We start from the raw sequence: 69,397 nt of genomic DNA, 5'->3' as shown, positions 1-69,397 counted from the left end.
CTTGGGCAGCAGCTTGTGGACTGACTTGGTGAACTTCTCCAAAAACTGCTTCCGACATTCAGTTACACACGTATCACGGAATTACATCTCTGCTTCCTGTAAATAATATTCAGTTACACATATATCATGGAATTCCATGTCTGCTTCCTGTAAATAAATGCATTGCAATGAAGCTGGAACTTGAGATGTAAAAAATGCAAGCACAGTACTTTTTTTTTCAAAAAAAAGAAAGAAAAGAAACTTCTGATAAGATGCCTCCAACCAGTTTTCCTGAAAACAACTATCGACTTCTGATTTGCAAATAGAAAGGTTATGCATCGTACTACATTCCTCGTACTTACCAACCTAGAAAGTTCATTATCAAGATAATCTGATAGAGAAAGATCTAGAGATTCATCTGAATAAATGATAATTAATCATCCTTATCTGCAAAGTAAATTATGGATAAAAAGAATATGTCAACACGAAGATGAGAACCCATAAGTAGGGCATTCAGGTTCAGAAGTGGGGCCTAACTGCTAAGGGCAACTCCAACCAAGGTCCTATCCGAGCCCTCATCTCATTTTGAGGGTCCAAAATGCAAAAAATCGTTCTCCAACCGGTCTCCTATCCGGCCCCCAACGGATGAGGGTGCCTCATTCCTCGCTCCTCACCACCCACATCTGAGGGCCTCCGATCTGAAGCCTCACCTGCCGGAGAGGAGCAACGGTCGTCTTCCCGCGCCGCCCCGGAGTTCTCCGAGCCGGTATGTCCCCATCCCTCTCTTCTCGTTGTGGTGTCGCCCATGGCCGCCACTGCTCCCGTGTAGCACGTGCTTTCGCCGATCCCCTTCTATTGCGGTTGTGCCCTCCTGTGGAGTCCTGTCGGACGACCGGAGCAGCCCCTGCTCAGCCTGTGGAGCTCGCCCCCCTGCTCGCATGGCCTGGTGGAGCTCACCACTTGCTTTTGCGCCTGCCAAATCCACCTCCTGCTCGCCCCCTGCTTCGCGGCCTGCTGGAGGTCGCTAATAGGATCTAAATGGCTAGAGGGGGGTGAATAGCCTATAAAAATCACTACAAAGCACTAGAGCAAGATTGATTAGTGATTAAATCACACAAGCCCTAGAGGGGGCAGCGACTATGCAACTATTGCTCTAGCTCTATTTCACCACATGCAAGCCCCTACACATCTTCTAGTTGTTATGATCTCTAGATTGAATCACACAAGCACACACTAGCAACTACACTACATCAAACACTAGGTTCACAATCTCATGAACAAGTCATATGTTTATCACTAGATCAATCAAACATAGAAGCAATAGTGGTACCATATGAACTCTAAAATTATTTGGTTTTCAAAGAATGACCTAGATTGTCCCTAAATATGTCTATATGCACCTACACATACTACTGAGGATGTATGCATATGTTAAGCGATTTTACCTTTGCTTTGTTGGAGGACAAGCATGTTATATATGTGGGGTGCATCAATTCATATTGGAGAAGTCAAGGATGTTCGATCCATTTCTAAGCTTGCAAAATTTTGCTTCATCAAGCGGCTTGGTGAATATGTCTGCAAGTTGATTTTTGGTGCCCACTCTCAATTGTGATATCCACTTTTGCTTGATGATCTCTAATGAAGTGATGACGGATATCAATGTGCTTTGTTCTTGAATGTTGAACCGGGTTGGTGGCAATCTTCACGGCACTCTCATTGTCACATGGTAATGGCACTTGCTTGATCTTGATCCCATAATCTTGCAAATGTGCTTTCATCCATAGAAATTGTGCACAACAACTACCGGCCGAGATGTATTCCACTTCGGAAGTTGATAGTGCAACACTATTTTGTTTCTTTGATGACCAAGAAACAAGTGATCTCCCTAGGAGTTGACAAGTGCCCGATGTACTCTTTCTATCCACCTTGCAACCCGCATAGTCGGAGTCCGAATATGCAATCAACTCAAAGTTTGACCCCTTGGGATGCCATAGACCAACATTGGATATATGCTTCAAGTACCTCAATATTCTTTTTATTGCTTTCAAATGACTTTCTCTTGGTGAGGCTTGAAATCTTGCACACATGCATACACTAAACATTACATCCGGCCTTAATGTAGTCACATAGTAGGCTTCCAACATAGACCGATATAGCTTTTGATCTATCACATCACCACTTGTATCAAGATGCAAATGACCATTAGTGCCCATAGGTGTGTGAATTGGTTTTGCTTCATCTATCCCAAACTTCTTCAAAATGTCCTTGATGTACTTCCCTTGACTCACAAATGTGTCATTCTTTATTTGCTTGATTTGAAGTCCAAGGAAGTAGCTTAGCTCTCCAATCATTGACATTTCAAACTCATTAGCCATCATATTTCCAAACTCCTCACAAAGCTCTTGATTTGTTGATCCAAAGATAATGTCATCAACATATATTTGGCACACAAACAAATCCTTACCAATCCTTTTGGTGAAAAGGGTTGTATCTACTTTGCCCATCTTGAACCCCTTTGAGAGTAGGAAGTCCTTCAATCTCTCATACCATACTCTAGGTGCTTGCTTCAAACCATACACAACCTTCTTGAGCTTGTACGCATGGTTGGGTTTCTTGCAATCTTCAAAACCAGACGGTTGTTTAACATAAACTAGCTCATTGATATAGCCATTGAGAAATACACTCTTCACATCCATTTGATAGAGTTTGATGTTGTGGGCACAAGCATATGCCAATAAGATCCTTATTGCTTCCGATCTTGCAACCGGGGCATATGTTTCACCAAAGTCAAGACCTACTTGAGTGTAATCTTATGCTACCAATCTTGCTTTGTTTCTTACTATTATGCCATCTTGATCTTGCTTGTTTTTAAACACCCATTTAGTACCAATCACATTGTAATTCTTGGGTCTTTCCACTAGTTTCCAAACTTGACGGCGGGTGAAGTTTTTGAGTTCTTCATGCATTGCATTCACCCAATCTACATCCATAAGTGCTTCTTCTATTTTGGTTGGTTCCTTGGATGACACAGATGAATAGTGTTCACAAAATGATGCTAACCTTGATCTTGTTTGAACATCACTCCTCAAATAACCAACAATTTGGTCCAATGGATGATCTCTTGCAATTTGAACCAGTTGGGCAACTTGAACTTGATTGCTTGAGCTTGTTTAATCACTTGGTTGTGCCACTTGGGATGAACTAGCCACATGTTGATCTTGTTGGACTTGAACTTGATCATGAGAGCCACTTGTGCTAGGTGATTATTCGCTTGCACACTTATTGGAGGGATCACTTGATCTTTGTCATCTTCAATTTCAATCACTTCTCTTGGTCTCACATCACCAATTGCCATGTTCTTCATTGCATTGCTCAATTGGATGCCTCTCACATCATCTAGATTTTCTTCTTGATCTTGAGAGCCATTGGTTTCATCAAATTCAACATCATGTACTTCTTCCACAATACCATGTGTCTTGTTGTAGACTCTATAAGCTTTGCTAGGTGTGGAGTATCCAAGTTGATGAAGCATTTGCAATATGTAGCATAGACCCTTCATTACATTTCTTCTCAAATTTGCTCAATGTTGTGTCTTTCTTCAATATGTAGCATTTGCAACCAAAGACTCTAAAAATAAGCAATGTTGGGCTTTTCTTCCGATGAGCAACTCATATGGTGTCTTCTTCAAGAGCCAGTGACAATAGAGCCTATTGCTTGAATAACATGCCGTGTTGATAGCTTCCGCCCAAAAGGCATTACTTACATTATACTCACCAAGCATAAATCTCCCAACCAATTCCGATAGGGTTGGACGCCTCCAGGACGCGCCACATGGAGTCGACCGTTTAAACTCGACCGTTGGCACCCAACGTCTCTTTCACGCGCGACGAGTCACCAGGGTCCGACGACCATCGGACCATCTTGTCCCGTGGTCCGACGCCACACAGAGAGCTCCTGAGAGCGCCAAAACCGTTGGACTGTGGTCCGGTCCAATGCCCTACAGCCGCGTGCGCCCTCACTGCACGCCAACCATCGGACGCATGAACAGTGCGCCCGTGCGGTCCGATGGCGCGTTTTTACTGGGTCTGACGCCCGCGTTCACTTGTGCTTGCTCTCAGCCACTAGGGTAGCAGTCGTACCGTGCCCCTATTGGTCCGACGCCTACACTGCCAGGGTCCGACGCCCTAGGACAGCACCCTTTCTTTTTTTTTCTTTCAACCCTTGCTCAAACGTGCTAGCTCCAAGTTGTACTATCACTTGTGTACGCGAGTTAGCATTTTCCAAAGCATTTTTCAATGGTTTGTTAGCTCACTAGGTCCTAATGCACATGCATGGAATTATTTTACCTAGTGGCACTTTGATAACCGCATTAGCCTTGAGATTTTCCCTCTTTATAGTACGGCTATCTATCCTAAACCCGGTCACGCACTCTATTGCGTCTTGACCGGCAAAACAAAATGGCATTAGGTTATACCTTTGCCTTGAGCCAATTCATTTTGTTTTTCCCTTTCTTCTTTTCAAAATTGAGCACTTGATCATCTCACTTGGCCATCACCACCTCCACCATGGTTGCCATCTCTTGCTCAACTTGGATGTGGACTTAACCTACTCAATCACAACACTAGAGTACAAGTTTAATCCACTAGTTGTCTCAATTACCAAAACCAAACATGGAGCTTTCAGTCACGACCTGCTGCGCAGCCCGCCGGAGCCACCTCCCGCTCACCCCCTGCCATGCGGCCTGATGGACCTCGTACCTGCTGCTCGCTCCTTGCTGCATGGCCAGTTGCAGCTCGCCCCTTGCTGTGCTAGAGGTCTTTCATTTTTCAGATTTATTTAACAGCTGAAGAACTGTTCTGAACATTATGTGATTATGAGATGGTCAAAATTTCCAGCAGAACTACTATGAAGATTATGAGATTTTTTAGAACTATTGAGTATTATCTGCTGGTTTTAGAAAGATTAAGGTCTTATTACTTAGTTGTTGAAGTTGATTTATGTGTGTTCTTAGAACTACTCAAGTCGATTCATATATGCAGGAACAAAAAAATGCAGAGTTGGGTTGATTTGGTCTCGGGCAATGGGGACACCAATGATCTATTTTTTGATTACTTTCAAGCTGAAACACATGTTGAACAAGTTGCTGAACAATCTACTCCTCCTTTTAAGCAAGTAAGAAGAGGACTAGAAATTTCACTGTCCAGGAAGACAATATGTTGGTGTTGGCATGGCTACAAATTAGATTGGATCCAGTTCAAGGCACTGATCAAACTCGTAGTACCTATTGGCAGTGAATTCCAATAATACCAATTTGAAATAACTCGGTGTAGATACAAAATGCTGGACTTGGTAGTTAGAAGTTATGTATAAAATGTATAAAATATAGGTGAGAAATATAGGGAGGCTGAAATGAGGGTTCGGTTGGAGTGCAGAGAGAAATGAGGGCTTGAATCTGGATGGGGGACTCTCATTTGTGGGAGTAGGGGGGCAAATTTTGAGGGGTTAGTTGGAGTTGCCCTAAAGACAAGGAATGAAGGTGATAGAGGATGAACTAGCTCTCGTATTCATTGATAGATAGCAAAACCAGATTACAGGGATATATAGCGGAGCTAAACTAACAGAAGAGGTAGAGGGAAGTACACATGTGACAGCCAGGGGAGATTCCCAGGCAACGGCCGTCTAGCAATGAATAGGGGAAGTAAACAGGTGACAGACAGCTTGGGGGAGAACCCAGGCATCAGCCGACTAACAATGAAGGAAGTTAACATGCTAACCACCCCCCCACCCCCCCACCCCCGGCAGTCGAATCAGCAGGTTCGCTGATGTGAAGACTGGAGCAAAAATCTTGAAACACAGAGGTGGGAAGCCCTTTGGTGAAGATGTCAGCAAATTGGGACGTCGTAGGTACATAAAGAACATGAACATCACCAATGGCGACCCGTTCGTGAACGAAGTGGAGATCAATCTGGACATGCTTTGTGCGTTGATGTTAAACGGGATTGGTGGACAAATAGACTGCACTAACGTTGTCACAGTAGACTAGTGTGCTCCGAGGCAGCTGAGAATGCAGTTCCTGTAGAAGTTGGCGGAGCCAGCAGGTTTCAGCAACTCCTTTTGCCACAGCCCGGTATTCCGCTTCAGCGCTTGAACGGGAGACTGTGTTTTGGCATTTGGAAGACCAAGAAATCAGATTTGCACCAAGAAACACAGCATAGCCCAAAGTAGAGTAGCGAGTGTCAGGACACCCAGCCCAGTCGGCATCAGTATAGACCACTAGTTCTGAAGTAGTGGAGGGCTGAAGGTGGAGACCATGACTGACAGTTCCTTAAAGATACCGGAGAATCCTCTTAACAGCAGCCAAGTGAGGTTCTCAAGGATCATGCATGTGAAGGCACACTTGTTGAACAGCATAAGCAATATCTGGCCGGGTAAAAGTAAGATACTGGAGGGCTCCAGTAAGACTGCGATAGTGTGTAGGATCAGTGACAGGGGTACCATCATTAGCAGAAACTTTGGCGTGAGTATCAACTGGTGTGCTACACGGCTTGCAATCAGTCATGCCAGCATGTTTGAGTTGTCCATGGTGTACTGCTGCTGTGATAAGAAGAGACCACCTTAGTGCTGCTTCACTGAAATTCCCAGAAAGTGATGCAAAGGACCAAGGTCTTTCATGGAGAATTCTTGTTGCAAGGCAGTGATTGTGCAGCGAAGAAGAGAGGCATTGGAGGCCGTCACAACAATGTCATCAACATAGAGCAGCAAATAAACAATCTCATTGCCTCGGTGGTAGATGAACAAAGAAGTGTCAGACTTGACTTCAACAAACCCGAGAGACAAGAGGTAGGTGGCAAACCGACTGTACCAAGCGCGAAGAGCCTGCTTCAGACCGTACAGAGATTTGTTGAGGCGGCAACATGGTCAGGAAGTGCAGTGTTAGCAAATCCAGTGGGTTGGCAACAATAAACAGTCTCGGAGAGGGTGCCATGGAGGAAAGCATTTTTCACATCTAGTTGATGAATAGGCCACTACTATGAGAGAGCCAAAGAGAGTACTGTGCAGACTGTTGATGGTTTTACCACAGGACTAAAAGTCTCATCATAGTCAACACCTGGACATTGGGTAAAGCCGTGAAGAACCCAATGAGCCTAGTACCGATCAAAGGAGCTGTCAGCATTGAACTTCTGGCGAAAAATCAACTTGCCAGTTACCACATTCGCACCAGACGGTCGGGGAACAATATCCCACGTGTTGTTGGACAGAACAGCAGCATACTCCTCTTCCATTGCAGTTCGCTAGTTGGGATTAGCAAGAGCACTCCGATATGTCTTCGGAATGGGAGAGATGGCTGCCGCATGATAGACAGCTGGCTGACGGAAGCCAAGTTTCCCTCTTGTGGTCATGGAGTGATGGTTCACCACTTGAGGAATTGGAACAGCGCCCTAGGGCAGTGTAGCAGGAGCAGCACTGACCAAGGGACCATGTGACAGGCCTGAATTTGCAGCACCCGGAGCAACCTGTGATAGCTCAAAATCTGCAGCAGCTGAAGTACCCTGTGACAGCCCAGAATTTGCAGCAGCTTGAACAGACGGACGTGCCGGAGAGCTGACAGGAACACGGGCTGGGTGATGCTGGGTGTAGACATGAGTGATGGTGCGCACAGGGGGCGCCGGTGGAGCTGGAGGAGCGGGAGGGGCGCCATGATGCTCCAACAAGGGAGCCAAGGCCGCGCGTGGCGCGGGAGAGGGCTGGCAAGGGCTGTCCAGGGCCAGGGGCACAGCCAGCAGTGGTGGAATAGGAGTCCCAGCAGCAGGTGACGTGACGCCAAGCGGACCAGGAGGGGTGATTCCACCAGGAGTACCTGAAAGGGAGGAGCCAGGAGGCCAGGAAGGCTCACTGGAGGCTCAAACTCAACCAAAAAATCAAAATCGTTAGTGGTGGGAGGAGACGATGTCGTGGCAAAGGAAAAACTTTGTCTCATCAAAGGTGACATGACGAGGGATGATGATGCGGTTTGAGAGGTCAAGACATCAAAATCCCTTATGATTGGAAGAGTATCCCAGGAAAATACAAAGAGTGGAACGAGGGGAAAGTTTGTGAGGGGCAGTGGCGGACATGTTAGGATAACAAGCACAGCCAAAGACCCGAAGATGAGAGTAGGAGGGATGAGAGCCGAACAGGGCGAAGTGAGGAGTGGCAAACTCCAGAGTTTTGGTGGACAGCTTGAGGGAGAACCCAGGCATCAGTCGACTATCAATTAAGAAGGAAGTAAACATGCTAACACAAGGGGGGGGGGGGGGGGGGGGGGAAGTTGTTTGTGGAATGAGGTCGTCCATCATCATCTCAATTGTCATTTTTTTGTTTGGTTTATGAAATGAAATGAGTTGATCCATCCTCACAAGCCAAAAAATAGTACTAGTATTAGTATAAGGAATGAAATCATTCCACTAAATTTGAGAGATAGACTCATGATGCATCATCTTATCAAGAATTGGTTGATTCCCCAAACCAAATACTCCATAAGAGTTGCAAGATATAGTCTGGGAAAAAAGGAAAAAAAATGCAAGTAGCATCTTTAGTTATTTTCCAGTATCGCTATCATCCACACATCATCAATCAAGGACTAGTGAGACGGTGAGACCACATCTCCAATTCAGGAAACAATTTCCATTGCAAAAGAGTAGCTCACTGAGAGCTTAGTTTGAAGTAATTGACAGGGCTCTGTAGCAAAACAATTTTCTGCGGATACTCATTGCTACTTAAAGATTCAATGTCTAGAGAAATTAAACAGTTACTAATCACAACATACTAGATCAATGCCTAAAGCAATTACACAAGCATAAGAGCCAGAACAAGAACAATGGACTCATCTTCCTCATGTGTTTCAGCACTTAGTCCATGGCAGGCATTACCAGGAAGCAGGAACCAATGGATCCAACAAAAACACGGCACAAGAAAAAGAAGAGGCGTCAAACCTGTCCTGAGGAGAAGCGCGCACATGCGGCTGGCCGAGGATGCAGCTTGCACAGGTTTGGGTCTAGCACGGCAGCAAGAATCCTCATCTCACGGCCGGCAAGAACAACAACAGCCGCCGTCTGACTCCAGCCCTAGCAAGGAAAAAAGATGAGGAGGGGAAGAGGGAAGGAAGGAGGCGGAGTAAGAAATGGAGGAGGCATACCTGCTGCTGTCATTGGAGGATGGCGCGAGGGAGCGGCGGTGACGGCAGCATCTCAGCAGAGACTGCCGTCTCAGCTGCTGAGACAACACTGAGGTCGCTAAGCGCAGGAATAATTCCCAACGTGGGGTGGCGTGGCGTGAGATCCACGCGGTTTGACGGGGTTTTGTGAAATGCGATTTTAACGCACCAGGCGCAGATCATCCCAGCGTGGGTTTGCTCCCCCAGGCAACAGGGTTTCGGCCCCAAACCCGACCAATCCACGTCTATCCAAACAAGGCCCTAACAGTTTCTTTTGGGGTCAACAATTGAATGCTACAACTGCTAACTTTCAGGCACGGAGGGGAGTATAAAGTACTTAAAAAAACATCCAACACAAATGTCTTTCTGTAAGTATACACATAACTTTGCCGTTCATTAAAAATGTGGGATCAACTTTTCACACAAGATGAAAAATAAATATCAAAATTATGATTATCTTATAGACAGTGATCATCAGAGTCAATCATTGTCGGTTTTGGCATCTAATTTCTTCTCAGCTTCACTTATGACGATCAGTTGTTCCAAGAAAGCAGTGAGCTTTCTCATGCCCTCTTCCTGTACACTTTGAGGAGCCTTCTCGCGATAACCAAAAGCATCCATCTTCTGAGTCAGAGCAAGTTGTCGCCTGCATTGTATGACACGAGACCATGCTACTGATACTAGGGAATAAAAGAGAAGTATGTCCAGATCCTTACAAATTTGTAGGACAAGATAAGCACACTTACTTTTGAATTTCAACTGTCATCTTTCTTAGCTTTTCATGCTCAGCTTCTGGATTTAGAGTTCCTTGAAGCTGAAGGTACACCGACAAATCTTTGTTAACAATAGCAGTTGCACAATCAGCTGGAGTTTCGTCATTCTCGGTCAAGATCTGAATAATTTCCAGTACCAGATCAGCAACTTTGTTGAAAGCCCTTAAACTTAACTTGATTTTAAAACATTTGTAAATATACATAAATTTTGATCCACAAAGGAGAAAATAATTGCAGATTGTGCAAGGAAAAGCTTCCATTAAAAATGTAAACAGTCATACAGAAGTGTAAGACAGAACCTTAAGAAGTAAAACGGAAGAAAGTGATACGATGAGAGATTGGTGGCATTGAATAGTGGCAATGATATCTTGGCCTCGGCAGAGTGCAAAAGCAGGCCGTCTGTTCAGAGCAAAGAAAAAGTGACAGCATTGTTAACAAGACCAATAAAGCAAGCAAACACCAGACAAAGAAACATGATCACCATGCACACACACCTTTTATTTCTTTCTGTTGGAGGCTTCAGAGACCTTATTTTGTTCACGGCATCTAAGACAACGTCCATCTCGTGTTCAAGATTGTCATTAGTCCATTCCTGTCATAAAGAACCAGATTTTTTCCATGTGAGTAAAAAGGTACTTAAAGAATAAGTTCTCTGAATATCAGTCAAACCTCTTTTGCAAATAGATATTACCTCAACAAGAGATGGATATTCAGAAATCATAATTGAAGCTTGCCTACAAGAATATTTGGGCTGTGGAAGACGCTGCCAGAGCTCTTCTGTTAAGTAAGGCATGAATGGGTGGAGCAGGCGCAAACCAGTGTCCAGGCAAACCCATAGAGTATCTCTGGAGGCGACCCTTGCGGATTCGAATTCTTGAGGGTCATTGAAGAAGTATGGTTTTATAGCTTCTATAAATACATCACATAACTGGTATTGCCACCAAGAGTATATAGCAGATGCTGCATCAGAGAACTTGTATGCTTCTAAACAGGCGATGGTTCTGCCAGTAGCTTTGTTTAGTGCAGAAAGTATCCACTTGCAGATTGGTGGCATGAGAGACACATCAACAGTTGCAGGTGGACTGTAGTGGTCACCAAGCTTACCCATGGCAAAGCGGCTGGCATTCCACAATTTATTGCACCAATGTCGGTATCCAACCACTCTCTTGATATCGAGATTTATCCTGTTAGACTTGAGAAAGAAAAGGCGATTGCCATAAAATCTGAACTGTGAGTGTAATGCAGAAAACTCAAATGAAAAGCTGATTACAAACCTGAGAAGTGTAAGAAATCAGTGCGAAGCGGAGGGCATCGGTACCACATTCAGCAATGCCATCAGGATAATCATTCAGCTTCCTTTCATTTGCAATGTTTAATACAGTTGGATCCAGATTACCTTCTTCCAGACGTTTTGCGATACCCTCAGGTGTCATGCCATTTATCACCTCGAGAGGATCAATGACATTACCAAGTGAATTACACATTTTTCGGCCATGTGCGTCACAGATAATAGGATGCAGATAAACCTAAGAAGGCATAGTCATTAGATATGGCAAAAGAGATAATTAGCACATATATTCTACTATACTGCCTTACCTAGTCAATTAATATCTAATAGAACCTTCCCTCATGGTTGATTTACAAAGTGAGTTAAGGACTCAGAAATATATTATTTACAGCCAAAAGTAAAAGGAAAGGTGGTGGCATTATATCTGTTAAAAGTACGAACCCATGTCACCAGCAGTCCAGCACCACTCAGATGAAGGATAGTGTGGGCAAAAATGTGAGTAATATGTGGTTGATATTACCAAGAAACAGAAATTATTCAGAAGGAAACCAGTATTTTTATCTGATTTCACCATGCGACCACTGCTGGAGATGACCCAGCCAATCAACTCCGCCTAACCAGTGGCGGATCCAGAAATCAAGAAGGGGGCTGAACTATATATTGCATAGATATAATAAGTAACAAAATCCTATGTCCATGCCATGCTAACGATTAACAAAACATCAGTAATTACGACAAGAATACAGATATATAACAAAAAATTTGTAGTAACACAAAATACATGGCCTTTTATTTTTTTAATTCATTGTGACCTAGAAAAACCTTTAGTATTCATGAAGCATTAAGATACTGAATCTTTGACCCATCCAGTATGCTTCACAAAAATCCAAATCATCAACATCATAGACGTAATACAAAGAGAACATGTGTTGCATCTTGTAGGGGTTTGAAAATTCAGGTTGAGCCTACGTATTCAATTTAATATCCAATAATTTAGAATTGCGGCCACCAATAAATATCATTCAGGACCAGTCCCACACCATTGACACTTGTTGCAAAATCATTGATTACCTATAGTGTATAGTCTATTCATTATATTGTCAAAACACTTCAAGTTCATCACCAAAACTACTACCAAATGAAATCAGAGTGCCCTTGCACAATCAGGCCGTAAAGTTGTGGCCAGGTAGAGATGGGCATATGGCTGTGATGACTCAACAGTTGCATAGACCATCAAGCACCAGCTCCCAGAAGTTGAGAATTGAGGACAGAGATAATTATAGGTAGGAGGGAACTATGGGTGCCGATGAGTCATATGATATGAGGGAGGATGGGTGGTGGCGTGGGAGCATGTAGAGTTCGTGCAGATTCAACAAAACAAGCACACAATTGATACCGCTGCTTGCTTGGCAGGTGATAGATGCCATTGAAGGCCTGTTTGGTAGAGCTCCTCCTGCTCGCTCCTGATTCTTTGTGGGAAGTTTCAGTTCCCAGCCTCCTAGCACAGAATCAGCATAGAATCACTTCTCAGTCAAACTGTTTGGTAGAGCTCCTCATGGATTCAGCCTAGAAGCTGCTCTGGGACGTCTGCCAAACAGGCCCTGAATCGGGCTGATTTGCATGTTGTGGGGCAAGCAGTATAAAGGTTTTGCGTCCTTGACCCATGCTGAAGCCCCCCAGGCCCTGGATCCACCCCTGCCTCACTCCAATCTCTCAGTGTTTAACACACACACACACAATCTCTTTTTACTAGCTTCTCTCAGTGGATGTAAATACAACAAATGAGACGTTGGTAGCTGATCTTTAGTGGGTGACGACCTATATTCTCGACCGAAAAATGGCTACATGGGATGCCAATAGCTGACCTGACTCATGATTAGTTGGCCTTAGTTACCAAGTGTTCGAGGAAACAAAGTATGGTTCAGCAACCCCTTCATCAATATAAGTGGAATTCCCGACATTAAGGGATATCTCTAGCCATCCTTATGCTGGTTGAACATTTACCGCTTTGGGAAATATTGCAGCCGACAACCGACATGCAGATGAACACTTGACATCTGATCATCCTATGCTAAATCGGCCTACAGCTTGTTTTTGTTGGCAACATGGATTGAGTCTTTTGTCAGCATCAGAAGAGCTGTTCATCAATTGGTCCTAGATTATAGTGTTTGGCAAAGTAAAATTTAACCATCTTATGGGGATATAGATGGCAATGATAGGCTCCAAACAATAAGTCAATAATATCCAACATGAATGAAATGCATATATTTTTTCTCGAATACGCAAGAGAATGAAATGCATATATTAGACCACTAAGCATAACATATAGTTTTAATGGTATCAAATGGGGGGGGTTTGTGCCATACCTTCTGAAACGGCAAATCACCACCAAGTTGTGTTCCCATCATCACCATCCGTGCTACCCAAAAGAAGAGAATATCGTGTCCAGTTTCTAGTACCGAAGTGGGGTAGAAAGCACGGAGGTCAGCAGTATCATCTGGCCAACCAAGTACTGTTAATGGGAACAGAGCAGATGAAAACCATGTGTCCAGCACATCAGGATCCTGAGTCAGTAGAAATTTCTTTCCTGGATACTTTTTCTGTGCCTCAAGGTTTGCAGCGCTTTCATTTCTTGCAATTATCCAGCGGTTATTGTCAGAACCTAGTGTTTTCTCCGGGTCATCTTCTAGTGTCACATACCATGCAGGTACACGGTGTCCCCACCAAAGTTGCCTTGAAACACACCAATCACTTACATTTTCAAGCCATCTGCAAAGATAGCGACAATTTTTCTATAATTTTTTCTGTTTATTTAATTGATTTGACAAAAAGACATGATTTTTAAAAAAAAGATATGACAATATATCAAGTGTGTAAACTCAGGATAAATATACCTATACCAATCTTGTTCGTACTGCTGGGGACTGATCTCAATCTTCTTAGACCTTACAGCATCAAGGCCTACCTTTGCCAGGGTGTTACAATTAACAAACCACTGGGGGGGTTTTATCATAGGCTCCAGTACATCATTGGTTCTTGAACAAACGCACAAAGTCATTTCTGTCTTCTTTGTACCCTTGTACAAGCCCTTAATTAGCATAATCAAACATTGTCAGAAGTCCAGAACTACTTAAAACAATATGAGACAAAAAAAGAAGGCAATAACACTATTACCCCTACCCACCACACACAGGAAAAACAAGGAATCATCATGATTTATTAAGGGTAAAGTCTATCACTAGTATCCATAGATATCAAGGATCCCACGAAAACATGAGATCTACTTATAATATCCTAACTATGAATACTCATTACTAAATCCCAAAGCCATAACATGATGCACATTAGTTTTAATATAGCTCTGTTAAAGTTATGCATGCCATGCTTTACATTATAATGCATACAAATCCATACCATGCCATCAATATGCAGTAACTATCTTTTAGAGATTCTGGTGATGTAGACATTTTTGAAAGTATAATTAAACAAATCCAATAATACCTTTGCCTTCAATGCCTCAATAACACAAATTCGAGCAGTGAATCTTGGCATTCCTTCAAATTGTGCACCTCCATTGCTGTTTATTTTCCCATCATCTGTGAAGATATTTATGAACTGAAGGTTGTGCCGTCGTCCAACCTCAAAGTCATTTGGATCATGGGCAGGTGCAATCTGCATACAAGACCAGCACACAACATTTAGCAAATAAGGCCCAACTATGTGAGACAAGACAGCAATAACAAGTAGCTACACACAAGCCCCTACCTTGACAGCCCCAGTACCAAAAGTGGGATCAACAAATTCAGGATCACAGATTATTTTGAGTTTTCGGCCATTGAAGGGGTGGACTGCATACCGTCCATGCAGATGCTGGTACCTTCTATCCTCAGGATGAACAGCTATTGCTGTATCACCGAGCATTGTTTCAATTCGAGTTGTTGCAACAATAATCTCACCTAGTCCTTCAAGCGGATAGGCAAAAGATATCAACACACCAAACTGTACGGGAGCAGCATAACCAGGGATCTTTAACATTGTTTCTTCTTTAAGATCTATATGATCAACCTTAAAAACACAGCATTTTCCAACAAAGAAAAACATCTTAGTCGTGTATGCGCAGATTTAATGTCTACAATGAACAATAAAAGGTTCCGCAAACCTCTATGTCAGAAATTGAAGTTAAAAGTGTGCAGTCCCAATTCACAAGGCGATAATCTCTGCAAGGGAATAAATCATCCATAGCATGTGAAAAACTAGGCTGGCAATTGAAAATAGGAATGTACAAGATAAACAGGTAAAACATCATAGCAACACTGATAGTTGAATATTGTCCATGTTAACACTAAAAACACAAAAAAGTGAGGTAGCTTACCTATATATCAAGCCTTCTTTGTGTAACCTTACAAAAGCTTCAGTTACTGCATTTGACCTTTGCTCATCCATTGTAGAAGCCTGATGCCATGACGAGACTAAGTTACAACTCAGAGTTCGAATTACAGAACCATGCATGGTTCAAGAGCAAGTAATGCCTTTTCCTAACTGAAAAAAATAGAACTGTCAGTTCGAGAAAAAAATAGAAAAGTTACCTCGCGAGACCAATCAAGTGAGGCACCAAGGCGGCGCAATTGATTCATTATGGTACCACAATACTGCTCTTTCCGTTTGCGAATCTTCACAAAAGATGGAAGAGAAAATGGAATAAGAAAATATCAAAAGGGAAATGGTACATCATGATGTGGAAAATCATATGACTAATCAATACAAGTTTCATGAAGGTAACCTTGCTCAAGAAGAATGGTGATGTCATAGCATATGTCATTATATAGCTAGAAGATACTTGGCTATCCTACAAGCTCTGTTCTAGAAAGGCGGTCCACCTCACCTAGCCCAGTTTTTTCTAGGCTCTTTCCCGCCTAGTGTGACTTAGGGTTTGATCCAGCGCCTAGGCACTATATGGAGCAGCAGCAGCTCGCCTTGCCCTGCTTTGTCTAGGCACCTCTCCACCTAGTGTGACTTAGGGTTTGCTCTATGTGAAACTTGGAATACATTGGAGATGAAGACAATTTATGGTTACAGAAGTAATGTGCCAAATCTCTCTATTTAACATTGCATTACTTTAACCGGTTGAAAAACATACTATTGCCTATGAATGCCTAGGCACTAGGAGGAGCTTGACCGCCAACCTAGCGCCTAGCATTTTTTAAAACATTGCCTACAACTTGTCTCTTAGGTGTCATCGAGTAAAGAAGAGTACTTAGGAGTAATATCTTAGTTGTCACTTTAGTTCTCATCTTAGTTGTATATGAGCTGTGTAAGGCCTTGGAGCCTATAAATAGAGGCATCGTCCTCTAATTTTGTAGTTCACATATGCTCAGAACCTTATCTAGATGTTCCTATTTCAGATCTTGGATTAGATCTCTTCTGTGAGCTTTGGCTTAAGATCTATTATCTGTCGGATTCAGACAGTCCTTAGGGACTTATATACTACTCACATTGAATCTGTTCCTTCAATACTTCACGCTATATCTACTTATCAGCACATCAGGGTGGTTCCTCCAATATAGTGCATTGCATCACATCAGGTACAGAATTAATAATTAAAAAAAAGCAGACAACACTATAATTAACATCAATAAACCATTGGCTGACAAACGTAATCACATGTTATGAAAAAGGTACTCACTTCAGAAAGAAAACTTTCAGGTCTTATGTCATGCCTTGTCATATTCATTTCACGCATAAGCTTCTTTTCTACTACAGCCTGATGTTCAACACAGCAACAGACAGAGGTCAAAACGAAGCACACTAACTCGCAAAAAAAACGAAGCACACTAGTAAGGAAGTTCATAAAATTGAAATAGTCAATCATCACAGATGCCGAGTCCACAGAAAAGGAACTTGGAACTAAAGATGCCAAACTAAATTAAATTTATCAAAAAAATACAAGTATAAATGGATAAAAAAATTAGTCGCATATGCACAACAATGCACAGTATCAAGTTTCTAAAGGATGCAGAAGCAACAAAAGAAAAAAGATTAGACGGTATGTAAAGGAAAAAGTCGGCCATATATTTGATGAATTAGCAGTTGCTTAGTCTAGAAGTATACGGATTAATAGCATGATTCAAAACACAATTATGAAAATTCAGTTAAAACTGAAAATTCTGTTGAAACTATACAAGTGCTTTTATTCGCATGGCACAAATACTATTGTTGAAAGCTTTCTTCCAATGGCAGCACATGGACAGCTACCACTGCTAGTACTGAGTTCTATATGTCCATTCCATAAGTCAAATGGCAGAACGTGCTACCATGGAATACATTGGCTAATAAATTCTACTGTCTATACTGTATGTCTCATATGATGAACTCCAGCAGATGGAACCAACTGCTAGATGCATACCTGCATACCGATGCCAGTATGGTCCACTCCAGGGACCCAAAGAGCATTATAACCTGACATTCTCCGCCAGCGTATCATGACATCCTGCATTGTTCAAAACCATTGTTTAGTAAATACCAGTACAGTTAAAACAGCATAGAGATTTCTACAAGCATAAAAAAGGCTACCTCTATAGTCACTGTAAGAGCATGGCCTATGTGAAGAGCTCCAGTCAAGTTTGAAGGTGGCATAACCTGAAAAGAAATTACTTAACCCTTTGCTGGAAGCTAATCAGCATTTGTGCCAACGGTTGGACCACATAAAAGCACTAAAGGTGATTATATAAGATGAAGTTTGCTAAATAAGCTTACAGCATATCATGCACAACCTTCAAGAGCATTAAACACTTACTATGACAAATGGTGGTTTTGTGCTTGCAGAATCTGCCCCAAAATATCCTGATGCTTCCCACCAGGCATACCATCTGCATTATGAAGATACACAAAATTAAAGGCATGCAGTTCAGTAGAAATTTACAAAGCTATGGCCTAACAATATCAAGAAATGTAAAAAGGTAACTTGGCATCATACGATTTCTCAACCAAGCTTGGACTATATTGCTTGGCCATTTGAGGTGATAGCTGTTTCTTCTTCCCATAAGGAGTGTCTTGATCAATAAAAACCTCAGGGTTTCCATTCTGGAAAGCTTTTCTATTCTGTTTCTTATCAACCTTCTTGAGCCCATCTAAAGCTGCTTCTGCCTACAGAAACCGAGGCAGTGTGAAAAAAAAATAAGTAAAGTCATCTCCAATTATCATTTCATTTATACCAGATCTGGATCAATTGCACATTCGCATAATAAAAATTAAAAACTTTATTTGAACCTGAAACATATATTCCTCCTTTTGTTTTGCTTTAAGTCTTTTCTCTTCTTTCTCTTTAGCCTGCGAGCATACTTTGACACGTATGGCTACTCACACAAAGAGTAACAAAGAAACAAATTTTATAATTCAAAAAAATTATGTCCTCACTAAAATCACCATTCAGTGAGATTCCAATTGCCATTAGGCCATTAGGTTACAGCTAAGCCATTCACACCAAACACAAAAAGAAAAAAAAGAAAACAAACAAAAAATCTTTTGAGAGCAACCCTAGATGGAATTTAATCAATACCTTCTGATCGTTCTTCAGTTTCCGTTCTAACTTTTTCTCATAAAGCTGCTGCATGCATCCACAAAGAAGTAAATAGAGTGAGTTGTGGAGTTATAAACTGTAAACAGAAGACAGTTCGATTGTATGCAGGGGCGAAGTCGGAGTTGCTCGTAGTTGTCGCGATGCTGGGCAACAATGACACTTTGCGTTCTCCTCCTAGTCCTAGGCGTGGTGGTGCGGTCGGTGTGTAGGGCAAGGGGAGTTTGAATTTTTTATTACGTCTAAACGAAGAAATCAGATCAAGTCGAGCACTCAGCACTGGCCACTGGATCGGGGATTGGGGATGGAGCGCGCGGGGCCTCCTGCAGTCCTGCTCCTGGTCCGGCGGCTGGATCCGTCCCGCGCGGCCGCGCAGGTGCCGAGCGACGGTCCGGTGGGGCGGTCAGCGGTGGGCGCCTGGCGGCGGCCGAGCGCGAGCGGGTGGCGGCACTGCCTGGCCCTGGCGGGTCGGGTGGTCGGCCGTCGGCGCCTCAGCCGGTGATGTTCTGGCGGGGGCGGAGCCGTGGGGCGGGCGGCGGCGCCGCGACGGCCGCAGGGGCAGGCACGGGCACTGGCGGCAGGAGGGCTGGCGGCGCCGTTCAATTGGTCTGGAGGAGGCGCGTCGAGTATAAATGGCAACGGGCACAGATTACCCGCGTGCCCGCGGGTAAAAACATGTTAGGGTGAGGATACGGGTATCGGTGTGGGTTTGATTTTATACCTGTGGGTAAAAAATTTGCGGGTATGAAAATACACTATCCGTGCCCGCAAATCTGCAAATCCGCATGACAGGTGGGTCTGGATTTGATAGGGTTTCTTAATCCTTATCCTCCCGAGTCCCAGCTGCCCAACCGCCCCCGGGCCCATACGCCCAGACCCCAATCCCCGGCCCCCGCATAGCCGCACAGGTGCACAGCGCCACAGCCGCAATCCGGCTTCCGGCCTCCCGCTCTTGTTGTCCCACAGGCTCGCTGCCGGCCGCCCACAGGCGCGGCGGCGCAGGTCCGCAGGCGCAGCGTCGTAGCCCTCCGCTCCGCCTCTCCCACCCGAAGTCCCGAATCCCGACTGCCCGTCGCCCTCCCTCCCGAGTTCCGGCCGCCGCCCGCCCTCCCGAGTCCTGAGTCCTGACGGCCCGCCCTGCTCGGCGCGGCGACGCCCTCGCTCCCCCCGTCGCCGCCTCACCGCCTCAGCCCCTAGCCCCAGGTCAGTCACTTTCCTCTCTCTTTTTCTTCAATCTCTATTCAGTAGAATGATAGATCCATGAAGTAGTTTTTTTGTGATTTTTTCAGTGGTGTTCAGTAGATAAAATGAATGAATTGCTTTCGAATTGTTTGATAAATCATCATGTTTTTATGAGAGAAGTTCAATCTCTCTAGTTCCTATCTGACTCACTGCACCTTTAACTATAAGCAATCTGAGTTGCATGTTTAGACATCTTTTACTACCTGAATTTGTATTCTTAGCAATTCCATTGTCTACACATACTAATAGATCATGGATATAGTGGATGGATGGCAGAATAAAACAAGATCAACTTGTGAATAGAAGGCCCAACTTTCAGAATGAAGTCAATGATATATTTATGATATATTTATGCTTTTTGGTGCTTGTCTTCATATTGTAGATCTGCCTAGTCTACTGGAGTAACAAATCAAGTGATAATTTAATACATACTGTGATGTGCAGCTACAATGTCGACCCCGGTAGCTCCCAAGTGCAAACCTCCCATGCAACTGCTGCAGTTGGTACTGAGGAGGACAAAGCTGTGGATGTTGTGAACGTATCAAAGGGGGAGGAGGACTCAGATGATGGTAGGCGGCCTTCAAACAGAAAGCTCACATCTGTAGTCTGGAATGACTTTGAAAAAGTGCGTGTTGATGGAGTTTGGAAGGCCAAATGCAACCACTGCACCAAGAAGCTTTCAGCCACATCAAGAAATGGTACAACTCACTTGAAAACTCATTTGAAAACTTGTGCCTACAATAACAATAAGGTAGGAACAAAAGTTCAAACTAATTTGAGGTTTGCAACCACTGAAAAGGGGGCAGTAGCTGTAGAAAGCTATGTGTTTGATCAAGATGTAGTTAGAAAAGCTCTTTATTCCATGATTATACTGCATGAGTACCCGTTGTCCATTGTTGATCACCATGGCTTTCGTAAATTTGTTAGTGCATTACAACCTTTGTTCAAAATGGCAACTAGAAACACTATTAGAAGGGACATCGTGAGTTTCTATGAGGGAGAGAAAAGGAAAGCTAGGATATTCTTCCAAAGGATAAATTGTCGTGTTGCTATCACAACTGACCTTTGGACAGCTGAAAATCAAAAGAGAGGCTATATGGCAGTGACTGGACATTTTATTGATGACTCATGGACGCTTAGAAGCTGCATATTGAGGTGAATATCTTAATTCTGCTTGCTGTCCAGATTGTATAATTATGTTAATTATGTACAGCTAAATTATTGCTTGCTATCCAAGATATTTTATGACCTGTTCAGCTGAATTATTGCATTGTTTTGGTGTAGGTTTATGTATGTGCCATGCCCCCATACAGGAGAGGTTATTTGTGACGCATTGCATAAATGCCTGCAGAGTTGGGATCTTGATCGGAGGGTATCAACTGTGACTCTTGATAATTGCAGTGCCAATGATAACATGATTGGCTTAATGGACACAAGGCTTGGGGTGGCTAATGTGCTATTGAAAGGAAAATGGTTGCACATGCGGTGCTGTGCACATATTCTCAACCTCATTGTGAAAGATGGCATGGTAGTAATTGGAACTGCGGTTGCGCACATCCGAGAAAGTGTTGCTTATTGGATTGCTACTCCAAAAAGGTATGCAAAGTTTGAGAAAACTGCTCTAGATGAAAATGTTGAATTGGACAAGAAGTTGCATTTAGACTGCAAAACTAGATGGAACTCAACCTACATCATGCTTAGTATTGCTATACCTTATAGGAAGGTTTTGGAATGTTTGGGTGAGCTCGATAGGAACTATGATTGTCCAGCAGCAGATGATTGGACATTTGCTACTAATGTTTGTGAGAAATTAGGGATATTCTATGAGCTTACTGAGTTATTTTCTGGGACAAAATATGTTACAACTAACCTGTTCTTCCCTAAAGTATGTGAGATTAAACTTAAACTCAACTCTTGGGGTCATGATGAAGATGAAACTATTAGGAACATGTCTGCTGCCATGATAGAAAAGTATGATAAGTATTGGGCTGACATCCATGGTCTTATGGTTGTTGCTGTTATTCTTGATCCACATCTTAAGATGATAATGTTACATGCTTGCTATATTGCTCTTTTTGGAAAAGAGGCTGCTGGAAAATATGTTACAGAGGCTCAGGAATTGCTTACTAGTTTAATGAAATATTATCATGTGACAAAACCAAGATAATGTGGCCACATCCTCTGCTGGTGCCCCTTCTACAGTTAGTGCAGCTGCTGTGTTGTCCATATTTAAAACCCTTACTGCAAATAAGAAGACTACAAGCTTTGTTAGAAGTAAGAATGAGCTTGATCGCTACTTAGAAGAGGAAACTCTTCCTCATGATGAGAATGATTATTTTGATATCCTAGGCTGGTGGAAGTTGGATGGAGCTCATTATCCTACTTTGAGGCTAATTGCTCGTGACATTTTGGCTATTCCAATCACCACAGTAGCTTTTGAATCGGCTTTCAGTACTAGTGGGAGGGTTTTAAGTGAGCATCGCAGTCGTCTTACTCCTAAAATGTTGGAAGTTTTGATGTGCAGTCAAAGTTGGCTTCATCACAATCTCAAAGGTATAAAAATGTGCATTTACAATGAATTCTTTTCATTAATACATGGATTGTATACTGCAGCTACTAATGTTTGAACTTGAATGTAGATGAGGGTGATGGAAGGTTCAATAGCTTTTGGTCATGCCTTGAAGACAATGAAGAAGATATGAAAGATGAATCTTGCATCACTAGAGCGGATTCCGACTAATTACCTGTCCATGTCTTGTTTATTTGCATCACTTGGAAGACTTTGCAGTTAAACAATGTGTACTATATGGTAGGCTTGTAGTCCTGTACTGTATTGTTGAGTGTGTGAATCGTGGTGATTGGTGAACTATTGAACTGTGTTGTGTGATTTGTGATTGTGATGAATTGAGATTATGAACGTTGTGATCTATTTATATGTTAAATGTCATCCATTTATACTTCTGGCGGGTATGCGGGCATGCCCGCGGGCAAAATATGCCCGCGGATAGCGGATAGCGGGCGCGGGCGCATAGTGCTGCCCGTGGCGGGTGGCGGGTGTGGGCGCGGGCACGAATATATTATCGCGGGTGCGGGTTTGTGGTTCGTATATCCGCGCGGGTTTTACCTGTTGCCATTTTTAGTGTCGAGGGCCCTATGTCCAGTCAGGAGTCGGTTGGTCGATTGTATTCCTAAGCCCAGGTGCTCAAAGTTTGCAGTGGGGTTATAAACGAGCGAGGAGTGGAGAAGGGGGTGTTCGAGGTCCGGTCGTGCTCAGGTCCGAGTGGAGGAGAGTGACAGGGGCTCAAACGTGCGCTAAGTGTTGAGAGAGTTAGAGAGAGTTTTGATGTGCTTCGTGTGTGTCTGGGAGAAAGAGGGCCCGCCCCCTTTAATAGTCCAAGGGGACGGCCTTACAAGTCAGGGAGAGGGAGAGAGAGTGCACGGGCGCTGCCTAGTCTTGTCGTTGCTTACATCGTCGGGTACGGTATGGCCATCACCCTCTTTCCCTATTCATGCTCCGTTGTGACGGGTAGGTAGCACAGTGTACGTCTAACACGGCATGACGACATTGTGCGGTGCGTGCGCAGGGCGTGGTGAGGTACGATCCTTTGTACGGTGGTTGACCTGGGTGTTTTCCCTTATCTGCTCCACGTACTCCCCGGCCCACACTGAGCGGGCATCCCCGGTCGGTCCCGACTGTGTCGGTCGGGAGGAGCGGTGTGCGTCGGTTCGACATACCCCCGGTCGAGGGAACTGGATTGGGATCGGACTATGGTCCCAGCCTGGCATCGCATATTTGGGCCGGCCCAGGCGTGCGTTGTCGCTGTACCTCTTGTTGGGCCGAGCGTTGCGGAAAGGCGATCCCATTGGGGACCCCAGATCTATGGACCTGTCAACTTGTGTCCTTCATTGTGGCATACGTAGCAAACCACGGTTGCTCCCTCATCAAGCTTCTTCACTCCCTTGACGGTGTTATATTGATGAGGTTGGGCTTGCTCCATCTTGCATTTTACTTGAATCAAGTCCTTGGTGAGGCGAGCCACTTCTTGCTTAAGTTTCTCATTCTCCATTGCGACTTCTTGTGTACATGTTTCTAAAAACACATTCTTAAAGAAAATTTGGTTGCAAAGAGGTGAGTCCAATTTAAATAAATTATCACAAGAAGTAGAGGCATCCTTTTTAGTTATTTTAATTGGTTCCTCAATTTTAGGTGCCTCGGTGGGGGTACTACCAATAGCTTCAAGTTTGCTAGCTAGCTCATTGTTTTCACCTTCAAGGATTTGCATTTTAATTAGCAAATTTTCATGACCTTCTTGAAAGCTAGCTAACTTTGCTTTTAGATCATTGATTATTTTGATTAGTTGCATATCGGTAGTGTTGTCACAATTCTTTGACTTTGATTTCAAGTTTGCATACTTAGTTTTACGTTCACTAAATTGAGCCTTTTGTCTAGTGCAAACTTCATTAAAGAATTTGACGGAATGAGCAAGTTCTTCGTAAGAAGGTTTTTCATCATCATCACTATCACTATCATTCTCACTAGAGGGTAAGATTTCGTTACCTCGTGCCATAAGGCACATGTGAGAAGATCTTGATGATGAGTGCTTGCGGTCGCGTCTCTTGTGATGGGCTTCTTCCTTACTTGAAGAATCATCCCATGTCTTGATTGTTGTGAGGGCTTTGGCCTTGCATGCCTTCTTCTTTGCCTTGGGTGTGGGGTTGTTTGGACAGTCGTCCACAAAGTGCCCCTTTTTGCCGCAACCATAGCATTCTTTATTTCTTTGCTTTCTTCTTTGGTTGGTGAAGATGCAATCTTCAATTTGGATGGGCACACCCTTGACATTCAACTTATGGATCAACTTCTCCACTCCTTGTATAAGCTTGATTGTTTCTTCATCAACATCAGAGGAGGAGGAGGAGGAGGCTTGGTCATCATCACTTGATTTATCATCATCAACATCATCCTTATCTTCTTCTTCACTTGAGGAGCTTGAGCTTGACTCAACTTGCTTCTTGCTCTTCATCTTCTTGTGCTCGTTGCAAGTGAGAGCAATGTTCTTGCTTGATGAAGTAGCTTCTTCTTAACCCATCTTGCGTGACATCTCAAATGCCACCAACTTGCCAATGACAATGGCCGAGGTCATGTTGCTCAAGTCCTCCATGTTGTGGAGTATGGTGATCATGCTTGCATATTTGTTATGTGGTAGTACCGAGATGATCTTCCACACAATGTTCGCATCACCTAGCTTTGTCAATCCTATAGAATTGAGCTCATTGATAATCAGATTCAAACAAGAGTACATATCACGAACAAGCTCATTTTCATTCATTTTAAAGGAATCATAGCTTTGTTTAGCTAGGCAATGTTTTTGCTCATGGACATTACTTGTGCCTTCAAGGTGCTCATGTAATTTTAACAAAATTTTATTAACATTAGCAGGGGTTAATGTCACACCCAGTTTTAAAACAAAACCAAGTGCTACCTATATGTATGCCAGGATCTAGTTTCATACATATAGTGACATCATTAGCGAATAACAGCAACATTATCACGTAAAGGAAAACAAAGACTTACAAGACCATCAGAGATACACAGCTTAACCCTGGAAACAGAGGCTCCAAACTTCACAGGCAATCAACTGGGGGTTGCGTACGCCTAGAACTCAGCATCATCTTCAGAATTTTTCACACACCTTCTTCTTCTGAGCAGCAGTAAGCAAGGGTGAGTACACTTATGGTTGGTTCTTAGCAAGGCCATAAGAAATAACCAGAATAATTATTTAAGTCCATCTTCAAGTGTAATTAATCATGTGAGGGTCAGGCCGCTCTTAACCATGAGCACTGCTGATATATCAGTTTTACACTCTACAGAGGTTGCACACCTTTACCCACAAGTTGCGTAAAAGTTTAAAGAACTTTAGACCCAAGCATGCTGTGCTGATCAGGCACAATACCACACTTATGAGGTGTGATTGCATAGGGACACTATGAGGTCTTTACAAAGATTCCCTAGTAAGTGGTAACCCGCTAAGGTTTCCGGATCGGTAGTGTGCATAAACCTCTCTCAAGACTTCGAAGCTACCATAGAGCAGATCAGTCTGAGGGCCGGGTTATACCCCATCTGTCGCCACCCCTCTTGCCCTTTCGGTAAGATTACCCCAGACTGATGTCTCTAATTAATTAGCCAAGACCAGAGCCATGATAGTTCTTGTGGTTGCACTGTTTTCTTGGGTGGTTCTCCATGTTCCAATTAACATCAACATGGTATTATAAATAAGCATAGATAAAAGGATGGTTAGGGACACTTGCCTTTCTCCAACGAAAAGTTACTCTTACTGCTCTTCAGATCTTGCTTTCTTGAAACTCTAAATCTTCAAAACTTTGGAGCAACGATCCTTCTACTCGAAGAAAACACTGGCACAAACATACAAAGCAAACAAACAAGTATAACTAAGAACAATACATCAAAATAAAAGAAAAGCTTTAAAAGAGCATGCTAAAGGATAGGGCTCGAATCTAAGGTCACGTGAACGCAAGAAGCACTGAGAACGGAACTATGGTTGACAAAGCAAAACTATTGAGAGGTTTGATTTATAAAAGAAATAAAAAGACTATATGCTTGATCCATTTTAATTAAATAAAACATGCACATAGCTTATTTCAAAGAAAGACCCTATTTGGAATTATGCAAGTTATATTTAATCATTGAAAACGCGGTAAACTTAATCATATTTTATTTGTAGATATTAAAGTACGAGTTATGCCAATTTAACAATTAACTTTAGAAACTCAGAGCATGTATAAATCATCTAATCGAACTTTGTATTTTGGGTTCAACTAAACATGTTAATGTGGAAAAGGTATTTATAATATTATTAAGCATATTAACCTTATTTATGAAAACCGATGGATAACACTAGATATCTTTTATTTAGAAAAGTTGGTTATAAATAAGAATTAACCAATTAAATCTTAGTTTATGAAAATGGGATAGAACCTAACCAACTTTTATTTAGAAAACGAATTGAATAAGAATTAGTCAAGTTAATATTGATTATGAAAAAATCGAGGTAAACCCTACTTAAATTCTTATTAAGAAAAGACATTCAAATAGGCTTTAATCAAATTAATATTAAATTTTTTTTTAAAGACATGCAATGGTGGACAAGCTCACTACTAAAGTGTGTTTTATGTTGTTATAAATCTAACACAATTTGAACGGATAGAAACGGAGCTAGAACGTGTAACCTTTAGATTGAACAAGGTTCTAAGGACTTATTTGCGAAACCGTAGACTACAGGGACTAGCAAGGAAGATACCTTAGACTCAGTGAACAGAGCTCGTGAAAAGGATTTTAGAGTCTTCCAAATATTGGATTTAACTCTAGGAAAAGGAGAATAAATTTTAGAAAAACTTGGAGAATATTAGAAGGGTCTGGACAATGCATGTCTAAACGCATTTTTGGAACTTTTGCACTCATGAAATACCAAGATGCATCGGCATGAATGCACATACACAGAACAACCTTATTTAATTCTGAAAAACAAACAATTATTTTTCCTATACTAAATTTCCTGTGAAGAAAAATAAATGTTGGAAAAAAATTTAAAATTATGAGAAAATCATTGTTTATGTATTCTTTTTAATCACATCCTGAAATTCAAAAATTTCAGGGTGTGACAGTTAACACTTGGTTAAAAATTCCAATGCTCAAGGATTCAAACAAGCAATTTTGGCTCGAGCATTAAGATGAATTTCTTTTTCATCACTTGTGGTTGGTTTTTCGAGATTTTTTAGGGGCTTCATCCTGTCGCGAGTGACTCTCCAAATTCCCAAATCTACCGCCTCAAGGTAGCAAGCCATTCGAGCACTATAGTAGAGAAATTTAGTGCTGTCAAAGTGCGAAGGCCTAAAGGTATCCATCCTTTCCCACTCTTATCTAGTGTCGGCTCAACAGCGGTGAAGCCAAAGGTCCAAAATGAGCCAACCAACTTTGATAACACTTGAAGGGATCGTGATGCCTAAGGAGGGGGGGGGTGAATTAGGCAACTTAAAATCTACTTCTAAACTATGGCCTCAGTTTTCTGACCTAGGCAAAACCTATGCAACAGAGAGAGAAAAACTATCTAAATGTGCAACTACGGTTTTTCTAGGTGTGTTGCTGTCTCTACCGCAAAAGAGTTATGCAATCTACGTTCCAATCCTATCAACTAGCCTATCAACTAAGCTAGGAAGATAAAGAACACAACCTAAGTATTCAAAGTAAATGCGGAAGCTTAATTGAGATAGAGATATAAACTCCCGTTGGACGACACCGGTATTTTTACCGAGGTATCAAAAAGCGTGCAAGCTTTCCCCTAGTCCTCGTTCGAGCTCCTCGCAAGGAAGCTCTCGCAGGGACCAAGCTCCCGATCAGGTAACTCCATGGATAGCTCCAGGCCTTCCCATGCGCAAGTGGGTCTCCGAAATAGCCTCTCCCAAATGCTTCCCACCATCTCCACTATCAAGCTTCCAGCCGAAATGCCACGGGCCTTGTTCCCTCCATACACAATGGCGGCCACACCACAAACGCGGTTGGTGTGGTCTTGCAAGACTTACAAGCCTCGCCGAGTACAAACACGGTGCGCACAAGCACCTTCTTCTTTTGAGGTATGCAAAACTCACTAAGTACTAAGCCTAAGCCTAGAGCAAGCACATATGAGCGTGGTCTAACTAACCTAAGCACTTCGCAAACCACCTATGCTAATCACCAAGTGATTCTTTAAGCCCTATGCATATGGAGAGCACTAGAAGTGAGCCTCAACTCTCTTGGTCTGTTTCCTTGATCCTCTACCTCCCAAATGGCCGGTTGGGGGTGGTTTTTATAGCCCCTATTTAGAAACTAGCCATTGGGGCGGGCACAGAAATTCTGCACTGTCACTGGACATGTCCGGTGCTGCCATGTGGACTAGCCGTTAGGCTATCAGGACTGACCATTGGAGCTACAGTGCACTTCTGGTGCACCAGACCTATGAGCACAGGAGACGTCCGGTGCCTTAACAGCCTCTCCAACTGGGCTGCAACTGTCTATGGAACCCCTATCCAGTGAGGGCTCCGGTGCATGTCCGATGCTGCATTAGACATGTCCGATGTGCCTGCTGCAGTTGCTTCCTAGTGTACACCATGCTGTCCGGTGCTCCTCCCTGAGCACATCGGACATGTCCAGTGCTTCCTGTGCAGCACCGACTTGTTTGGTTTCTTCGCGTGTCTTCTTCCGGGTCTTTTCTATCTTGTGTCTTGGACTATGCTTGATCAATGAAGGTCTTCAACATGTCTTCTCAGTCTTGCTTGAGGTGCTGATCATCCAAATCACCATGTCGCCTACATCCAATTCCACACGTGCATCATATTGAACTACAAAATAAACCCTTGCAAATTCATTAGTCCAACTTGGTCATGTTGATCATCAAACACCAAAATCCAAACTAAATGGGCCAAGGGTCCATTTTCCTTACAACGTCATTTGAGCTCGAACTCACTTGATAGTTTGCATATGTAGAAGAAGAAACATGATTGTAGTTGATCAAAATGAGTATCCACCTTTCATAGCTAGTATATATGGCTCATTTCATGGTTTAGTAATGGAGAAATTTGAGGTCTTTTAGATTGGGAATAATGGTGGATTTTTTTTATTTATACCCCATTTGAGCTCAAACTCACTTGATAGTTTGCATATGTAGAAGAAGAAAGCTTTTAGTAGTTGATCAAAATGAGTATCCACCTTTCATTGCTAGTATATATAGCTCATTTCATGGTTTAAAAATGGAGAAATTTATAGTAGTTGACCAAAATGGGTATAGCGTAGATGGCGACTGTTTTTGAGTCCTCAGCCTCGCATGGAGTTCGTGAGCAACTGAGGCCGGACCTCCCTCTCATTGCGTGCGGCGAGTGTAAGAATAAGATTGTGTTGGAGTATAGAGTGAAGGAGTGTCCCAACAAGGGCCACATCTTCTACAGGTGTCCGGATCGCAACGTGAGTTCTCTCCATGTTTTTTATGGATTGTAGCCATTTTTTGTGATGATTTTGATTAAAGTTCTTGATTTGGTGTTCTAATTTTAGTGGGATGGTACTTGTCAGTGCTTTAAATCTAGCAACCTACCAAGGGAGTACCCGAGGTAGAGTTTTGGTTGGTGGGTGTCGCCGAAATCAGGAGCTCCATGGTGTACGTAGTCACGCGATTTAGACAGGTTCGGGCCGCTAGATCGCGTAATACCCTACGTCCTGTGTGTTGTTTTGTTTGTATTGGATCGAACTTGTTTTGAGGGGGTCCCTGCTCACCCTTATATGCTGGGGGAGCAAGGTTACAGGGTGGTTATTTTACAAGAGTACTAGTCGGATACGACTGCAGAGTTCTACTCTAACTCGGAAGAGTAGTTTCCTTGTCTATGACTAGTCTCCTGGTAGTCCATGTAGAGCACGCCACCCTGTATCATAGTCTCCATGTCTTGGTATGTCTCGGTATACTTCTTCTCGTATGGATCAGTACAAACCTTATGGTGGGCCCATGGATGTATGCCAGACAGTACTGGATGTCCCGGTTGGTACTGGGAGGAAGAGCATGTTAAGCACGTGCAAAAATTGGCTGAGGCGGCTGATGAGAATGCACATGTGCATGAAGAGGTGAACCAGCAAAAGAAGCCCATTGATGAGGAAATGACGAAGAATTTGTCTGTTTTAGTTGGAATTGGTCGTGAAATCCTTATTCTGTTGAAGTGCCTTGTAGGTTTGGTTTGTTTAGTGCTATTTGGGATTGCCTACATTGTATCAAGGCTTTAATAAATTAATGTTCAAGTCAAACAGCTATGGTAGGGTACTAATTAATCATGTTGAGTAATGGATATTTTGGACCTTTTCATTAATTAATTAATCATGCATGTTGTGTAATATATGGATATTGGCATGTTCAAGTTTTTGATATGCTCATGTAATGCAGGTGAACCGGCAATGGATGTACAACGCTGACCGCCGCTCCCAAGAGTTCATTGAGGGCGTGCATCTTTTCCTCAGTGTGGCTGAGGCAAACAAGCGGAACGGTTTCATGTGCTGCCCATGTGTTCTTTGCAAGAATGTGAAGGATTATGCTTCATCAAGGACCCTTCACGAACACTTGTTTAGGTCGGGTTTCATGCCTGGCTATATTTGTTGGACCAAGCACGGAGAGAGTGGTGTTATAATGGAAGACGATGAAGCAGAAGATGACGATGACAACATTCCTGGGTTCACTAAATACGGTGCCTTTGATGAAACTGCAACGGGGGAAGCTGAAGAAGAGGTGCGGTAGAAGATGAGCCCACTGATTATCTTGGTCAGACCATTCGTGATGCACAAAGAGACTACGAAAGTGAAAAGGAGAGGATTAAGTTCGAGCGCATGTTAGAGGATCACATGAAATTGCTATACCCAAATTGCGAAGAGGGGCAGAAAAAGCTGGGTACCACACTGGAATTGTTGTAATGAAAGGCAAAAAATTATGTATCCAACAAGGTATTTGGGGAGTTACTGAAAATCATAAGGAAGATGCTTCCGAAGGATGACGAATTGCCTATCACTACATACGAAGCAAAATAGGTTGTCTGCCCTCTGGGATTAGAGGTGCAGAAGATACATGCATATCATAATGACTGCATCCTCTACCACGGTAAGAAGTCCAAGAATTTGGATGCATGCCCAGTCTGCGGTGCATCGCGGTATAAGATCAGGCGAGATGACCCTGGTGATGCTGAGGGCGAACGCCCCAAGAATAGAATCCCTGCCAAGGTAATATTGTATGCTCCAATAATACCACATTTGAAACGTTTGTTCTGAAATAAAGAGCATGCAAAGTTTCTGCGATGGCAAAAAGAAGATCGTAAGGTGGACGTTATGTTGAGACACCCCGCTAATGGGTCCTAGAGGTGAACAATTGATGGAGATAGGGTTCCCGATCTTCCGTCAGGTAGAGATAACTATCGTTTTGGTGGAGCACGACACACCAATCCGGCTTCAGATCAAAAGACCCAAACTCTGCAATCTTAGCACCACGACTCCTTTGGTTACCAATCGTGTCACTAATCCAGTTGACCTCGCCAAGAAGGCTAATCCCTACCTGTGAAACGAAGAACACAAACAAGAACTCAAAAGAAGCAACTCAATTGAAAGTGACAATTGCAGATGAATGATTAAGCACTCGAAGTTGGGGTTTCACAATCGAAGACGATGACCGTTCGAAGACGGATTGATCTAAAGCAAAATCCAAACCCTAACGTGTGTGGAGGCTACAGATTGTAAGGTCTAAGGGTTGTCACACCCCCTGGACACGCTGTCTAAGGGTGCGTTTGGTTGGGAGACAATGTAGAACGGGACGGTCCCGTTCCAGTTTTTCGGGATGGGATGATCCCATTTCTTGTTTGGTTGAATGGGATGGGATGATCCTATTTTTTGTTTGGTTGGAGAGATCGCTATAGACGGGACAAGCACCGTTTTCTTCTCCTGTTAACACCGTTCGTGGGACCCACCTGTCATACTAACAGGTATTTTCTTCCTCCACCGGCCGGCCGCGGTGGAGCTCGCGCCCGCCGGCCGCCGGCCGCGCCCGCTCGCCGGCGCCCGCCCGCGCCCGCCGGCCGCACCCGCTCGCCCGCCGGCCGCCGCCCGCGCCCGCTCGCCCGCCGCCGCTCGAGCCCGCTCCGCCGGCCTCCGCCCGCGGCCGCCGCCCGCGCCCGCCCGCGCCCGCTCGCCCGCCGGCCGCGCCCGCTCGCCCGCCGGCCGCCGCCCGCTCGCCCGCCCGCGCCCGCTCGCCCGCCGGCCGCCGCCCGCTCGCCCGCCCGCGCCCGCTCGCCCGCCGGCCGCCGCCCGCTCGCCCGCCCGCGCCCGCTCGCCCGCCGGCCGCCGCCCGCGCCCGCCGGCGCTCGCCTGCGCCCGCCCGCGCCCGCCGGCCGCCGGCGCTCGCCCGCGCCCGCCCGCGTGGACAGACGGCGCGTGACGGGGGCGAAGTGGGATGCCCCCGTCCGCTCGTTTTGGTGGGACGGGGGCATCCCGCATCTGGAGGGTATGGGTGCGTTTGGTTTGGAGACAAGATGGGATGGGACGGTGCCGTCTCTATTTTTTGGGATGGGATCATCCCGTCTGCTGTTTGGTTGAGAGGGATGAATTCATCCCAGTTTTTTGTTTGGTACGATGGATTGAAAACGAGGGACGGATGGCTCGGGTAACACCGTTAGCTGCATGTGTTTAGTGGGACCCACATGTCATATATGGGCCCACATGTCATCGTCTTTTCTTTTTTTTTTCTCCTAACCCGTATCTTCTCCAACGCTCCCTGCCGCCCCAAGCCGTGCCGCCCCCGCTGGAGCTCCCTACCGCCCCCGCCGGAGCTCCCTGCCGCCCAGGCCGTGGGCACCGGCCGCGGCACCGGGGGCGCTCGCCCCGCCGGCCGCTCGCCCCGCTCGCCCCAGGGGCCGCGGCGGAGCTCGCCCGTGCCGGCCGTGGCGGATCTCGCGCCCGCCGGCCGGGGCGGAGCTCGCCCGCGCCGGCCCCTCCGCCCACAGCTCGTCCGCCGGCCGGGGCGGAGCTCGCCCGCGCCGGCCCCTCCGCCGGCGGCTCGCCCGCCGCCGGGGCGGAGCTCGCCCGCGCCGGCCCCTCCGCCCGCAGCTCGTCCGCCGGCCGGGGCGGAGCTCGCCCGCGCCGGCCCCTCCGCCGGCGGCTCGCCCGCCGCCGGGGCGGAGCTCGCCCGCGCCGGCCCCTCCGCCTGCGGCTCGCCCGCCGGCTGGGGCGGAGCCCCACCGGTGCAGACGGCGCGTGACGGGGGCGAAGTGGGATGCCCCCGTCCGCTCGTCCCGTCCCACTTCGTCCTCGCAACCAAACGCACCCTATATTCCCTCGTAGGGATGTCCCCGTCCCACCTGTCCTCCAACCAAACGCGGGACGAAGTGGGATCGTCCCGTCCCGTCCCACTTCGTCCTCGCAACCAAACGCACCCTAACAGGCTCTAAGATCATACACAGCCTAATGGACAAAAACAGGGACGCAGCACCTGACAGATTCTGGATGCTGAGTTGTTTCGACGATTCCCATTCACCCCGGTCGAATTTGGACCTCAAACTAAATCCATTGGTTATCTTATGAAATTATATTTCCATCCATACGTGGATCGTTGAAAACGGAGTCCGAATGCGTCCTTGGCGTCCATTTTACTACACGCTGGTCCTGAAGGCCGAGGCAGACTCGAACTCGAGTTGGACTGGGACTCTGGCTTGGCTTGGACGCCCTTGCTGGCCTCCTAAGGAGGTGGCCAAGAGGACGTCCAAGGGCTTTCTTTGTGTGTTCTTCATCTCCTTGGGGCATGCTCCAACTTGGGCCAGGGTCTGAAGGGTGAATATCAGGCCCATGACGACGACACAACTCTCGACAGAAACAGCGGCAACTTGTCGTGATGGTTTGGAGACCGTGCCGATGTGATCTTGATGTCAAACCAGATTCGTTTGAAATCTTATCAAATAATCTTTCCATCAAGTGCTCATGGACCTCAAACTCTCTCCGGATGAAGGAGTTATGGCTTTTCCAATGAAGTACTGCCGGGCCGCCGACGAACTGAAAGTTCAACTTTGATGGACTTGCACTTTGAGATTGGTCTTGTTCATGGCATATCCATTTTCTATCATCATCACCATTGTTCCTAAGAACATTTGAAATACCAATATTAGGTAGCAACGAATTCTCCCCCTGCCGCTGGCCGTGTCAATGCCGGAATCGTAATGGCACATGTCTTCAGTCAACATGTACCTTGGTGAGGTAGTGATACAGTGGTGCGCATCACCAGTTTTTCCAAACCGGCCCTATGTTTCCATCGGTTCCAGATGAATTCACTACGTTTGCGTCCTTAGTTGGAACATCCTTGGTGTGAATGTCTTAACTCTTACGTGCCCAAATCTATTCCATGCACCCTGTGTTGACAAGCTAATTAGCTAATAAAATTCATTTCAAAACTGATGGAGTATTCCTTTTTTTTTAAAAAGTACAGAAAATGCTCTGAGTATGGAAAATGGTTTCAAAATCAGGAAAATGTAATGTGTTCAAACTACTCTGCCAGCTGCCATTGGTCTCGACATTTTGTAAGGTTATCAGTTTATCACAGCCTTGCTTACAGCCAATCTTTTGTCATTTAAATTAATCTACCAGTTGCATATGTCTGAACACTGAACTAGTGAGCTTCAAACACAGTACACTTTTGGAAGAGGAAAATGAGAACAAATATTCCATTATAATTATGAAAGGAAAGGTTGTGTCTTGATTTACAATTAATGCCACATCAAACAAGCTCTCTTGATGTTGCATCAAAAGGCGAAAACATTCTACATCGAACAGCACTAATGACTGGCATACAAATTACAAATGACAGGAGAAGTAGCAAAATTGTCGGACTCTGCATTGTAATCTCTGAGGCTAGGCCGCAGCGTGTCTTGTCCGAAGTCAAGGGCTCTGCGATTCTGCATTTCAATCTCAGGCTCTACATGTGGAGGTTATGCTGCTCCGTGCCTGTGATGTTGTGATGATGAAGACGGCAACGAAGGCAACCCTGTGTCATTGATTTCTGACCCTCCGGAAAACTATCAAGAAGAAAGCGAACAAGGCGTCATATCAGTTTCCACTTACAATAGCTTGGATTTGTGTTTGTACTGAGCAATTGAGCAATACCTAAAAATGATGTATTTGGATTGCAATGCTTCCCTCAAGCTGCCTGCTTAGCCAATTTGGTAGATCACATCTGCAATGACATTGCACAGGAGAACCAATAAGTAAAAAAAAAATCCAACCCAAAAGCTTCAAATCAACAACAAAAAGTCAATGCTCAAGATGGTTAAACTAGGAACAGATGAGTTTCTAACAAATACCAGTGAGAGGCGATCTATATGAACTAGAAGAACACTGGGACCATATCCAAAAGAAGATCATCAGTAATCATCTCATCCTATCGGATATGGTTGAAGCTGTTGAACATCCCAGTGTATGAAGCTTTGGCTGCAGGCTTGGGTGCTTCAGGGGCTCCAAAAACATTCCAGAACCGGAGGGTCTCATCCGCAGCAGCTGATGCTACTGTGCAACCATCAGGACTCTGTTTAACAACACAAGAACCATCAGCAAAGCTTTGCATATAGTCAGTGCAGATGGTATCTGTAAAAAGTGTGTGAAAATTCACCTGAGCCATGAAAAGGACACGAGAGGTATGGCCAGTGAGTTCAGCCGTCTTCACCATTGATGGATACTTCCACAAAGTCAGTTGGTTCTGTGTGAATCCGTGTGAACTCAGCAGCTCTCTCTCATTCTTGTTCCAGAGAAGAGCGCACACCTGTGATCCGGTGTCAACAGAGTTTAGGCATGCACCAGTGTGCGTGTTCCAGAACTTGATGCACCGATCGCTCCCACCACCGCCAGTGGCCAGCAAGTTGCTCTGGAACGGGCACCAGGCGAGCGCCTTTACAGCGGCCATGTGGTCCTCGAGCCTGTGCAGCCACTGGTTGCGGCCAGCAGATGGCATGGAGGATGCCATTGACACATCCCAAATGTGCAGAAGGTTGTCGTTGCCCCCGCTGGCCAGCTGCTGCCCTGATCCAGACCACTTGAGGCCACACACCTCCTGGCTGTGCCCCTCGTACGTCTGCACGACGTGGTTCCTGATCCTCACGTCATTGTTCACGATGTTTCCGTCCATGCTGCCGGTCGTCAGGATGCTGTTGTTCCACGCCAGCGAGCCGACTCTTCCCTCGTGCACCCCTCTGAGAGTTCTCAACTGTACAGAAAGAACGATCTAATTCAGCACCAGAGAACGTGTATTGCAGTACCATCACCATAACAATTTTGGATGGAAGTGAGTCACAAGTTCACTACAACAAGGTTGGATGAAGGATAATGTGCATACCAGTCTGTTGGAGCTGGTGTCCCAGAGCTGAACGTCAGACGAGTTGAGCCCGACAGCAATGTGCCGACCATCAGGAGCCCAGCTAACGCTAGTAATAGGACCGCTGTCCTCGTCGACGGTCACAAGCTCGGATGTGGATCCGCTCGATGCGTCCCACAGGTACACCGTGTCGCCCAAAGCAATGGACAGCACGTTGTTGCTCCCCCAGTCGAGCAGGTTGAGGTAGTAGTCATCAACGAGCTCCGGTGCGTCCAGAGTCCTCTCTGCAGACTGCACAAATTGATTCAAGCCGCGTCAGCTATCCACCATTCCAGCGCCATTAAATCAGACGCATCAATCTAGATGACTAGGAAGCGGAATAAGAAGAGCTCGTGCACATACCTGGGGAATGTGGCGCCGCTGCTTGGCCGGCTTGGCCTGCAGGTTGGAGGAAGCCGCGTCGGCGAAGGAGACGTTCTCCGGCTCCGGCGGCTTGTTCCTGAAGGCGAGGATCCGCGTCCGGTTATTGAGCAGCTTCTCCGCGAGCAGCCTCCGGTACGCCTCCTTGGACGGAGACGCCACCACACCCGCCGCGTTCTCCTTGTCCTTCTTGGGCTCCGTGAGCAGGTAGTGCGCCATGTCCATGTCCATCGCCGACCTGTCCGGGATGAACCTGTCTCCCTGCAGCGCACAAACAAGACAGGGAGAAGCCGCCAAGCCCGGTCAGGCAAATCGTCGAACACCCTACGCGAGCGCACAAATTATTGGGGAGAAGAGCAGACGACTTACGTAGCACTTGGCCGACGGGTTGCGCGATCCCGTGCTCAGCGACGGCATGTAGGGGCGGGAGCCCGCCTCCTGCAGCGGCGGCCGCGGCGCGGCGGCGCGGCTCTTCTCGGAGGAGATCGAGAGGGAACCTGCGTCCATGGTTATAGCAGCAACAAACGAACAAGACAAGCACAACAGAGAATAGTAATAGCAACAGCAGAAGCAACGAAATTAAACGCGAACTAAAAACTAGCAAGTTAGAATCGAGCACAAATTAATACGAGAATAATTAAACGAGCAGATTAACAGCGAAAAAAAATGCAAAGAACGTCGAGAGCTTTGATGAGCGCGATCTCGTCCCCCCAAGCGCTTGAAATCGGCGTGGGGAGGCGAGGAGAATGAAAGAAAGAGAGAGAGAAGAGCAGCTTGCGCTGTGGGGTTTAGGAATCGGCCGCTGAGGAGTATTTGTAGCAGGAGTTGGGGGAGGGGAACGCCACCGCAGCGCAACGGCTAGTACGCGAGGGGGAGAGGAGACGGCGGAGAATATAGCCGTTGCTGGTTAGGGGTTTAGAGCTGGCTCCAATGGGCGTCCACGAGGGGTTCGTTTGGCACGGCACTCGTCTAAAAATAGAGGTGGCTCACTTTTGGTTTGAAAAAATATTTGATAAAATGGTTTATTCTGATTTACGGATTAGTAAGAAGAAGTGAAATGACCATAATAACTTTATCTCTTTTGTTGTTTCTTCTTCTCTTTCTATTTTTCTTTTTTCTTTTAGCTTGTTTGTTGGAAATATATTTGGTAAAAAGGTTTCTTCAGGTGAAATGACTATAATAGCCTTATCTCTTTTCTTGTTTCTTATCCTCCTTTCTATTTTTCTTTTTTCTCTCTTTTCTTCCGACTCCCTTTTTAATCCTTTCCTATTTCTCTTTCCTTCCCACCCTTCCATGGTTAGGGCGCGGGCCGATATTTATGACCCGATCTAAAACACGGATCGGGCAGAGGGCAAACTTTTTAACCCAAAATCCAAAAAACCCGACCCAACCCAAAAATTACACATAAAAACATGGGTTTAACCCGACCCAACCCAACCATGTGACGGGTCCGGTACGGGCCAAAAATCTGACCCGTTGGTTGGCACGGGCCAACTTTTTTGACCCAAAACCATAAGCCCTGCCAAAGGATACTAAATAAAAACATTTATAAAGGGAAAAAAGGAAAACGAAAGAGCTGATTACAAAGGAGAATGCAGCTATTCTAACATCTGTGAAAAAATACTTCTTTGCGCCATGAATAACTGTAGCAAATTCATACTTGAAACTTGAAAGTAACTTTGCACGAGTCAATTATGGCTGCAATGTGAAGATCACTCCATTTCTTAGGGTCCAAGTGCTCCGGGACACGAGGATGGTAATTTCCATGAAGAATGGAATAGCTACCTGATGAATGGATGACTCTGGCTCTGTTTGGTTTGGGTTGGTTATGCATAAGCAACTTAAAATAAACAACTTATTTGCTTATGAAACCAATCACTCTTGCTTATTGGGTTGCTTATGGGGCTGCTTATTTTTAGCACATAAGCAACACAAGTTGCTTATGACTTTACACCTCTTGTCCTCATTGAATGCCTGGTTATCCTCCCTCTCTCTCTCAAGAATTAGGGGCAAACATGACAATATCCACCTCATTCAATGCTTATAAGCAAGGGTATCCAAACAGCTGAACTAAAAATAAGCAACTCCAAATAAGCAACTTTAAGAAATTGCTTATAATAAGCAACTCAAACCAAACATGCCCTCTAACCATTGGTATATTGTTAGCTGTGATGTGACTAAAATATTGATAATGTTCCAGTATTATCGAGATAAAGGATAATTTTAGGAAGAGATGTTCCGGTGTTTCCTCCTAATTGTTGTTGCATGCTACACAATTATACATTTTTTAAACTAAAAGACAGAAGCACTACAGCTTCATCTACGAAGAAGCTGCCTCATATTAAGAGAAATAAGTTCAAACGGTACGTCGTTCAGTTAGGAAACGGAGCAAAAACCACACAAAACACGATTGCGGTATCTAGCTAAATTAGGACTAAGCACCGCAACAAAAACCAACGACCTAGCTGAACTAGGCATAATCGTGGTCGTAAGGCACCTAAATCAAATCCCATAGCCACCAAACCACATAAAACGAATCTCCTAAGCGACCTCTCAAAGGAGAACACGACGTACATGACACTGATGCTGCCTGTCCGGCAAGCCAGAAAAGATTTTCATCGAAGAACCACCATAACATGCAAGAAGCACCATGACTACACCTTTAGGAAGGGTAATATAATGATGCCCGAGGGCGTCGCCGTTGCTGACTCCAGCACATAGTCGAGCAAAGATTTCGGCAGGTGCTCCTGCACGAGTGCGTGTTCACACCCAAGTAGCAACAACATGGACGACATCAGCAGTCTTATGTCAGTGTCAAGGGCTGCAACACACTCCGAGCAGCCGCAGCGTGCTAATCCTGACCAGTCCACTTGTCAGAGCCGGTTGAATGACACAAGCTCCCCACCCGCAGCGACCACTGAGCAGGGACGGGGCACCGAGAAGGGATGGATCAATCCCACCTTAGGCCAGATCCAGCCACTCCCAAGCACCCATGGGTGAAGATTGGCCAGCCGGAGGGGTTGCCCCAACAGGCACGACAAGGATACGCCTTGCCCGCATGGGTGGATATCACTAGCACCCACGATGCAGAGGGAGCCCAAGCGTCACCCGTCGACGGGGTCGCCCGGCGGCTCGTGCGGTCACCCCGGCCCTTGCCATAGCGAAGGTGAAGAGAAGGGTGGAGATGGTGCGAGGAAGAAGATGAGAAGCGGAAGGAGAATTGGTGACCAAGTAAGCCAAAGGTCCCCTCCCTACGGCTTATATTGATGGGGCCGTGACGTATCGACTTCGCAACGGTTTCTGATAAGAGCGCAGGATCTATCGAGCGGGACCTAGGATTCCCCGCGGAATGCAAACCGCCGCCCACACCAGATACTCCCTCTGTCCCAATATAGGTGCATTTTAAGGAATAGGAGAGCAAATTAGTGTAGATAGCAAATGATATGATTACCCCTATTTAAAGGTTATGCATGGACTAAGAATAGCAATAATGATTGCACAGGTTGAAAAATAAAAGTGAAAGCCAGTTGTGTATTACGTTTACACTCGAGCATCAAAATAAACTTGAAAGCTAGTTGTGTGCCACGTTTACACTTCAGAATCTCCCAAGAGAAAAATCACACCAATCTAAACCATTACAAAGAGAAAAGTGATGCCATTACATACACATTCAAAATTTGAACTGTTGTGCGCCATAGCAGCAGTGCCCCACTATATAGGCACATCACATGCTCCAAATCGTCCATTATAGCCTGCAATCCACTTCACCATCAGTCATGGCCAATGATCTAAACACAATACCAAATGAAGTAGCTAAATATTGCTTGCCTGATCTTAATGGAGAACCACCAGATGAGCAAGCAGATGAAGTCCATATCCTACAAGATGAAGTCCACCGGCTTGAAGAAGCTCAATCCCATCTTCTCCATGAAGATGAGTAGGTTGCTATGCATGGACTAGATCTCAATGTTGATGTTTCTGAGCTGCAACAACCAAATGATGGTAACGTGTTCTCTTAATTATATCAGTCTACCAAGACTACCAATCATTTTATAACGTGGCACATTCATTAGAAAGCGATCAAACAAGTAACCTTTGGGCTACAATATTAGGTAAAAGAACTTATCACCTTTTTTCATTATAGATATTGTCGTTGTCAAGATTTGCGGGTCAAGACTTAGACTAGTAAATTTCTTTTATGCGCGTAAGGCTTCAGATGGTGGCGTGGGAGACACGGGGTTTAGACTCGTTCGGACAAAGGAACGCCCTACGTCCAGTATCAGGAGCTGCTCGTGTTATCCACGCGGGGTTCTGTAGTAGGGGTTACAGAAGTGCGAGAGAGGGAACTGGTCCCAGGTCTCTTGGGTGTGCACTGATGCTCTAGAAGGGTGTGTGCGTGTGTCCTGTTGGCTTGGAAGCATTGTGGTGCTTTTAGTTGTGTGTCGCCCCCCTGTCTCAGGCCCCCGATTCCCCTTTTATAGCGTAAGGAGACCACCGGGGTTACAGGCGAGACCGAGTGTGGGGAGAAGTAAAGAGATAAACATAGCTAGGTAAAAAACAACATGAAAAGGGTGGAAACAAGTTCCTAGGTCACCGGTGTCCTCGCCGCCCGTCGCCTTCCACCGGCGTGTTTGCTGGAGGAAGGTGGCTGGCGTTGCGTCCTGTCGATGGCTTCCTCGGTGACTGTAGCCGCCGGGCGTGATGATGGCATTTCATCGCGACCCTCGTGTCCGTTGGGGGAGGCGGCAGATCCTGCCATCTGCTGACGGCCCGCGGAGAGCGGACGTCGCATCTCTGTCGTCGGGCGCGCGGGGCACGAGAGCGGGCGAGGCTTCCCCCTGCTCCGGGCGGTGCAGGCCATGAGTGCCCTGTGGCCAACCGGAGGAAGTCACAGCTACTGTAGCAAGTACTATGCGGCCGCGCATGGGTACTTGCGGCAGGTTGCGTGGGGGGTGCGGATATCCTTCCCCCTGACAGCTCTTCGGTGCATTTATGGCGAGATTGACAGGGGGCCCACGGGATCCGCACTCGAGGCGGATACTTGTCTGGGGAGCCCGAGGTAGCCCGACCCTTTATGCCTGGAGTCGGGCGAGGCGGAGACCTGCGATGGGGGGTCGGGCGCTCCCGACCCCAGACCCGCGGTCGGGCGAGGCGGAACTCGGTCCTCCGGGGGTCGGGGACACCCGACCCCGGGACACAGGGTCGGGCGAGGCGGAGCACGGCTCTCTCCTCCCGCGTTGGGCCGCCGTTGGTCGATCTTTGTTATCTTAGGTGGGCCTGGGTCTTTATGTTTTGTTGTTTCCATGGGCTTCGGGAGGTTGTTAATATTTCCCTCCAACAGATATAATCGAGTACATGCGAGACTATGGTGTAGACGCTGATACTTCAGACATAGCCTTTCATGAAGATGAATTATAGGATTCAGATTTTGAACATGACCATGCAAATGAAAATATTTCACATCAGTCCAGAAATTTGACAAAAATTGAAAGCATGAAATTTATGCGGCATTGCTCGAGAGAAGTATACATGGAAGATTAAAAAGGAACACTACAGCTAGAGTTGCTGAAATGTTACAACTTAGTAGGTATCAAGTGCAACGTGTTTGGCGGAGAGTGAAGGAGTGTCGTGCACAAGGAAGACCAGTGGATGTTAATTCAAGGAATCCTAAGAACTGTAACCGCAAAAAAAGATACAAGCTGATCTATATGAGGTTTTTAGTGTTCCCTTACGCAAAAGGACTACTAGCTGAATCCATGGTGTAACAAAAAGCACTCTACATAGGTGGTTCAAGCAAGAGCAACTACGACGCCACTCCAACACACTAAAGCCTCTATTGATAGAAGCAAACAAGAAAGAGAGACTGGGATGGTGTATTTTCATGTTAGATCAAAGGACATTGCCAAATGAACCTAAGTTCATCGAAATGGAAAACATCATCCACCTAGACGACAAGTGGTACTAAAAAAAGATAAGAACTACTATTTTCTCCCTGGAGAGGAGGAACCGTACAAGATCGTGCTAAATAAGAATTATATTGGCAAAGTCATGTTCCTGACGGCAGTGGCCAGACCTAGATATGATGATAAAGGTAATTGTACTTTTGATAGAAAGATAAGAGTGTGGGCGTTTATCAGAAAGGTACCATACTTGTTTCACTTTCTTACATTAGTTTGTGGTACTCATTTGTGATCCTAACTTCAATTCATTTCATATTGAAACCAGCAAAAGGAAGTCATAGCAGAGGAAGGGGAACCCTAGTCACCAAGTCTATCAAGGTACATCAAGATATTATGAGGTCGTATATGATTGCTAAAGTTCTACCAGCTATTATTGCACGATGGCCTCGAGAAGATGCAAGAAAGACCATTTGGATCCAGCAAGATAATACCCCTTCTCACGTGCCTGTGTATGATGAACAATTTGCTGCTGCTGTAGAACAGACAGGGCTGGACATACGGATCATCAACCAACCTCCCAATTCCTCAGATATGAATGTACCTTCTCTTCAATCATTAGCCTATGGTACAACCTCTAGGAATATGGATGAGCTGATTGAGAATGTACAAAAGAATTTGATGAATACGACCTATCTACTTTGAATAGGATTTTCCTAACACTACAAGGCTGTTTGATTGAGGTGATGAAAGATGGTGGCGGAAACAAATACAAGATTTCTCACATGAACAAACATAGGCTTGAGACACCAGGAATGATGCCTAAAAGCCTTAGTGTTGACCGCTAGCCTAATTAATCCATCATTAGCAAATGTTTATTGTAGCAACACATTATCAAATCATGGACTAATTAGGCTTAATAGATTCGTCTCGCCGTTTAGCCTCCACTTATGTAATGGGTTTTGTAAATCGTCTACATTTAATACTCCTAATTGGTATCTAAACATTCGATGTGATGGGTGCTAAGGGCCTGTTTGGTTCCTCTTGCTAAACTTTAGGTGCTAAAAGTTGCTAAACTTTAGTTGCTAAAGTTTAGCCAAGGCTGTTTGGTTCCCTTTGCTAAAAGGCATTTAATAAGCTATAAAAGAACCTATCTACCCTTATTAAAGGTGCGCAGGAGGGGGAGACAAGCAATAAATGAGGGGTATAGGTTGTCCAGCCCACCTTTTAGCAAGTTTTAGCAACCAAAAACTTGCTAAAGTGCACTTTAGTAACTTAACTTTAGCAAGTTTTAGCAAGGGTGTTTGGCAATTTAGCAACTAAAAGTCGCTAAACTTTAGCAAACTTTAGCAACTAAAGTTTAGCAAGGTGGAACCAAACACCCCCTAAGGGCCTGTTTGGATACACACTCATAGTCTTTAGGACTTCACTTTTAGTTCACTTTTAGAACTTGTGCATCCAAACATAGGTCCTAAAAGTACACTCATAATATTTAGGAGGGCTGTTTTCATTAGGAGGACCAAACCATCCTAATGGGTCATTTTTCTCCTAAAAGTGGTCCCCAAACCATCCTTTACCTTTGTTGCCCCTCCCCTTCTCTCTCCACGGCCGCACCCTATCCTTCCTCCCCCAGCTCTTCTCCCGCACGCATCTCTTTCTTTCCGCTCTTCTATCGCATCTGCACGCTCCGCCGCCACCTCCTCCCTCCGCCGCTTCCTCCTCTTCCTACCGCCACCTCCTACCTCCGCCGTCCCCTACTCCTTTCGCCGCCGCCATCTCATCCCTTGGCCGCCACCATCTCCCCCCTTCGCCGCATCCTTCCGGGGCATCTATCTTCGCCACCGCCATCTCCTCCCTTCACCGCCGCCTCCTACTCTCGCCGCCTCCTCCACCTTTCCCCGCCACCATCTCCTCCCGCCGTCGCCTCTTCCTTCGGTCGTCGTCTCCTCAACCTATTGCCTACCCACCCGCAGATCCAGGAGGTCAGGGGCTCCCCACGCCGTCCACAAGATCCACGATTTCCTCAACCCCTCCAATCCTCCGCCGTGCCACCAAAGATCCGTCGGTTCCTCATGGCGGGCAACGACGATTATGGATTGGAGGATTTGTTCCCCCAGGCCGATCCACAAATTCGCCCCTGCCAAATTCATTTTTTCTCTCAGTCCGAGTCTTCCAGTGCCCCCCCATCACGGCTTGGAGAACTTGGACCTCAACTCCCAGGCTGAGGAGTTCGTAGATCTGAGCACGTACTCAGACTACCTTCGGGGAGATGATGTTCCCCGGGGCCGCGGTAGCCGTACTCTTGGCATACGCGCGGCTCGCAATGCAGGTCCAAATGGTGGAGCATTCAAAGGAGCTGGTGGCAGCAGAGGGGCCGGCGGCAGCAGAGAGCCTGGTAGTAGAGGTGGAGTAGGGCGTGCAAGGTCATTGTTTGGCGGTGGTGGTTTTGGCAGTGCAGGTCATGGAGGAGACCGTCGAGGTGGTGATCATGGTGGAGGAAATTCAGGCCCTCCAGAGGATGTTTTTGATGTCTATGAACACAATATCGTTGACGATGCAGCTGTGGAAGTTGTGTTTCCTACCTCAAAGGTAAAACTTCATACTTGCTCCCTTGGTACTAATTGAATTGCTGTCTAGAAGTGAGTGAGTATGAATTTATAGTGAATTACTGCCTAGATCATGTATCCTAGTATGAAATTAGGGTGAATTAAGAACTTCATACTTTCTGAAATTATGAATTGCTGAAATTGTGGCTTGATGAAATTGTGGCTTGCTAAAATTGTGACTTTCTGAAATTGTGACTTGCTGAAATTGTGTCTTGAAATTGTGACATTCTGAATGTAGTGACTTGATGAAATTGTGGCTTCATGTATTCTGCAATTTGTGTCTAGATAAATTGATGAATTAGTTGCTGAATTAGTTGCCTACATACTACCTGAATTAGTTGCTGAATTACTTTGTTGACTTGAATTAGTGTGTTGCCTTGAAATACAGACAATATTTTAGAAACTATATTGGCTGTTTTATTATAGTACAGTAATTTTTTGTATTGGTATCCAATAGATTAAAAGTGACAAAGTACAGTGGACAGAAAGGAATATTGGGATCTTATGTGATTTGTCAGTTGAGCAAATTAGACAAGGAAACTGTCCCAAAGGCAACATGTCTACTAGAGGGTTGAAGATAATTCAGGAAAAGTACTACATGGCTACTGGTTTGAAGCATGACCTCTCTCAATTTAGGAATAGAAGAGATCAATTGAAAAGGATATATACCTTTTGAAAAAGCCTACAGAAGGAATCAGGTCTAGGTAGAAATTCATATGGGACAGTGCTAGCTCCTAACTGGTGGTGGGATATACATACAGAGGTGAGAAATAAATTTTCAACTAACCCTTTTATTTTCAGGATGTAGTGCTCCTGCTTAGAATCACATCTTACTTGCAGAAACGTCCTGATTTGAGGAAGTTGCAGCATGGTGCTCCACAGTTTTCCAATGGAAAGCAAAGCAAAATAATAGTAGCATGTATGGCACTTCACAATTTTATTAGGGAGAACGATAATGCGGATAGGGCCTTTCATATGTGTGATCGTGATGAAAATTTTGTTCCTTTGGCCCAAGAATCAAGCTCTGAAGGACATGAGGGAAATACCGAAGAGTCAGACGGAGACCAAAATATGAGCGAATTCTGTGATAATATAGCTAATGCTTTGTTCAATAGATCGTAGAGGTTTTGTATTTTTGAGTTGTAATGATATTGACGATGGACTGTGCTTAATGTTTATTGGACATTGCAAAAATATTTTATTGATAAAGTTAAGAAAAAGGGTCGGCAAAAAAAAAAAGAACGGCAGCCAGCGCTTGCGTGCCAGAAGCAGCGTTGCTCGCCATAACCAGGGCAGGGGCAGCGCTAGAAACAGAGCAGGGTTACAAGAGTAATTAGGGGTACAAAAGTCGTTTTTCCTCTAACATCCTAAAAATTATGATTCGATCCAAACAACCCACTCGTAAATTTTAGGACTACTAATTTCTAGCTCCTAAAGTTTAGAACACTTCTAAAGATTATGAGTGCGTATCCAAACAGACCTTAAAAATAAACAAGAGTAACTAAACCATGCCTGAACTAGAAAACCTATAAAGTGCATGCTCCGTAAAGTGCATGCTAGCTAAACTAAAATATTAGTTCAAATGACTACCTCAATCACCCCCGCGCGCCCCGCCGGTCTCGACGGGCCTGCTCCACGCGGACCCTCGTCTGCCAAGGTTTAACGCTGGAGTCCGAGTCGAGAAGGGAGCCGAGTCAGAGGGAAAAGTGGAATTCAGTCCGGATCGTAGGAGTAACCCCTACCTATATTTTGCGCCGCAGCACCCGAACAGAACAGAACAGCAGCCAACCCTAATCGACCCGACCCGACCCGACCAGAGAGAGAGGAGGAGAGGAGTTGAAGAGGAGGTGAAGAACAAGAGATGGCGATGTTGCGCTCGGCGTTGGGGAGTGTTTTCCGCCGCCTATCGGGACCCTCAGCAGCTCCTTCGATGATGAGGCAACGCGGGGCAGAGATCCTCCGATCCCCGACGCTGCCGTCGCTCCGCCCCGCGGAGCTATTGGTTCCGCATCCCGAACCAGCGGCCCAGCTGATGAGGACCTTCATGTCTCCTGCCGCTACTGGTACTGCGGCGCGCACCCGCGGCGTCCCTAATTTCCAGGTGAGACCACGTATTCAATTTAGGACCTGGCTTCGTAGTTGGCCCGCTTGCGTAAAAATCGCACCTTGCTCCTCACTTCAGTTGATTTCGTAATCTAGGCACCTGAACTCCTTGAATGATCCAGGCAAGAGGCATCATTTTTTCTTATTGACCGAAGGGGAAAACTCGTCACAATTTTCATTACTCGTATAAACTCGGAGTGATAGCAATTCCTTGAATGCACATTACAATTTGCCCAATCAGAATTCACCTCTTTGCTGATTCACCGTATAAACTCGTTCGTCAAACCTGGCATTGAAGCAAGTTGCTTTCCTTGCTGTCCACACTGAGTGGTAGCAATAGCATCATTCATTTGTGTTATCCTCCAGCATCACGAGATGCCACCCCCACACATTTGCTTCAGTTCCTTCAGGGTAGGTCATTTATCAGTGGGGCGTCCTCGTCCCCTATCTTAATCACGGAGTGCTATCTGAATGTTCCATTCATTTCATATGCATTGCATCTGAACTGTGAATAACATGGTATCATAGAATTGCAACTCAGTTCATTAGGCTTCAAACGGTGTTTACCCTGAGAGCTCGAGGATTGGGTGGGTCTTAAGGGCTGGGGGTGCATTGGTTAAAGAGTACTCCTGGGATTGCTGGATTTGGTTGTGCAACTCAGAAATTTAGTGATGGCCATTGTCACAATATCTGGGGCCCAACATTTTCTTTATACCCAACACAGCAAACCTAAAAAAGTTACATTTAGGGCCAACATGGCTTACATGTTTAAGTATATATTCAATTTTGCCACTGCCATCTGCTAAGCTTTGATTAATGCACTGAAGAGCACAGTTCAGCAGTATGCCAGAAAACCTTTGGGTTCCATTGAATCTGGTCCCCCCTTTTTCAATAAAGATTTTCCCATTGAATCTATTTTTTGATGCCCCGTTACTGATATATTCTCTATTGCTGTTATCATCTAATGTTTTCAATTTTGTTTGAAAACAATTTCCTTCTTTGTGTGCTTATGGTGGAATCATGGTGTTTGTTAGTTGTTTTGTGTAGTTATTTTAATGTTGAAGCCTGAACTCTTACTTCTACCCAATTGATCGTAATACTAATGCCTATGGAATTACACCTAGGCTCTGGAGATTTCAGACCTGTCCCTTTTACTGAAAGTAGGTTTTGATAGTATTATCTTTGTTGTCCACGACTTCTGCTAACTGTTAGTACAAAGCCATGTTCTAGAAAACTAATCTGCTGGCTAATATTTTCTTCTGTTGACAAGGAACAGGCTGCTCTATCTGAAACTTGAGTTTAGTAAATAATTTTGGGTCACAATTAACTTGTTTGCTATGATTATTGTTTACCATTAATACTGATTGGAATTGTTGCTGCAGGGCTGGCAGCATTTCCCTGTTGGGACCGAGGGTGTGAAGTGCTTACAGCAGAAGAGGTTCCTCTCGGTGGAAAGGAAAGAGTAAGGATACTGTTGATTGTAGTCAATCCCATGTGCATTATTGTTTTAACCTACTAGTAGGTTGTTTCACATTGAAGGATGTATTGTACTGTTTTACCTCACATATAAAGCGATAGGCAAGCTCTACACTATATCTGAGTTTTTTAGCTACAGCTTTAATATCAATAGTGGAATACTAAGGCCAAACATTCTTGTAGCTCTGTGCTTTTTCTTCACTATTTCAAAATGTATAGGCGTTATCTTTCTCATTTCTTAAACATTTATACTGATCTAACAATGCTGTGCTTCTGTACTTCCTTTATTGTAGAACATCAAGGATGCGGGTCGTGGCATGGCTGGATAGACATTTTGGCCCACGCTTTCAGCTCACGTTGGTAATTGTCGTTGGCATGTCTTCTTTTGTGACGACGGTTACGACCTTTCACCGCCTCGACAAAGCACCTACAAAATCCAATAATTTTAATTCTGCAAAGAAGCGGCACTGGTGATGCTGATGGACCTGATCAGAGAGGGCGGCATGCTTGCTGTGTAGTGGAGTCTGTTCTATTTAGTGAGTCTAATGGTTTCGGCAAATAATTTGTAACTGCTAGCTAGTATTGTAATAGACTTGTCTCGTAATTTCCCTTTGCATCTGTCACTTATCATGCCCCCTGGTACCTGTTGAGGTTTTGACTAAATGAATTCCCGGTTGATCTTATTTGTAGGCGTAATTTACTATGCAGTGACCTAGGTTCCGTTCCGGCATTGGTCATCCTGCCAGTGTGCGGGTGTCCGGGTTTTTGTTTGCAAGGGGCTTTCTTTCAGTTCGTTACAAAAACAAAAAAATGGAGCATTCAGCAGTATATCGCAACCTGTTCGGTACTCGATGGGAGAACCGTGCTATAGTGTGGAGACGCGGCCCCCCGCTTAGAGCGCCCTATGAATTCCCTTAACAGTAGATCAACAAATACATCCTCCACGACTAAAGACGCGACATCTGTAAATTCACTCGCGCTTTATATTGCTGTACGCACTGCAGCGGTACAGCCATTGCTTGTGCCGCTTGCAGCTTGCCTGCAGCTGCGTCATGCTAGTATATGGATCATCCTATATCTTGACGATTTGATAATAAGATAAGCAACAAAAGTTACTGCATCTTAAACTGGGCAATTTGATAATAAGATAAGCAACAAAAGTTAACTGCATCTTAAACTGGGCAGAACAGTGGGTTTCACCTTGAATTACAGCACGTTCTCAAGACCAGATAGTAACGTCTTTGCCAACATGAGATATAAAACTCCAGTCCCTAGCCCCAGCTAATGTAAAACCCCAGCCGGCCCGCGTGGGGCGTTTTTTTTTATTTTTTTGACACTTTTTAGTCCCGGTTGGGAGGTCTTTAGTCCCGATTGAACGATCCGGGACTAAAGATCCCCTTTTGTCTCGAAATTTTTATCCTGGATGGATTTTAGAGAGATTTAAGGTCTATCAATTGGGACTAATGCCAAATTTTCTACCAGTGAAAGGTGTGACCATAAACATGACATTGCACCTTTTTCTTTTTTCTTTCTCGCAGTTTTATATTATGATGGCACTGCTTGGAATATTGGTGTTTCTGTATGCAGATCACTGGCCGAGCTAGAACCACATGCAAACTATAGATCAGCTTATAAAATAAAACAATTTTGGAAGAAAATTAAAGCTGGAACTCAACATGCTGTAGTGTGTACCAGGGACATACCTAGGTTCAAGCGAGTGAGAGCACGTGCCCTCACTCAAGATTTTTAAGCTAAATTAATCAATATTGTTGTCACCATTACATGCCTACCGGAGGGTTGAAGATAAATCAAGAAAAGTACTACATGGCTACTGGTTTGAAGCATGACCTCTCTCAGTTTAGGAATAGAAGAGATCAATTGAAAAGGATATATACCTTTTGGAAAAGCCTACAGAAGGAATCAGGTCCAGGTAGAAATTCAGATGGGACAGTGCTAGCTCCTAACTGGTGGTGGGATATACACACAGAGGTGAGAGATAAATTTTCAACTAACCCTTTTATTTCCAGGATGTAGTGATCCTGACTTAGAATCACATCTCACTTGCAGAAACGTCCTGATTTGAGGAAGTTGCAGCATGGTGCTCCAGAGTTTTCCAATGGAAAGCAAAGCAAAATAATAGTAGCATGTATGGCACTTCACAATTTCATTAGGGAGAACGATAATGCGGATAGAGCCTTTCATATGTGTGATCGTGATGAAAATTTTATTCCTTTAGCCCAAGAATCAAGCTCTGAAGGACATGAGGGAAATACCGAAGAGTCAGACGGAGACCAAAATATGAGCGAATTCTGTGATAATATAGCTAATGCTTTGTTCAATAGATCGTAGAGGTTTTGTATTTTTGAGTTGTAATGATATTGACGATGGACTGTGCTTAATGTTTATTGGACATTGCAAAAATATTTTATTGATAAAGTTAAGAAAAGGGTCGGCAAAAAAAAAACGGCAGCCAGCACTTGCGCGCCAGAAGCAGCGCTGCTCGCCATAACCAGGGCAGGGGCAGCGCTAGAAACAGAGCAGGGTTACAAGAGTAATTAGGGGTACAAAAGTCATTTTCCCTCTAACATCCTAAAGATTATGATTCCATCCAAACAGCCCACTCATAAATTTTAGGACTACCAATTTCTAGCTCCTAAAGTTTACAACACTCCTAAAGATCATGAGTGAACGGACCCTAAAAATAAGCAAGAGTAACTAAAATGAACTAGAAAACCTATAAAGTGCATGCTCTGTAAAGTACATGCTAGCTAAAATAAAATATTAGTTCCAATGACTACGGGCCTGTTTGGTTATGGGTGCTTATTTATAAGTTGCTTATTTATAAGTCTTGGTGTTTGGTTTGGGTTGCTTATTTGCAATAAATGAGACTGCTATTGACACATTTACCCCTGCCATCCCATTTCCCTCTACCCCTAATTAATACTAGTGCTCCTGGTCCTCCTGGTCCTTGGCGCCAGAACCAAATTGGCGCCAGGAGGTTCCTGGCCTTGACGCCAGAAGGAGATTGGCGCCAGGAGGTTCCTGGCCTTGGCGCCAGAAGGAGTTCTCCTGTCCGCCAGAAGCAGAGTTGGCGCTAGGAAGGTGGCCTTGGCGCCAGAAGGAGTTTGCCCGGTCCTTGGCGGCACAAGGAGAGTTGGCGCCAGAGAGGAAAGCTGGCCTTGCGCCAGAATGAGCTCCTGGGCGCCAGAAGGAATTGCCGCGGAACTAGAACTAGCCCGGCTTTCATTTGGCTGCCACGGTGCTGGGAGCCAAATTATTATTCAAATCAAATGTTGTTCAACATTGTACAAGTAACATCGTTACAAAACAAGGAACCTAAGATCTATTGGAGAGTCCATCGGCAATCCAATCCCTAAATTGGTTCATGTCTTGATCTTCGTCCCCGTGTTGACTAGTATCAGCATTGTTTTGTGACGACGATGCGTCCGAAGGCGCCACATAGCATTCATCGTTATCCGCCCTCTCAAAGTCCACATCAGCAAGTGTACTCTCTCTAATGAAGTTATGAATTGCCATGCAAGCGATAATTATGTTGCTTTGCTTTGCCATTGGATATGCCGGTAAATCACGCAAAATACGCCATTTGTTTTTCAAAACTCCAAAAGACCTCTCAATCACATTCCTTAGTGATGAATGGGCATAATTGAAAAGCTCTTTTTTACCTCTTGGGAGTGGTCCTGGTCGAAACTCTGGGATATGATATTTCGTACCCTTGTATGGTGCCAGGTATCCCGGTCTGTTTGGGTACCCAGAGTCCACCAGATAAAATTTCCCTGCACAATAATTAATTTTCGTGTTATATTCAACCAATAGATAGACATTGTGACTAGTATGGGAACATAGAATAGGGAAGAACCTTCTGGAGGATGAGGAAACTTGTCGCCGTACTTGATCAATGCATCTTTGAAGACTCTCATGTCATGCACCGATCCAGGCCATCCGGCGACAACAAACATAAATCTCATGTCGAAATCACATATTGCTAACACATTCTGGCGGGTGTACCCATGTCGGCCCGTATGTTGGACAACCTTGTCCACTGGCACAATAATAGGCACATGTGTTCCATCTATTGCTCCAATGCAATTATCAAAGTAGGGGGAGAACCGTGGTGACTGCAGTCTACGATGCACAGTACTAAATGTTGGGTCAACTGGTCTAATGATATCACCTGCTAGCTTGCACAGACTATGCAATACTTTCTCAAACTTTCTACTGCATGTTTCAGTGGACCTAACAAAACGATCCTCAGCTTGCCTCATGCTTTGAGGCGCACCACAAATCCACACAAACATAGCTAAAGCCTCTACTGATGTCATCCTCCTTGTTGACTTCAACCCATATGATTGGACTAGGATATTGTGTAGACTATCAAACACATCTCTATTCATCCTAAACATGTTGTAGCAAGATGTCCTATTCTGTAATGTACTAACAACCCATTCATAACCAGTTTGGTTTGCAACCCTATATTTAGCTTTGTCTAGGTATGTCGTGTAATAGTACATACCGAAAGCTGCACAAATAGTAGCAAGTTGCCTCCTCTTCTTCTTCCTTCTTTTCAGCAACTCTTCATCGGAATCAGAAGACGATGAATAGTGAAAAGGAGGAATCTGTACAAATAAAATAAAATTTATCAGAGTTCATATCCACTAATCACAAAATAAACTAAAGTGGATCACACATAACAACACAGGAGACATAAAAGTTATCGTAAATGTAATAGAGGGCACACAAATGGAATGACAACTGAACCAAATGGCACACATAACTCGGGTCCACACATAACGAGGGTTCACACATAACATAGGTTCACAGAACAATACAGTTCAAATATTTCACACATTATTTAAAAGTTCCCCTCAAGCAACTCAAGTAACTAGTGGTCAATAGCTTCACTTGTTCCTCGTGCACTTCATTTGTAGCCAAGTCAACCTTGCTTCATTTGTTTTAATCTTGGAAAAAATTTTCCGGTTGTATCTTGTTGCAAACAACTCAGTTGCCATGAAAAATTCCTTTGTACCATCTACAGCTCCACATTCTCTTGCCATATTGATGCATTCATCTATCTCATAATCTTCCCTTTCCTCATTTTTCCACTTCTCTTCCTTTTCCTTCCTCCTGTACTCCATCTCCATTTCCCTCTGCTTCATATCCATTTCCCTCTGCTTCATCTCCATCTCCCTCTACTTCAGCTTTAACTCCATCTCCCTCTGCTTCAGCTTTATTGCCTCAGAGTCCTCAGAGCTGTCAGCTTTCATTGTGTGCACAAGGTCTTTGAATATGTTTAGGAACTGATTTTTCCCCTTCTTTGGCGGACTACATGCAGTGTCTTTTGTGCTAGAACTCCTCTTTCGACTGCTACTACTCAGTGGGCTAGCGTAGTCTTCAGTTCCATCTTCTGGTAACATAACATCATCTTCTGGTAAATCAATCACCTCTTTCTCAAGGTCAATACCTTCGGCAGCTACATTTCATGCAATGGTAGACGAATTTCCATCCACTACCACCTTCTGGTACATCTCTTGTAAGTCATCAACATAGTTTGGCATATATCTTGAAAATAACAGGCACTCTGAACTATAACTCTGTAATACAAAATGAAACAGCAATTAAAACCTCTCACAAACATATAACCTGGGTTTGATATTTCTTTAGGAAACCGTAATACCTTAATGTTTTGATCCCACCAATCGTCGTCAGCTAGAATGGCACCATTTGCTTTCCTACCTAGTCCTGACTGTGACATTGCAAACTTATAGAATTCATAAAGTTTCTTGCATGTTGTCCACCTATTTCTGAATTGTTTGGGAGCATGGTTCAGGCCTGTCCTTTCGTTGAATTTTCGTGCAATTTCTTTATAACCCCTAGAGTTAATCTTCCCACCTGGACAATTTCCTAGCCTCATTTGCTCAACACAGAGTTCACAAAAAATACCGGTGTTTTCTGCGCTCCAATTCGCCTTGTCATACTTGTTCTAACACATAACATGGAAAGAAATATAAAGCTCAAGCCTCTACTTATGCAACACACATGTTCACACATAACCAGCTGAGATAAGAATGCTTACAGAAGGAAAGGAGTCAACATCGTCTTCATCAATATCTTCTTGATCCACCGTGTTCGTGAACGATGGACAGTGTGTTGCACCCGAGTTAGAGGCACCATGTCTGACAGCACTAAATTGAGATAACCTTCCCCTTAATGATTGACGGAGGGGAGGACTTGCACCTACAGTGTTGAAAAATAAATAATTCAGACATAAATTTATCGTAAATAACAAATTCAGAGATAACAAACTTAGCAATAACAAACTCAGAAGCAACTAGCTCAGAAATGTACAGTACAATTGGTCCACAACAAGAATTGATAGTTTCAGCTTATACAAGACAGTTATTGAGTCAAATAGATGAAGATCAACCATACTATCTGCTCAAAATCATTTCTGTTAATAAAAATGATGTTATGGGTTACCCCCTTTAGAACTTTCCATTATGGCATACATAATATTTTCAACATAAGAATGGCAATTACACATAAAACTACTGCTCAAGCAATATTATTTTTGTACAAGACAGTAATAACATGTTAATTTGAACAGCAGAACAGTAAGAGGGATGTTGAGGAGTTTCTATCTTGCATGCTTGGTGAAGGATTTAACCTGCATCTAACCTGCATTTCACTCCATTTATTTCACCTGTGGATATGACCTTAAGAAGGTACTGATACATCATTGTTGTTATTGTGTATTTTTATCACTCCTAATCATCACAATTCACTAATATGCCTGTGCTGTTGTATGCACCAAATGCCAGAATTGTTATCTTTTTTCTGAAAAAGGTCTATAAAAAATGGCAGAACACAAACATAATGCTGTACAAGTAAGACTTCTTCTGGTAGTTACCTATACAAAATGAATGATAGGCTAACAAACAAGAAATATATGATCCTTAACCATATAAGTTACCTATGCAAAAAGAAGTACAGGAAGAAACAGTTACACCAACCTGCCGGCGGTGAATGTGATGCGCAGACACTTCTTCCACGGGCACGGCCAGAACCTCGTGTAGCACTCCTTCCCCGTCCAATTGGAATACCACTTGCGCTTTGACGGGGAGGTTGAAACGAGGCTGCTCTCCCGCCATCGGCACGGCCTCTTCCACGATCGAGTAATGCCGAGTACTCTTCAATGTAGGGGAAATCTTCTTGCTGCGAGTTTAGATCGAGATTCTCCATCCCAACCCTCCCCGCAGAAACAGTAGGAGCTGTATGTGGTTGCTCAGGCCATTGAGACAGGAGCTCCAACTCATCGGGGTTGGGGACGCCATGGGGTTGACGCAAGGAAGGACCTGCCGAGGATGAGGCCCCCTGCGAAAAAAAATCACGGTAACCGTCCATGATTTCAGGGATGGCGCAGGGGCGGCGCCGCCGGGGAAGAGGAAGACAGAGAGAAAGGGGATCTGGGGGAAAACAGTGCGGACGGGGGGAGGGAGGAAGGGGATCGGGCGGAGAGAGTGCGGATGAGGGCAAGAGAGAAACGAGGGTAGGAGCTTAGCGGCGGGCGGAGGCGGGCGACTGGGCGCGGAGGCGGGCGGTGGGGCGCGGAGGCGGGCGACGGGCCGGGAGCGGCGGGCTGGGGCGGGAGTGGAGGGCCGGGGCAGGGCGGGAGCGGCGCGCGGAGCCTAGCGGCGTTGGCAGGGTGGGAGCGACAAACCGGGGCGGGAGCAGCGCGTGGAGGCCGGCGGCGGAGGCGGGGCGGAAGCGGCGGGCCGGGGCGGGAGCTGCGCGCGGAGGCTGGCGCCAGAGGCGGGCCGGGAGCGGCGGGCCGTCGCGTGAGCGGCGCGCGGAGGCCGGCGGCGGCAGCGGGGAGGGACCGGCGGGCGGAGATCGGGCGCGGCGCCGGGGTGGGAGAACAACAGAGAAGGGGATCTGGGGAGAGGATTGCAGACGGGGGACAGAGAAAAGTGGGGGAGGGTAGGGAGGTAAAGAGCACCCCATAAGCAAAATAAGCAGCTACTCACTTGCTTATTTGCTTATGTATAAGCAACTTATAAGCAACTCTATAAACAAGAGTGTTTGGATTATAAGCAACTTATTTGCTTATTTATAAGTTGCTTATGCATAAGCCATTCTAACCAAACAGGTCCTAACTCAATCGCCCCCGCGCGCCACGCCGGTCTCGGCGGGCCTGCTCCACGCGGGCCCTCGTCTGCCAAGGTTTAACGCTGGAGTCCGAGTCGAGAAGGGAGCCGAGTCCGAGGGAAAAGTGGAATTCAGTCCAGATCGTAGGAGTAACCCCTACCTATATTTTGCGCCGCAGCACCCGAACAGAACAGAACAGCAGCCAACCCTAATCGACCCGACCCGACCCGACCCGACCAGAGAGAGAGGAGGAGAGGAGTTGAAGAGGAGGTGAAGAACAAGAGATGGCGATGTTGCGCTCGGCGTTGGGGAGGGTTTTCCGCCGCCTATCGGGACCCTCAGCAGCTCCTTCGATGATGAGCCAACGCGGGGCAGAGATCCTCCGATCCCCGACGCTGCCGTCGCTCCGCCCCGCGGAGCTATTGGTTCCGCATCCCGAACCAGCGGCCCAGCTGATGAGGACCTTCATGTCTCCTGCCGCTACTGGTGCTGCGGCGCGCACCCGCGGCGTCCCTAATTTCCAGGTGAGGCCACGTATTCAATTTAGGACCTGGCTTCGTAGTTGGCCCGCTTGCGTAAAAATCGCACCTTGCTCCTCACTTCAGTTGATTTCGTAATCTAGGCACCTGAACTCCTTGAATGATCCAGGCAAGAGGCATCATTTTTTCTTATTGACCGAAGGGGAAAACTCGTCACAATTTTCATTACTCGTATAAACTCGGAGTGATAGCAATTCCTTGAATGCACATTACAATTTGCCCAATCAGGATTCACCTCTTTGCTGATTCACTGTATAAACTCGTTCGTCAAACCTCTTTTAGTGATGGCCATTGTCACAAAATCTGGGGGCCAACATTTTCTTTATACCCAACACAGCAAACCTGAACAAGTTACATTTAGGGCCAACATGGCTTACATTTAAGTATATATTCAATTTTGCCACTGCCATCTGCTAAGCTTTGATTAATGCACTGAAGAGCACAGCTCAGCAGTATGCCAGAAAACCTTTGGGTTCCATTGAATCTGGTCCCCCCCCTTTTTCAATAAAGATTTTCCCATTGAATCTATTTTTTGATGCCCCGTTACTGATATATTCTCTATTGCTGTTATCATCTAATGTTTTTTGATGCTCTGTGCTTTTTCTTCACTATTTCAAAATGTATAGGCGTTATCTTTCTCATTTCTTAAACATTTATACTGATCTAACAATGTTGTGCTTCTGTACTTCCTTTTATTGTAGAACATCAAAGACGCGGTTCCTGGCATGGCTGTATAGACATTTTGGCCCACGCCGTCAGCTCGTGTTGGTATATACCGTTGGCATGTCTTCTTTTGTGACGACGGTTACGACCTTTCACCGCCTCGACAAAGCAACTACAAAATCCAATAATTTTAATTCTGCAAAGAAGCGGTACTGATGATGCTGATGGACCTGATCAGAGAGGGCGGCATGCTTGCTGTGTAGTGGAGTCTGTTCTATTTAGTGAGTCCAAAGGTTTGGGCAAATAATTTGTAATTGCTAGCTAGTATTGTAATAGACTTGTCTCGTAATTTCCCTTTGCATCTGTCACTTATCATGCCCCCTGGTACCTGTTGAGGTTTTGACTAAATGAATGTCCGGTTGATCTTATTTGTAGGCGTAATTTACTATGCAGTGACCTAGGTTCCGTTCCGGCATTGGTCATCCTGCCAGTGTACGTGCGGGTGTCCGGGTTTTTGTTTGCAAGGGGCTTTCTTTCAATTCGTTAAAAAACAAAAAAATGGAGCGTTCAGCAGTATATCGCAACCTGTTCGGTACTCGATGGGAGACCGTGCTATGTGTGGAGACGCGGCCCCCCGCTTAGAGCGCCCTATGAATTCCCTTAACAGTAGATCAACAAATACATCCTCCACGACTAACGACGCGACATCTGTAAATTCACTCGCGCTTTATATTGCTGTACGCACTGCAGCGGTACAGCCATTGCTTGTGCCGCTTGCAGCTTGCCTGCAGCTGCGTCATGCTAGTATATGGATCATCCTATATCTTGACGATTTGATAATAAGATAAGCAACAAAAGTTACTGCATCTTAAACTGGGCAATTTGATAATAAGATAAGCAACAAAAGTTAACTGCATCTTAAACTGGGCAGAACAGTGGGTTTCACCTTGAATTACAGCACGTTCTCAAGACCAGATAGTAACGTCTTTGCCAACATGAGATATAAAACTCCAGTCCCTAGCCCCAGCTAATGTAAAACCCCAGCCGGCCCGCGTGGGGCATTTTTTTTATTTTTTTAAAACTTTTTAGTTCCGGTTGGGAGGTCTTTAGTCCCGATTGAACGATCCGGGACTAAAGATCCCTTTTTGTCTCGAAATTTTTATCCTGGATGGATTTTAGAAAGATTTAAGGTCTATCAATCGGGACTAATGCCAAATTTTCTACCAGTGAAAGGTGTGACCATAAACATGATATTGCACCTTTTTCTTTTTTCTTTCTCGCAGTTTTATATTATGATGGCACTGCTTGGAATATTGGTGTTTATGTATGCAGATCACTGGCCGAGCTAGAACCACATGCAAACTATAGATCAGCTTATAAAATAAAACAATTTTGGAAGAAAAATAAAGTTGGAACTCAACATGCTGTAGTGTGTACCAGGGACGTACCTAGGTTCAAGCGAGTGAGAGCACATGCCCTCACTCAAGATTTTTAAGCTAAATTAATCAATATTGTTGTCACCATTACATGCCTACTAGAGGGTTGAAGATAATTCAGGAAAAGTACTACATGGCTACTGGTTTGAAGCATGACCTCTTAGTTTAGGAATAGAAGAGATCAATTGAAAAGGATATATACCTTTTGAAAAAGCCTACAGAAGGAATCAGGTCTAGGTAGAAATTCAGATGGGATAGTGCTAGCTCCTAACTGGTGGTGGGATATACACATAGAGGTGAGAGATAAATTTTCAACTAACCCTTTTATTTCCAGGATGTAGTGATCCTGACTTAGAATCACATCTCACTTGCAGAAACGTCCTGATTTGAGGAAGTTGCAGCATGATGCTCCAGAGTTTTCCAATGGAAAGCAAAGCAAAATAATAGTAGCATGTATGGCATTTCACAATTTCATTAGGGAGAACGATAATACGGATAGAGCCTTTCATATGTGTGATCGTGATGAAAATTTTGTTCCTTTAGCCCAAGAATCAAGCTCTGAAGGACATGAGGGAAATACCGAAGAGTCAGACGGAGACCAAAATATGAGCGAATTCTGTGATAATATAGCTAATGCTTTGTTCAATAGATCGTAGAGGTTTTGTATTTTTGAGTTGTAATTACATTAACGGTGGACTGTGCTTAATATTTATTGGACATTGCAAAAATATTTTATTGATAAAGTTAAGAAAAGGGTCGACCAAAAAAAAGAACGGCAACCAGCACTTGCGCGCCAGAAGCAGCGCTGCTCGCCATAACCAGGGCAGGGGCAGTGCTAGAAACAGAGCAGGGTTACAAGAGTAATTAGGGGTACAAAAGTCATTTTTCCCTTTAACATCCTAAAGATTATGATTCCATCCAAACAGCCCACTCATAAATTTTAGGACTACCAATTTCTAGCTCCTAAAGTTTACAACACTCCTAAAAATTATGAGTGAACGGACCCTAAAAATAAGCAAGAGTAACTAAGGGCCTGTTTGGATACACACTCATAATCTTTAGGACTTCACTTTTAGTCCACTTTTAGGACTTGTGCATCCAAACATATGTCATAAAAGTGCATTCATAATGTTTAGGAGTGCTCTTTTCATTAGGAGGATCAAACCATCATAATGGATCATTTTTCTCCTAAAAGTGGTCCCCAACCCATCATTTACCCCTATTGCCCCTCCCCTTCTCTCTCCACGGCGTTAGAAACGGAGCAGGGGTGGAGTAATTAGGGGTACAAAAGTCATTTCCCCTCTAACATCCTAAAGATTATGATTCCATCCAAACAGTCCACTCATAAATTTTAGGACTACCAATTTCTAGTTCCTAAACTTTATGAGTGTCCTAAAGTTTACGAGGGTGTATCCAAACGGGCCCTAAAATGAACTAGAAAACCTATAAAGTGCATGCTCTGTAAAGTACATGCTAGCTAAAATAAAATATTAGTTCCAATGACTACCTCAATCACCCCCGCGCGCCACGCCGGTCTCGGCAGGCCTGCTCCACGCGGGCCCTCGTCTGCCAAGGTTTAACGCTGGAGTCCGAGTCGAGAAGGAAGCCGAGTCAGAGGGAAAAGTGGAATTCCATCCAGATCGTAGGAGTAACCCCTACCTATATTTTGCGCCGCAGCACCCGAACATAACAGAACAGCAGCCAACCCTAATCGACCCGACCCGACCCGACCAGAGAGAGAGGAGGAGAGGAGTTGAAGAGGAGGTGAAGAACAAGAGATGGCGATGTTGCGCTCGGCGTTGGGGAGGGTTTTCCGCCGCCTATCGGGACCCTCAGCAGCTCCTTCGATGATGAGCCAACGCGGGGCAGAGATCCTCCGATCCCCGACGCTGCCGTCGCTCCGCCCCGCGGAGCTATTGGTTCCGCATCCCGAACCAGCGGCCCAGCTGATGAGGACCTTCATGTCTCCTGCCGCTACTGGTACTGCGGCGCGCACCCGCGGCGTCCCTAATTTCCAGGTGAGGCCACGTATTCAATTTAGGACCTGGCTTCGTAGTTGGCCCGCTTGCGTAAAAATCGCACCTTGCTCCTCACTTCAGTTGATTTCGTAATCTAGGCACCTGAACTCCTTGAATGATCCAGGCAAGAGGCATCATTTTTTCTTATTGACCGAAGGGGAAAACTCGTCACAATTTTCATTACTTGTATAAACTCGGAGTGATAGCAATTCCTTGAATGCACATTACAATTTGCCCAATCAGGATTCACCTCTTTGCTGATTCACTGTATAAACTCGTTCGTCAAACCTCTTTTAGTGATGGCCATTGTCACAAAATCTGGGGGCCAACATTTTCTTTATACCTAACACAGCAAACCTGAACAAGTTACATTTAGGGCCAACATGGCTTACATTTAAGTATATATTCAATTTTGCCACTGCCATCTGCTAAGCTTTGATTAATGCACTGAAGAGCACAGCTCAGCAGTATGTCAGAAAACCTTTGGGTTCCATTGAATCTGGTCCCCCACTTTTTCAATAAAGATTTTCCCATTGAATCTATTTTTTGATGCCCCGTTACTGATATATTCTCTATTGCTGTTACCATCTAATGTTTTGAATTTTGTTTGAAAACAATTTCCTTCTTTGTGTGCATATGGTGGAATCATGGTGTTTGTAAGTTGTTTTGTGTAGTTATTTTAATGTTGAAGCCTGAACTCTTTACTTCTACCCAATTGATCGTAATACTAATGCCAATGGAATTACACCTAGGCTCTGGAGATTTCAGACCTGTCCCTTTTACTGAAAGTAGGTTTTGATAGTATTATCTTTGTTGTCCACGACTTCTGCTAACTGTTAGTACAAAGCCATGTTCTAGAAAACTAATCTGCTGGCTAATAGTTTCTTCTGTTGACAAGGAACAGGCTGCTCTATCTGAAACTTGAGTTTAGTAAATAATTTTGGGTCACAATTAACTTGTTTGCTATGATTATTGTTTACCATTAATACTGATTGGAGTTGTTGCTGCAGGGCTGGCAGCATTTCCCTGTTGGGACCGAGGGTGTGAAGTGCTTACAGCAGAAGAGGCTCCTCTCGGGTGAAAGGAAAGAGTAAGGATACTGTTGATTGTAGTCAATCCTATGTGCATTATTGTTTTAACCTACTAGTAGGTTGTTTCACATTGAAGGATGTATTGTACTGTTTTACCTCACATATAAAGCGACAGGCAAGCTCTACACTATATCTGAGTTTTTTAGCTACAGCTTTAATATCAATAGTGGAATACTAAGGCCAAACATTCTTGTAGCTCTGTGCTTTTTCTTCACTATTTCAAAATGTATAGGCGTTATCTTTCTCATTTCTTAAACATTTATACTGATCTAACAATGCTGTGCTTCTGTACTTCCTTTATTGTAGAACATCAAAGACGCGGTTCCTGGCATGGCTTAGACATTTTGGCCCACGCATTCAGCTCGTGTTGGTATATACCGTTGGCATGTCTTCTTTTGTGACGATGGTTACGACCTTTCACCGCCTCGACAAAGCAAGTACAAAATCCAATAATTTTAATTCTGCAAAGAAGCGGTACTGATGATGCTGATGGACCTGATCAGAGAGGGCGGCATGCTTGCTGTGTAGTGGAGTCTGTTCTATTTAGTGAGTCTAAAGGTTTGGGCAAATAATTTGTAATTGCTAGCTAGTATTGTAATAGACTTGTCTCGTAATTTCCCTTTGCATCTGTCACTTATCATGCCCCCTGGTACCTGTTGAGGTTTTGACTAAATGAATGTCCGGTTGATCTTATTTGTAGGCGTAATTTACTATGCAGTGACCTAGGTTCCGTTCCGGCATTGGTCATCCTGCCAGTGTACGTGCGGGTGTCCGGGTTTTTGTTTGCAAGGGGCTTTCTTTCAGTTCGTTACAAAAAAAAAAAAAGGGAGCGTTTAGCAGTATATCGCAACCTGTTCGGTACTCGATGGGAGAACCATGCTATAGTGTGGAGACGCGGCCCCCCGCTTAGAGCGCCCTATGAATTCCCTTGACAGTAGATCAACAAATACATCCTCCACGACTAAAGACGCGACATCTGTAAATTCACTCGCGCTTTATATTGCTGTACGCACTGCAGCGGTGCAGCCATTGCCTGTGCCGCTTGCAGCTTGCCTGCAGCTGCGTCATGCTAGTATATGGATCATCCTATATCTTGATGATTTGATAATAAGATAAGCAACAAAAGTTAACTACATCTTAAACTGGGCAATTTGATAATAAGATAAGCAACAAAAGTTAACTGCATTTTAAACTGGGCAGAACTGGGGTTTCACCTTGAATTACAGCACGTTCTCAAGACCAGATAGTGACGTCTTTGCCAACATGAGATATAAAACTCCAGTCCCTAGCCCCAGCTAATGTAAAACCCCAGCCAGCCCGCGTGGGGCGTTTTTTTTATTTTTTTCGAAACTTTTTAGTCCCAGTTAGGAGGTCTTTAGTCCCGAATGAACGATCCGGGACTAAAGACCCCCTTTCGTCTCGAAAATTTTATCCTGGACGGATTTTAGAGAGATTTAAGGCCTATCAACCGGGACTAATGCCAAATTTTCTACTAGTGAAAGGTGTGACCATAAACATGACGTTGCACCTTTTTCTTTTTTCTTTCTCGCAGTTTTGTATTATGATGGCACTGCTTGGAATATTGGTGTTTCTGTATGCAGATCATTGGACGAGCTAGAACCACATGCAAACTATAGATCAGCTTATAAAATAAAACAATTTTGGAAGAAAAATAAAGCTGAAACTCAACATGCTGTAGTGTGTACCAGGGACGTACCTAGGTTCAAGCGAGTGAGAGCACATGCCCTCACTCAAGATTTTTAAGCTAAATTAATCAATATTGTTGTCACCATTACATGCCTCAAAAGAATCTGCTAATTCTTATGGTATGCCCCCACTAGATCTAGTTTCCCCCAAAGTCCATCCCTGGTGTGTACCACCATTTACCGAGCTCAACTCAATGCATTTCAAAGCTATGGTGTTAGTTGACAAGGCACACCATAAAAATATGTATAGTTTCAGGCTCATTTAGAGAGTCGTTAGTATTCTCACAAGCTTGCCATCCATCAAGTTACTCATTGTATATTCATTCTTTGGTTGCCTCTACCATAGGGGAAAAATTTGAATTCTATATTACTGTATTTTTCATTTCTACATTCCAGAGACCCTAGAGATTTTTTATGGTCAGCCCTTAGAGTTGCAAGAGGAAGGCTATAAACGCATTTCCAGGGACAGAAAAGCTGAGAAGATGATTGTTTGTCATTTTTAGAGTTGTATTTCAGCTACTAAACACTCCTTGCAAACTTCATAGCGAAATATTCATAAGGTTGGTAGAAGTATTGTCACAAAATAAATTTCAACCAGCCTAGAGAAAACAAATTTGACAGTGCCTAACATATTGTTGGGACCAAAGCTTACCTGTGAATGAGCTTATCAGCTTTTTTTTTGAGACGTAAAATGTTTCTGCCATAGCTCCATGCGATGCAAGTTATACCAACCCTCTTGTGTGCACATCTGCCCGGGCCGAGGGTACCTTCTTTGCATGCCAGACTTCTGCCACGACTTCTCTCCTGTATATTACACGAGTGCCCGCGTGGTAGTAACTTAGTACAACATTTGTGCATCACTCCTCTCGCCGCATTAGCTAGAGCTTGGAGGTGACATTTCGTGCAGTCTGAAAATGAAGAGTACTCCATGGGTAAGAAGAGTTTTTGAGGAAAACCTAGCCAAAAATTTGGCTCTTTGCTAGGACAGTCCATCAAATTAACTCATTTGAGATTCAGAGAGAGATGCCTTTGCCCACTACTCCCTCCATCCTAATATGTAAGACAGCGGGTCAAACTTGACACGGTATCCAATGCTAACATTTGATTCTTAATGCCATGAAACCATCCTAATTGGAGGGATGGAAACTTGGAACTGGCCTAAGGCCATTCTCAATGCAAGTGTCATATGAGTTTTATTCTCATTAAATAGCATGCCATATAGGTAAAAGTGATGACATGGCATGTAATTTATGATGGAAGAGAAGAACAGAGTTTCATGAGGATGAAACTTGTGTACACAGTTACCAAGAGCATGAAACTGGAATGAAACTCCACTGAGAGGATTTGTGTTTCATCTACACACTCATCAACTCCCATTGGTCATTTAGATGAAACATTTAAATAATATGCTAACATATGAAATTGTGAAGTGAAACTTTGTACTGAGAGATCTAGTTTCATTCGTCGACTCAATGATCAATAAATGACATGGCACTTAGAACTAATATAGAACTTAGAAGTATTTTCTACACATCCATTTAATGCTAGACTCTCAACCTCAACTTTTGTTTGTAAGAGCAATCCTAACCCTCCAATTAGGATGGTTTTCATAACATTAATTATCATGCCACATAGGACATTTAGCTCATGTATCACTGTATTAAATAAGAAAGAGAATAAAGAGAGGAAGAAACTGGGTCTCATGCAAGATCTGGTTGTCATGCATACATCCCCAGGCTCATGAGTAGGCCTTGTATGGCCCACTCAGGGACATACTCGGACATGATCAGGATATGGGTGGCTACACCGCAGGGTAACGTAGCCTGCACGGACTCCTGAATACTAGTCGGAATACACAAGGAAACTACTCTACCATTAGGAGTAGAACTCTGTAACTATGTCCGACTAGGACTCCATCCTGTAACCCTGCTCCGCCAACTATATAAGGGCGGGTAGGGACCCCCTCTAAACAACAGCTAAGAAGTTCAATACAATCAATACATAGAACATAGGGTATTACGCGATCTAGCGGCCTGAACCTGTCTAAATCGTGTTCCTTGCGCCACCATCGATTCCTTGATTCTCGACGACACCCGCCACACAAAAGACCACCTAGGGTACCCCTAGGCGGGTTGCCGGTCTAAAACACCGGTTTCAACATGAGAACCTATGCACTAGACACCACCGAGTTTTGCATTGGGAGAGTATAGTATCTTCATGATAGATGAAGAACAAATATAATTGGTAGAGAGGAGAAATAATATAATTGGTAGAGAGGAGAAATGATGAATTTATTATAAAACTACACCAAGAAACCTTAGGTTGGAGAGTGTGGTTTCTAAGAAACCTTGGGTTGGAGAGTGTGGTTTCTAAAATGATATCTTGCTTACGTGGCATCATAGACACTATTCATGAACACTATGGCATGCATCTCAAGATTTAAATTTTACAATCTTTAACCGATAATTTAACTATCATTTTTATTTTATAATGCAAAGGATTCATAATTATGAATAAGATAAGATAAGATAAGATAAATAGTCAAAATTTAATTTGGAGGATCGGTGCCCAATCACGTCATACCAAAAGCTTGACCATCGAACCAGAGCACCTATAGAAATATGGCTAACACTGGCTGCACACTACAATGCAGTATCAAAACTTCAAATGGTCTCGCTCAAAATAAGAAACAGATAAATATCATCCAGGTTGCTTAGCACTTTACACGAAACCATGATGAACCGGTTAGCCAAAATGTTTGTACAAGTGATATCGCAAAAAGTGTAGATCAATCACTAAGCTCAACTCGTGCATTTTTAAGCTTTGGCCTCGGTTGATACTTTCAGACTTTGTTGAGATTCTATTTCATTATACTCTATTTTGTGTGATTTTGCTGTTAAAAGAATCAAATTGTTGCTTTTCGTCGGAAAAAAAAAGAATCAAATTGTTGCCGTTTTGCAGAAGGCTCGAAGAGTCGCGGAGACACTAGTCAAAAAGATACTTGGGCGTTGCCAGATTTTGTACAGCTAAAATCACTGCGTCAGTACTGTAGCATACTGTAGCGTTTCGTTTGTATTTGTGAATTATTATCCAAATATTGACTAATTAGGCTTAAAAGATTCTTCTCGCAAAGTACAACCAAACTGTGCAATTAATTTTTAATTTCATCTACATTCAGTACTCTATGCATGTACCGTAAGTTTGATATGATGGGAATCTTGTTTTTTATAGTGTGAAAGTTGGTATTTTGGGTAACTCCTTGATAGGCGCTCCCCACTCCAACTCAGGGTCAGGGACAGGCAAGAGAATCTTTTACTGCAGTCAGAAACTGATGAGCTCACCCAGAATCCAAGGAGATAAAAAGACCATCAGCCCCGAACCTTTCGGCGCCCCCAGATCCATGCGGGCCGTTTGCTTGTTTTGCATCCAACTCGCAAATCCGGTACGGCTCCGGCTGCTGCTGCTGCTGCAGAGGAGCGAGTAGCGCTGAGCAATTATTCACTGCAACGAAGAGAGATTAGGAGGGATGGGACGTACCGAAACTGCAAGGGTGTGTTTGGTTTTGGAACGATGTGGGTCGGATCGGAGCCAACCCACTTTTGTGGGTTGGAGTAAACCCAACTCGTGTTTGGATGAAAAAGATGGAGAGGGATGGATTGAACCCAGTCTTTAGTTTGGTTGAGGAGGTTGAGAGGGTTGGGATGGATGTCCTTTTAACACCGTTAGTTATGGGCCCCACCTATCAGCCGTGAGGCCCACCTGTCAGCCTCTTCTTCCTTTTCCCCTCCCTTCCATCTTCCTTCCTCCTCTCTCCTTCCCGGCCACCGGCGCGCCGGCCCCCGCCGGCGGCTCCCTGCACCGCCGGCCCCCACCTCCCCTGCGCCGCCTCCTCCTCGGACCGGCTACCCCCGCGCCGCCCCTTCGCGGCCCCCGCTCCCCGCGCCGCCCCTTCGCCGCCCCCGCTCCCCACGCCGCGCTGGCCATCCTCCCTCTCCTGCGCCGGCCGCGCGCCGCTCATCCCTCCCTCCTCCTGCGCCGGCCGCCGGCCACTGCCCCTCCCTCCCTCTCCCCAGCCGGCCTCCGCACGCCGCCCCTGCCTCCGCCCGGCGACGCCCCTGCCTCCACCCGTGTGCCGTCCTGCTCCCCCGCCCGGCGATGCCAGCTCCTCCCCGCCACCACCGCCTCTTCCCCGCCCGGCGATGCCGGCTCCTCCCCGCGCACCGGCGGCGACCGAGGGAGGCGCGCGGGCGAGCGCGAGACGGAGCCGCATGGCATCCATCTGGGTCCGTGCGGTCCGTCCATTTTGGAGGAATCCGCTCGA

General features: G+C 44.8%; 6 protein-coding genes across 16 annotated transcripts in view; 2 read left to right on the top strand and 4 right to left on the bottom strand.

Moving 5' to 3' along the window:
* LOC101773699 (uncharacterized mitochondrial protein AtMg00810-like) overlaps positions 1-9,364 on the bottom strand; it is a 12,243-nt gene extending 2,879 nt beyond the window's left edge. The window contains exons 1-5 of one of the 4 annotated variants that reach the window (XM_022826486.1): positions 9,155-9,364; positions 8,952-9,083; positions 4,670-4,782; positions 690-4,584; positions 1-96 (exon numbers count right to left, since the gene is read on the bottom strand). The exon at positions 1-96 is cut by the window's left edge and continues 116 nt beyond it. In XM_022826486.1, the coding sequence (XP_022682221.1) occupies positions 1,533-2,675 (1,143 nt within the window). In that variant the 5' untranslated portion in view covers positions 2,676-4,584; positions 4,670-4,782; positions 8,952-9,083; positions 9,155-9,364 and the 3' untranslated portion in view covers positions 1-96; positions 690-1,532. Of the gene's footprint in view, positions 97-689; positions 8,279-8,951; positions 9,084-9,154 lie in introns of those variants that run through there. The other 3 variants (XM_022826483.1, XM_022826490.1, XM_022826487.1) reach the window with 3 other exon arrangements.
* Positions 9,365-9,495: 131 nt separating this feature from the next.
* LOC101773004 (valine--tRNA ligase, mitochondrial 1) lies at positions 9,496-19,329 on the bottom strand. Of its 7 annotated transcripts, none has more exons than XM_022826466.1 (20): positions 18,789-19,328; positions 18,500-18,559; positions 18,207-18,376; positions 18,027-18,099; positions 17,804-17,869; positions 17,637-17,720; positions 16,917-16,994; positions 15,820-15,903; positions 15,606-15,685; positions 15,393-15,450; positions 14,999-15,298; positions 14,735-14,905; positions 14,128-14,321; positions 13,600-14,002; positions 11,220-11,471; positions 10,637-11,137; positions 10,440-10,537; positions 10,245-10,344; positions 9,919-10,064; positions 9,496-9,818 (listed from the first exon to the last, which is right to left on the bottom strand). In XM_022826466.1, the coding sequence occupies exons 1-20, from the start codon at positions 18,840-18,842 to the stop codon at positions 9,653-9,655; spliced, it is 3,138 nt and encodes a 1,045-aa protein (XP_022682201.1). In that variant the 5' UTR covers positions 18,843-19,328; the 3' UTR covers positions 9,496-9,652. The 7 variants fall into 7 exon arrangements, with proteins under 7 accessions (XP_022682201.1, XP_022682204.1, XP_022682208.1 ...); XM_022826469.1 differs by having other exon boundaries at positions 10,473-10,537; XM_022826473.1 differs by having other exon boundaries at positions 18,500-18,585; positions 18,789-19,327.
* Positions 19,330-23,926: 4,597 nt separating this feature from the next.
* On the bottom strand, positions 23,927-25,069 carry LOC111258053. Its single transcript, XM_022828777.1, has 2 exons — positions 24,607-25,069; positions 23,927-24,138 (listed from the first exon to the last, which is right to left on the bottom strand). The coding sequence occupies exons 1-2, from the start codon at positions 25,067-25,069 to the stop codon at positions 23,927-23,929; spliced, it is 675 nt and encodes a 224-aa protein (XP_022684512.1).
* Positions 25,070-35,297: 10,228 nt separating this feature from the next.
* On the bottom strand, positions 35,298-38,310 carry LOC101757342 (cell division cycle 20.2, cofactor of APC complex). Its single transcript, XM_004953477.2, has 7 exons — positions 37,748-38,310; positions 37,361-37,639; positions 36,980-37,249; positions 36,260-36,850; positions 35,955-36,175; positions 35,758-35,827; positions 35,298-35,669 (listed from the first exon to the last, which is right to left on the bottom strand). Exons 1-5 carry the CDS (start codon positions 37,883-37,885, stop codon positions 36,032-36,034), a joined length of 1,422 nt encoding a protein of 473 aa, XP_004953534.1. The 5' UTR covers positions 37,886-38,310; the 3' UTR covers positions 35,298-35,669; positions 35,758-35,827; positions 35,955-36,031.
* A 9,253-nt stretch (positions 38,311-47,563) lies between these two features.
* On the top strand, positions 47,564-59,266 carry LOC101758006. Of its 2 annotated transcripts, none has more exons than XM_022824702.1 (3): positions 47,564-47,982; positions 49,367-49,446; positions 58,864-59,266. In XM_022824702.1, exons 1-3 carry the CDS (start codon positions 47,743-47,745, stop codon positions 59,039-59,041), a joined length of 498 nt encoding a protein of 165 aa, XP_022680437.1. In that variant the 5' UTR covers positions 47,564-47,742; the 3' UTR covers positions 59,042-59,266. The 2 variants fall into 2 exon arrangements, with proteins under 2 accessions (XP_022680437.1, XP_004953535.1); XM_004953478.2 differs by lacking the exon at positions 58,864-59,266 and adding an exon at positions 49,754-50,143 and having other exon boundaries at positions 47,569-47,982.
* Positions 59,267-61,906: 2,640 nt separating this feature from the next.
* LOC101758419 lies at positions 61,907-64,063 on the top strand. The gene is made up of 3 exons (XM_004953479.2): positions 61,907-62,279; positions 63,290-63,369; positions 63,677-64,063. Exons 1-3 carry the CDS (start codon positions 62,040-62,042, stop codon positions 63,849-63,851), a joined length of 495 nt encoding a protein of 164 aa, XP_004953536.1. The 5' UTR covers positions 61,907-62,039; the 3' UTR covers positions 63,852-64,063.
* The last annotated feature ends 5,334 nt before the right edge of the window (positions 64,064-69,397 follow it).

The sequence above is a fragment of the Setaria italica genome, chromosome I, assembly GCF_000263155.2.
Source record: "Setaria italica strain Yugu1 chromosome I, Setaria_italica_v2.0, whole genome shotgun sequence".
Classification (NCBI taxonomy): Eukaryota; Viridiplantae; Streptophyta; class Magnoliopsida; order Poales; family Poaceae; genus Setaria; species Setaria italica.
The sequence above is the reverse complement of the archived record's forward strand: the minus strand, read 5'-3'. Positions and strand labels throughout refer to the sequence as shown.

What these genes read in the sequence shown, in the direction of transcription:
- LOC101758419 (XM_004953479.2), top strand. Translation starts at nt 62,040, where the DNA reads ATGGCGATGTTGCGCTCGGCGTTGGGGAGGGTTTTCCGCCGCCTATCG. An exon ending in GCGGCGTCCCTAATTTCCAG is followed by an intron (nt 62,280 to 63,289) that starts GTGAGGCCACGT and finishes TTGTTGCTGCAG; the next exon opens with GGCTGGCAGCATTTCCCTGT. An exon ending in CTCTCGGGTGAAAGGAAAGA is followed by an intron (nt 63,370 to 63,676) that starts GTAAGGATACTG and finishes CCTTTATTGTAG; the next exon opens with AACATCAAAGACGCGGTTCC.
- LOC111258053 (XM_022828777.1), bottom strand. Translation starts at nt 25,069, where the DNA reads ATGAAGAGCAAGAAGCAAGTTGAGTCAAGCTCAAGCTCCTCAAGTGAA. An exon ending in CATGTGCCTTATGGCACGAG is followed by an intron (nt 24,139 to 24,606) that starts GTAACGAAATCT and finishes ATGTGTTTTTAG; the next exon opens with AAACATGTACACAAGAAGTC.
- LOC101773004 (XM_022826466.1), bottom strand. Translation starts at nt 18,842, where the DNA reads ATGCAGCAGCTTTATGAGAAAAAGTTAGAACGGAAACTGAAGAACGAT. An exon ending in CAAAACCACCATTTGTCATA is followed by an intron (nt 17,870 to 18,026) that starts GTAAGTGTTTAA and finishes ATTTCTTTTCAG; the next exon opens with GTTATGCCACCTTCAAACTT. An exon ending in CTTCAATTTCTGACATAGAG is followed by an intron (nt 15,299 to 15,392) that starts GTTTGCGGAACC and finishes TGTGTTTTTAAG; the next exon opens with GTTGATCATATAGATCTTAA.
- LOC101757342 (XM_004953477.2), bottom strand. Translation starts at nt 37,885, where the DNA reads ATGGACGCAGGTTCCCTCTCGATCTCCTCCGAGAAGAGCCGCGCCGCC. An exon ending in AGCGGCGCCACATTCCCCAG is followed by an intron (nt 37,250 to 37,360) that starts GTATGTGCACGA and finishes CAATTTGTGCAG; the next exon opens with TCTGCAGAGAGGACTCTGGA. An exon ending in GTGTCCTTTTCATGGCTCAG is followed by an intron (nt 36,176 to 36,259) that starts GTGAATTTTCAC and finishes GTTGTTAAACAG; the next exon opens with AGTCCTGATGGTTGCACAGT.
- LOC101758006 (XM_004953478.2), top strand. Translation starts at nt 47,743, where the DNA reads ATGGCGATGTTGCGCTCGGCGTTGGGGAGTGTTTTCCGCCGCCTATCG. An exon ending in GCGGCGTCCCTAATTTCCAG is followed by an intron (nt 47,983 to 49,366) that starts GTGAGACCACGT and finishes TTGTTGCTGCAG; the next exon opens with GGCTGGCAGCATTTCCCTGT. An exon ending in CTCTCGGTGGAAAGGAAAGA is followed by an intron (nt 49,447 to 49,753) that starts GTAAGGATACTG and finishes CCTTTATTGTAG; the next exon opens with AACATCAAGGATGCGGGTCG.